This window comes from Hevea brasiliensis, chromosome 3 (genome assembly GCF_030052815.1).
Source record: "Hevea brasiliensis isolate MT/VB/25A 57/8 chromosome 3, ASM3005281v1, whole genome shotgun sequence".
NCBI classification, from domain to species: domain Eukaryota; kingdom Viridiplantae; phylum Streptophyta; class Magnoliopsida; order Malpighiales; family Euphorbiaceae; genus Hevea; species Hevea brasiliensis.
Window position 1 is genome coordinate 6,652,308 of NC_079495.1, and position 72,089 is coordinate 6,724,396.

The window sequence follows — 72,089 nt, forward strand, 5'->3', positions numbered from 1 at the left end:
ACTAGACATGTTTTATATTGCATTCATAATTGATGAAGTGCCATGGATGTTGTTTGTGATAATTTGAAATAGTGTGTGTGTGTTGGCATGCGTATGGTATGGTATTGGATATGGACAAGATGGGTAGACACAGCTTAAGAGACATTCGCTGGGATCCCACATTTGGTTTATTAAGCGAAAGTCCAGCTTGAGAGACACTCGTTGGCAAAGATTGGTTTAAGAGAGCTGTATAGGGGATCAGCTCCCATATATGTACTGTTTGAACAGTGTTGGGTGTGTGAGTGCTCCAAATTGCCTTTTTACTGTTATGATGTGGTTTGTATGAAATTTATGATGATATTGCATTCCATTCCTTCGGATGCATTAGCTTTAGATAGCTATAGAAATTATGGTTAAAATTAGTATGTTACTCTCTGGGTCGAATGCTCACTCCTGTTCATCTATTTTTCTAGGCTACAGGAGGATTACTTATTGTGACTAACCTACTCTTCTTCTTCGTAGGTCAATTAGTAGTATTTGATGTATTTTGTATAATTGAGTTAAATTTTAGACTCCGTATGTGTTAAGAGTATTTTAATTAATTTGGGTCTGTAACATAATATGGTGTTGAATTTGTAAGATTATTAATTGCATGTATGACTGGATTGGATGAGGGAGCTGAGCTCCCATTGGATTTTTGATATTATGAGCATGTGAAGGGTGAGCTGAGCTCTCCAATTTATTTTATATTGTGTTTACAGGTCGGACGAGTCAAAAACTCCCCGTTGAATGGTCCATTTTATGGTCGAACTCTGTCCGGTTGAATTCTTGATATTGGGCCCAAATGGGCCTTAGGATTGGGTTGAGAAATAGTTAGGCTTACTATGGGCCTTGGGGGCTTTAGGTTGGCCCAGGTCCTAGTATCGGTCCGGCCCATAGGTTGGGTCATGACAAATATGGTATCAGAGCTTAGGCTCCAGATTCATAGGGAATATATGTCTAAAGTGTTGGGAAGAGTCTAATAGGAGTCACATGCAAAGAATAGGGTCCACATTTGTCCTTACATTATCATCTTTACTTCTAGTTTCTGCTTTATATAATTGTGTGTAAATATGAGTCTATAGAGCTGTGTAACATGCCGTTTTGAATTTTTGTGGGCTAATGCTGCTGAATTTTAGGAAAATGCATAGAAGTAGAAGAGCTGCCACTACACCAGAACGGGATGTGCCAGACAAGGTGTCAGCATAGGATTAGGTGCCTGCCCTGAGGACGCTGGGTAGGAGACGTAGAGATGCTCAAGTAGAAGAGCAGCTGCCACTAATTCAGGAGCAGTCTTTTGTCGCCCAGGGTCCCATGGACCCAATGGCAGCTACCTTAGCCGAATTGCAGAGAACCATCGATATGATGGCATAATATATGGTCTACCCTCCACAACAGCAGCAGCCCACCGCATCAAAAGGGGAACCTTACAAACAAATAATTAATTTCAAGAAGTTGGTGCCTGGTACTTATGATGTGTCAAATGATGCTTATTGATTTTTGGATTCCTGCAAACAAGCAGGGATGGAGTTGCAGTTGACTGATAAGAGGCTTATAAAGTGTGTGTGTAGCATGTATTGGGGCCAGTGCTAAGACAGTGGATGACAGACTACATACTACCTCATATTGAGGGATTATCATGGACCCAGTTTGTGAAACTGTTCATCAACAGGTTTGTACCAGAAAGCTTCAGAGATTAAAAGCAGTGGGCCTTTGAGGCCTTAAGGCAAAATGGCAGATCCGTAGATGAATATGCTACAGAATTTTTGAAACTAAGTAGATATATCCCCACAACAGTGGCTACAGAAAGTATGAAGGTAAAGAGGTTCCTAAAGGGACTGGACAGGAGGTATGTAAACCTGGCCATAATGTCTGATCAGTCTTTTGATGTGCTAGTTGATCGAGCCCGACAGATTGAGATTAGCTATACAGGAGATGACAGTGGAAGGGTAAAAAAGAATAGAGCAGAAGGTTCTTCAGGTGTTCCCTACATGGGTACCACAGATTGCAGAGGCCAAAGTCACTACAGAGGAAGGGGTAGAAAAAACAAGAAGGGTGGTTTTAAACACAAATCTCGAAGATTCAGACCAGGGTATGGATCCAGCAGTGGTCATAGTTTGGGTTACAGCAGTTTTGGGTCTGGTTCAGGATCCTCCTTGGCACCTTGCACGCAGTGTGGAAGAGGACATTCAGGACCTTGTATGATGGGTTCAGGAGTATGTTTCCGGTGTGGCCAGCAGGGTCACTTTGCTAGAGAATGTCCAGTGTTCAGCGAGCCACAGATGGGGTCACAGGGTTCTGTTGCAAATGTTCCTCGTCAATTATATCCTAGTGCTTCCAGCATGGCAGGCTATCAGTTCAGTGGCTAACAGGGCCGAGGACAAGGAAGACGTGGATTTGGAGGCAAGTTAGGAGGTAGAAGTCAATTTCAGGGTTTTGCAATGCAGGTTAGGGGTCAAGCTCGGGTTTTCACCTTGACCCACCAAGATGCTCAATCTTCCAATACAGTTTTGGCGGTATTCTTCTAGTCTATTCCTATGAGGCTCGTGTTTTGATAGATCCGGGTGCTACGCACTCATTTGTCTCCCTTGTTTTTGCCATGAGACTGGGTAGGAACCCTACAACTTTAGAATGCCCACTATCTATAACTACCCCACTTAGTGACAACATAGATATAGATATGGTTTTTTTGGGTAGCCCAGTGATAGTGGATGGAAGGATCCTCCCAGCAGACTTGGTTCCTTTACCAGTAATGGATTTCAATGTAATTTTGGGAATGGATTGGTTGGCAACTCATTATGCCACTTTAGACTGTAGGAACAAAAAGGTGTATTTCCACATACTTGGTATGGAAGAGTTTAGCTTTGATGGTGATAGGAGCGTGGCTCCATGTAACTTGGTGTCAGCAATTAGTGCTAGAAAAATATTGAGGCATGAATATCAAGGGTATTTGGCATTGGTGAGAGATACATCTGTAGAAGGTGTTAACATTGAAAATGTTCCTGTTGTCAGAGAATTTATGGATATCTTCCCTGAGGAGCTTCTAGGGTTGCCACCAGGAAGGGAAATAGAGTTCTGCATTGATGTTGTACCGAGTACAAACCCATATCAATACCGTCTTACAGGATGGCACCAACAAAATTGAAAGAGCTAAAGGAGTAACTACAGGAGCTTTTGGACAAGGGTTTCATACGTGCGAGCACTTCACCTTGGGGCGCTCCTATTTTATTTATGAGAAAGAAAGATGGGTCCTTGAGGTTGTGTATTGATTATGGATAGCTGAACAAGGTGACTGTGAAGAACAAGTATCTACTTCCTCGAATCGATGATCTGTTTGATCAGCTCCAAGGGGCTAGATTCTTTTTCAAAATAGACCTACGATCAGGCTACCATCAGTTGAGAATTAGGAATGAGGATGTGTTCAAGACAGCATTTAGGACAAGATATGGTAATTATGAGGTCTTGGTAATGTCTTTTGGACTCACTAATGCACCAGCGGCCTTCATGGACTTGATGAACAAGGTGTTCAGGCCATTCCTGGACCATTTTGTCATCGTATTCATAGATGACATTTTGGTATACTCTCAAACAGAGGAAGAAAATGTGTGGCATTTGAGGATGCTGTTACAGACTTTGAGGGAGCACCAGCTATATGCCAAATTTTTAAAATGTGAATTTTGGCTAGAAAGCATCTCATTCTTGGGAAATGTGGTTTCTAGTGAAGGCATTCAAGTAGATCCCAAGAAAATTGAGGTGGTAACTGATTGGCTTAGGCCTACAACAGTCACTGAGGTGCGAAGTTTTTTAGGCCTAGCTGGCTACTATAGACATTTTGTGCAGAATTTCTCCAGGATAACAGCTCCCATAACTAAGTTAACTCGAAAGAATGTTTCTTTCATTTGGACAGATGATTGTGAGGAGAGCTTTCAGAAGCTTATGGAATGTCTAACTACCGCCCCTGTGTTGACATTACTGATGAGTGGTAAAGGATATACCATGTACTGTGATGCCTCCAGAGTTGGCTTAGGGTGTGTTTTGATGCAGAATGGAAAAGTAGTGGCTTATGCTGCAAGGCAGCTAAAGAGACATGACCAGAACTACCCCACCCATGATTTGGAAATGGCGGCTGTAGTCTTTACACTAAAGATCTAGAGACACTACCTATATGGTGAAGTGTGCGAGATATACACTGACCACAAGAGTTTGAAGTACATTTTCCAACATAGGGATTTAAATTTGAGACAGAAGAGATGGATGGAGCTTCTAAAGGACTATGATTGTACCATCCAGTACCACCCTGGGAAGACCAATGTAGCAGCAGATGTTTTGAGCAGAAAATTTTCTGGCAACTTGGCGCACATATAAGCGGAGAAGAGACCGTTGATTCAGGAAGTACATGAGTGGATGGATCAAGGTCTAATATTAGATATTTCAGATGAGGGGGTATTATTGGCCCATTTTTCAGTGAGACCAGACCTACGAGACAGAATCAGAGTTTCCCAATATAGAGACCCGCAATTGATGAAGATTATAAAAAGAATACAGCAGATTGAGGGTGGTGAGTTTGGACTTGCCAATGATGGCGCTCTTATGCAAAGTTCCAGGATATGTGTGCCCGACATGGATAATCTCAGAAATGAAATCATGCGAGAGGCACACTATACACTGTACAATGTCCACTCAGGCTCCACCTTGATGAACCATGATGTGAAAGATAGCTACTGGTGGAATGGCATGAAGAGAGACATAGCAGACTTTGTGTCCAATTGCTTGACTTGTCAGAAGGTGAAGTTTGAACACCAAAGGCCATCAGGGAAGCTGCAAGAGCTCTCTATCCCAGAATGGAAGTGGGAAATGATTACTATGGATTTTGCAACTGGGTTACCTCGTACCACGCTGGGATATGATTCGATATGGGTAATTATAGATCGTTTGACTAAATCAGCTCATTTCTTGCCTGAGAAAACCACCTATTCTATTGCACAGTATGCCCGGCTCTATGTTTGAGAAATAGTCAGATTGCATGGAGTTCCTACTTCCACAATATCTGACAGAGGGCCCAGTTCATTTCTAGGTTTTGGAGAAAGCTGCAAGAGGCACTTGGCACGCAAGTAAATTTTAGTACTGCCTTCGACCCTCAGACAGACGGGCAGTCTGAAAGGACAATCCAAACACTAGTAGACATGCTTCTCATGTGTGTTTTGGATTTTGGAGGTCAATGGGATGATCAGCTACCCTTGGTGGAGTTTGCCTACAACAACAGTTATCATTCCAGCATCGGGATGGCACCCTATGACGCGCTATATGGTAGAAAGTGTAGGTCTCCTCTATGTTGGACAGAAATGGGAGAAGCGAAGGTGCATGATATAGACCTCGTGTAGTACACTTCAGAAATGGTTCCTTTAATCAGGAAATTATTGAAAATAACTTTTAGTAGGTAGAAGAGTTATGCAGATCCCAGAAGGAGGGATGTAGAGTTTGCAGTAGGCGATTACGTATTTCTGAAGGTTTCTCCGATGAAGGGAGTCATGAGATTTGGAAAGAAGGGTAAGTTGGCACCTCGGTATATTAGACCTTTTGAGGTTACTGATAGAGTTGGAGCAGTTACCTATCGGTTGGAGTTACCACCCAACCTTTCTCATGTTCCTCCTGTATTTCACATCTCCATGCTCAGGAAATACATACCTGATCCTTCTCATGTGTTACAGCCGGATATAGTAGAGCTAAAAGAAGACTTGACGTTTGAGGAGCAACCTGTAGCCATAGTGGACTACCAAGTGAGGCAACTAAGATCAAAATAGATCCCTATGGTTAAGGTTTTGTGGAGAAGCCAGTCAGTGGAAGAGCGCACCTGGGAATCAGAGCGGGACATGCGTAGCAAGTACCCTTATTTATTCAATGTGTAATTTTGTTCTTTTATTATACCTTGTGTAAAAATTCGATGACGAATTTTCTATAAGGGGGAAAGAATGTAACACCCCTAATTTATAAATAAATTATTTTATGGGTAGATTTTAATATTTTATTTTATTTAAATTTTGGAAAATTATTTGAAATTTTTCAGATTTTAGAAATCGGGTTCGATTTTTCGAAAATATAAAACTTTGATGATTTTTAAAAATTAATTTAAAGACCACGTGGTAAAACTAAAAATATATTTGGACTCTACGAATTTTTTTGAGTTTTTTTAATTTTTTAGGAATTTTTAGGCTTCGTTTTCAGTCCTAAAGCAGAGTAAAAATTCAAATTTTTGTATCCTAAAAGGACCGACTGAATCGAACTGGACCGGGTGAGACCGGTCGAATAGGATTGGCCCTTTCCTTTTCCTTTTCCCTTTCCCTCCGCACGTCCTTACCTCTCCCCCTTCTCTCCTCATTTTCTCTCTCCTCCCTCCGTTCCTCGCCGGCCAGCCGCCTCCTCAGCCTCCCTAGCTCGTCGGCGTAATTCCCCACCGCCGGTAAGCCTCCAAGCTGCGGGAAACGTCTCGCGAAACCCACCCCTATCTGCACGTGCCGTTTCCTCTTCTCGGGTCGATTTCGGCCAATCTGGCCACCAATCGGACCGGGTCTTGTCCCAAAACACTTTTACACCTTGAGAGCTTTCCATAGACATCAAGAATACCAAAATCCATTGAGCGATTTACCCAATTTTTGTTCGAAAAGTTTTAGCCCATTTTAACTTTCGGGCTAGATTTTTCAAAAATCGTAAACCCCACAAAAAATTTGAGGGTACTGAAGTGCTCCACTCGTCGAGAGCTTCGCGGCAATACCCATTTCAGATTTTTTCGACACCATTTTTTGGTGGGTTTCGTGAGACTTCACAGTATTTTCTAAGCATTAAATGAGCTTAAAAAATTTCGTAAAAATTGTATACTAACCCCCGTGTTGTGGGCTTTGCGTAGGTACCTTCAATTCGAGAAAATTCAACAGTTGCTCGGGTCAGTAATTTCAGGCCAAGCAGTTAGGCTATCGAAAAAGTCTCCGAATTGGGTCGAGGTTATAGGCTACCCCACCATTTCCAGACGTCCAAGGTTGGAATTAGTATAGGTAAACCCAAACCCTCATTTTTCTTAATTATCTAGCGCCTGATTTCGATTAAAAATCTATAAAATATTCATGATAGATTAGAAAAATATAATTCCTTTTGTGTTAGCTCTATAATATTGCTAAGGACCACGGGACAAAGTTTTAGAATTTTTGGAGCTTAAATGGGTAGTTTTTGCAAAAAGGGTAATTGTAGAGACTAAATTTTAATTTTTCAAATTGTGGTTGTTGACTGTTTGGATGGGCCCAGGATGGGCCATGTGATGTGATTGAATTGTGGATGTGTGGCTTGTGAATATAGAAGTGCATTTTGAACCCTTTTTTAGGTTAGGTAGGTCCTAGATATGGGGGAAACTCTGCTGGATTTTCGGCACGACCTAGGGTATCTTTGATCTTTTCTAAGCTTGTATCAAGTCAAATATATTAAATAATTACAATAAAATTTGTTAGGTGAGCTGAGACAGCCTTCCTTCTCCACCCAATCGCCGCAGTGACCGCGATTAAGTCTGTGAGTAAAATATTAATTTTAATTATAATTTCAAGATTATTATATGTTCAAGCATGCTCATGCATCACTTATAAATATGTATCTATGTAGTTAAATACTAGGCACATTTTATATTGCATTCATAATTGATGAAGTGCCATGGATGTTGTTTGTGGTAATTTGGAGCAGTGCGCATGCGTTGGCGTGCGTGTGATGTGGTATTAGAAATGGACAGGATGGGTAGACATAGCTTGAGATACACTTATTGGGACTCGGTCCTTTATGCATAAGTCAGGGTAGACACAGCTTGAGAGACACTCTTTGGGATCCCGCATTTGGTTTATTAAGCGAAAGTCCGGCTTGAGAGACACTCGCTGGCAGAGGTTGGTTTAAGAGTGCTGTATAGGGGATCAGCTCCCATATATGTATTCTTTGAATAGTGTTGGGTGTGTGAGTGCTCCAAATTGCCTTTTTACTGTTATGATGTAGTTTGTATGAAATTTATGATGATGTTGCATTCCATTCCTTAGAATGCATTAGCTTTAGATAGCTATAGAAATTGTGGTTAAAATTAGTATTTTACTCTTTGAGTCGAACGCTCACTCCTATTTGTCTATTTTTTCAGGCTACAGGAGGATTACTTATTGTGACGAATATGCTCTTCTTCTTCTCAAGTCAATTAGTAGTATTTGATGTATTTTATACAGTTGAGTTAAATTTTAGACTCCGCATGTGTTAGGAGTATTTTAATTAATTTGGGTCTATACTATAATATGGTGTTGAATTTGTAAGATTATTAATTGCATGTATGACTGGATTGGACTCCCATTGGATTTTTGATATTATGAGCATGTGGAGGGTGAGCTGAGCTCCCTAATTTATTTTATATTGTGTTTACAGGTTGGGCAAGTCAAAAACTCCCCGTTTAATGGTCTATTTTATGGTCGGACTCTGTCCAGTTTAATTCTTGAAATTGGGCCCAAATGGGCCTTAGGATTGGGTTGAGAAATAGTTAGGCTTACTACGGGCCTTGGGGGCTTTAGGCTGGCCCAGGTCCTAGTGCCGATCCGGCCCATAGGTTGGGTCGTGACAATTGCAACCCTTCATGAGCCTCGTTCTTATCGTGAGGCAAGTACTGACCCTCTTTGGCAGCAAGCTATGACTGAAGAACTTCAGGCTTTAGAGAAAACTCATACTTGGGATTTAGTTGATCTTCCACCAAACAAGACCCCTATTGGTTGCAAATGGATTTACAAAATCAAGACCCGTTCTGATGGAATTATTGAACGCTACAAAGCTCTCTTAGTAGCCAAAGGGTACACTCAAGAGTATGGTATCGACTATGAAGAAACTTTAGCTCCAGTGGCCCGATTAATATCTGTTCGCAGTCTCTTAGCTATTGCTGCAGTTCATAAATGAAAACTTTTCCAGATGGATGTCAAAAATGCTTTTCTCCATGGTGATTTAACTGAAGAGGTTTATATGCATCCTCCTCCTGGTTATCATTCTCCTCATAAGGTTTGCAAACTTCGGCGAGCCTTATATGGATTAAAACAAGCTCCTAGCGCCTGGTTTGCCAAATTTAGTTCCATTCTTGCTCAACTTGATTTTCTCTCTAGTCCACTTGATTCTGCATTATTCACCGACCGAACTGACAGTGATATTGTTCTTATGTTACTTTATGTTGATGATATGATAATAACAGGAGATGACTCATCTGGTATTTTAGAGTTACAACATTATCTCAATCATCATTTTGAAATGAAAGACATGGGTTCTCTCAACTATTTTTTGGGTCTTGAAGTTTTTCAAAATTCTAATGGCTATTATCTCTCTCAAGCCAAGTATGCATCCGACTTACTTTCTCGAGTAGGCATCACTGATAGCAAAACAGTATCAACCCCGATGGAGCTCAATTGCAAACTTACACCTCTTGATGGCACTCCTCTTAATGATCCTATTTTATATCAACAGCTTTTCGGGAGTCTTATTTATCTCACAGTTATTCGACCTGATATTTCATATGCTATTCATCTGGTCAGCCAATTTATGTCTGCTCCTAGGTCAACTCATTTCTCTGCAGTACTTTGAATCCTTCGTTATATCAAAGGCACTCTTTTTCATGGTTTGCACTTTTCTTCTACCTCCTTCCTAGTATTATTTGGCTACTCTAATGCTGATTGGGCTGGTAATCTGACAGACCGTCGCTCTACAACTAATTATTGTTTCTTCTTGGGTGATTCTCTTATCTCTTAGCATAGCAAAAAGCAAACTGTTGTTGCATGTTCTAGCACAGAATCTAAATATCATGCTCTTGCTGATGCTACATCTGAATTACTTTGGTTACGGTGATTATTAACTGATTTGGGTGTCATTCATTCTTCTACCACGATGCTTCATTGCGATAATAGAAGTGACATACAGATTTCTCATAATGATGTATTTCATGAGCGTACCAAACATATCGAAATTGATTGTCATTTTGTATGTCATGATGTTACTCATGGCACCATATGTTTGATTTCTGTCTCCTCTGTCAGCCAAACCGTTGATATATTCACCAAAACGCATCCTCCTGCTCGCTTTCAGGATCTCTTAAGTAAACTCAAGTTGGCACCCGTGCTACCACCTTCAGTTTAAGGGGGGGGGGGGGGGTGTGTTAGCATAATTATAGGAAAATTTGTCTTTGCATGATTATAGGAGATTAGTTTAGCATAATTACAACAATTATTATTCTTATCAAAATTAGCTCATATTCTCATATATAAATAAATATAGTATCTCTGTAAATAAGACAACATATATATACACAATCTTTTCCATCATCACTTGTACTATTTCTGCTAATAATTAGCATGTTTAGGCAAGCAAAGCTGGAGGTTCTAAACAATCCACAAAGTTTACGGGCACAAATTATTAAAGGCCTGTATTTTCCCTGATCCTCTTTTTGGCAAGCCACAAAGAAGTACCGCAGTTCCTGGATTTGACAAGGGCTCCTTGCTGGAAGAGATGTTTTACGGGAAGGATTTAGAATGAACATTGGTAACGGCAGTCAAACTTTAGTGTGGTTAGATCCTTCTTGGATTCCAGGAACTCAGGGTTTTATGGCCCATCACCTCGTGAATTGTCCTCTCAATATAAATTGGGTGGCTGACTTGATTGATAATGAAAGAATTCAATGGAGGGCAGAATTGGTGAAGAGTATCTTCTCTCCTACACTAGCTTCATCTATCTTGACAATTCCTGTTGCTTCTGGAGGAAACGAAGACTCTGTCTTGAGAAATCAAGGGTATATTCTGTTAAGTTAGGGTATCAAGTTCTTGATAACAAAAGCTAAAGCATGAACCAAGGCAGCAGATCTTCAAGCTCTTATCATATCCCATCTAATGTATGGATTAAAACATGGAACTTAAATATTCAGCCCAAAATCAAAGTTTTCATTTGGAAAGCCATTCTCAATGCAATTCTAGTCTAGCTAAATTTGATTAGCAGAGGAATTAATGTGGATCCAACGTGTTCTATTGCGATAAAGATCCGAAATCATTAGAACATGCACTCTTTTGGTTTGACCACGCTAGAGCGTCATGGTTCTCTAGTGCATGCTCTTATAAACCAAGCAGTGTTGGCTTTTCTTCTTTCACTCGTTGGTAGCATTCACTTTGGTTATGTCTAGAAATGAGCCTTATTGTCCAGATCTAATGTGTGCTATAGCTATTACTCTTTGGGCAATCTAGAAGAAATAGGGCAGTTTTTTAGCACAGCCATCCCAATCCTAATAGCAAACTCTTTTCGGATTAAGCAGAGTCTTGATGAATTGCAGCATATAAAACTCACTCGGAAGTCACTTCTTTTTGTTCCTTAAGATTAGATCCTCATCTCAGGTGGATTCTCCCTACCCTGGGGACTTTGAAAAATTAATTGTGACGCAGCCTAGCTTTCAGAAGCAAAGGCTTCAGTGGCTATAGCAGTGCGCTATCACAAGGGGCAAATTATTGATGCTCTAGCAAAGCTTCGAAGATGCTCTTCTCCGCTCCAAGGGGAGGCTTTTGCCATGTTAGAAGCAGTTAAATTCGCAAAAGCTTTGGGTATCACGAGTGTTATTTTGGAATTTGATACTTCCATGTTTATGAATGCTCTTCGTAATCCTCACAGTTGCTGGCTATTATTGCCACTTTATTCCTAGTTTACTTCACATCTTCTCTAGCAAATAGGAAAGCAAACGGCTTCAATTAATTTGCAATTGGGAATGTTGTTAATTTCTATATGGAGAGATTAATTTAACCAAAACAAGCTTTAACCAATTTTTAATTTCCTCATTTTCTTGAAGGACTACATTAATAAAACTTTAATACAGAAGTTATAAATTCTAATTATTTGTCAATCGAGCTCGATTTATGGATTGGATTAAAAAAATAATTTACTAAATCTTTTTACAAATAGGTCTCAACATAAATGATTTACTTCAAATCAAAATTATAAACTCAATTTGATGCACAAACATCTATAATCCCAAATTGCTTACCCTTCAAATAATAAGAGAATGCTATTTAATTAACCCCATAAGCTTACTCCAGCATAGTAATCACATAAGATGTGATAGATCATTTTATATCCAATAATCCATAATAAAAAATGCACCAACTTCATTTCTGTATTGATAAAAATATATCTTAAATGGGACAATTATGTTACTTGGTATGATAGTAATAAGATGCATACAATTTAATCATTGTTTGAGACAAGTAATCATACAAATTCAGAGTTAATTGATACAAGTAAACTTTCAAATATGTGAGTTTCTAATAGCTTGACCCATTCTTGTTATGCTAGAATCTAAAATGACCATAACCAAGGAATGACATTCAACATTAAAACTGTTAACGGAACATGAACACAGAGAATCCACTTGAAAGGAAATGTATAAATTTTAACAGAAAAGCATCCATTATATCTAAATGAGGAAATGAAATACACCATGCATCATGCAAAAATCTCAAAATACCTCTTCAAAACTGACAGTACTTAAAGACTCATGTGAATAAGCTTAATCCAATCAACAAAAGTTTGCAACACAATACAAACAGCATGAACAAAACCTAGAAATAATTAATAACCACCCTTGAGATCGTTAACAACATCGTAAGGAATGGGTGTAACAGTTTCCAATTGTGCACCCTCAACCATGAAACCGGGTTTAGGGCCTTCTGGCTGCCTCTTTGTGCTAATGACCTCACCTCTTGCCTTCGCCTGTGCCTTCAATTCGTCGTTCTTCTTCTTCCTTAGACGGAATTCCTCTGTGCACCTTGAAGGCTGCAAATGTTCCACCCGAACATGGATCCTCTTTTTTATGATTCTGCCACCCACCTATTATAGGCAAATAACATCCATAATTATTATTCACAGCTGACAACAAAGCATACACACAAGCAAAGAGCAGCAAATATGCGTGTCAGTGTCAAACAGAATACACAACAGAGGTTAAACAATGATTCAGTTATAACAACTCAAAACATAAGTCTGTTTATTTGATTTCTCTCTAATGTCAATCAATCCTGTCATTCAGATGGTAAATAATCATCCACGAAAATCAGCAATCGAATTGAAAACTATAAACCAAACATAAGAACACCAAGGCAAAATTGCAAAGTCTATATCTGTTAAACTAGCATTAGATATGACACATGAAACAAGACAACAAAACCCATAATAAAATCTGAAAACTTGAATCAGTGGCGGAATAATCAGAAAACCCTTAGTAATATCCCACTGGTCGAGCACACGCTCTATAGAGCAAGAAGTCAAGGGTTCAACAGCCCCCTTTCACCTCATATAATATCATCTCAAGCTGAAATCATGCAACTGCATAATACCAAACAAAATGAAGTAAATCAAAGTGAACGTCCAAATCCAAGATCCAAACAGCTACAAACACAAACATTCGAGCACACCTAATCACAAGTAGTATCATCAGCAACATAATCAAAATCATTAGATTCCCACAAATTTAACTATTATCTCCCCTCAGAAAAGGATTGAAAATATATACACATCTTGAACCATTACATAATTACAGGGCCAGAAATATATAATAAATCGAAAACCTAATGACTAAACACACAACAATCAAAATTACAATTAAAAACTAGAAAAATCAGCTCAAAGAAAAACCCAGTTCATGAGCATAAGTTGCATATCAGTACCAAAGAAACTAAATAACCCAATCTTTCATTGATTTGAGGTACCCAAATAAACCTAAATACCAAATCAGAAAGGGAGAAAAAAAAAAACTCCATATTTATACCTGCTTGTTGACCTCAACGCCAACGGCACGCTTGGTGACATTCCAGACACGACCGGTGCGGCCATGGTAGAATTTGTGAGGCATACCCTTGTGGACGGCGCCATTTACCTTGACATCGACATAATCACCGATCTTGTAGGTCCTGAGATAGACAGTCAAGGGAATGTAACCCTTCTTCCTGAAGGGTCTTGAGAACAAATCGCGAGTTCGCGAACGAAGACCATGACCCGCTGGCATTTTCGCTCTCCTTCCGGCTCTCTGTGTGCCGGTGGCTCCAAAGAAAATAGGTGGAAATGAAAATACAAAACCCTAGAAGGAAGGAATTTATAGTGTGGAAATTAGGGTTTGTGCTAGTGGATTTGAGTTTTTCTGAAATTGGGCTTCGTTGCATGTTGAGCTAGCTGACGTCATTGTTAGGCCCAAGTGACTCTTAATTTTCTAGTTAAATCATTGAGACTGTGAACCGTGGTTCAAGCCAAACCAGCCCAGCTTGCTCAACATTTTGATTTCCATGACAAGAGATGGATCCATGGCTCAAAGCCTCAAACCATAATCTAAATCAGCTACAAGCAATAGAATTAGGCCCAGTTAAGTTCTAATTAAAATAAATCGAATTAAATTTTTAAATAATTTTAAAATATTAGAAATTTGTTTAATAATTAAAAAATTCTGCTATTTCTTTTTTTTTTTAAGCGAAAGACATTTAGATTTAGATTTATTGCTGGAGAAAAAAAACCTACAGACCAAACACAATAGGGCCCATGACCCAAAAAAAACCAGAGCCCTAGCTAACCAATTCCCATCCCAATCCACAAGAAGAGCCTAACCCATCGCAAGAACCCCTTACAGAGCACCTATCCAAAGCACCACAGCGGGCCGCAGAAGAGAACGCAGTAGAAAAAGGTGGTCAGACTTCGTAAGGGAAGACATGGCACACTGAAGCACCGAAAGAACTTAAAAAACGGCATAACTCGCTTCAGATAGATTCCCCTAAATAGCAATCCAAGGTGATCGATAAAGCCAGCTAGAAGACATTCCAAGATCGAGAAAACACCGGCCATGGTGGTATCGTTGTTAAGATCAAAAGGATAGGAAGTGTCCGGGGGAGCAAAACTAAATCTTCTGAATCTTAGGTCTTTGTTAGGTAATATTAGCTGTTCTAATAGCTATTAACTGTTTCAGTGTTGGTTAGCTGCTTTACTAACTGTTAATTATTAGATATTAGTCGTTAGTTCACTATTTATATAACTTTTATCATTGAAATGTTCGATAAAATTAATTATTTTATTAAATATAAAAATAATAATAAAATTTTATTGATTCTAATCAAAATGCTCCATTAACCCTCCAAAAGTTATGAGATGTAATTTTTTATGAACCACCCTCTCAATCTCTAAAAGCTAATATAAATGCTATGTCACCGAACAATATAAAGAAGAAAAGAAGTGTTTTAACTCTGGTCAAAACATTAAAAGCTACCTTAAAAGTTATTATCGAATAAAGCTTTAGCACAAGCACAGCTGGGTCGAAAAATGATGCCCAACTAAAACTGAGGTCGAAGGTAATCAGCTACCTAGTACCCACCAAAATACATCGGCAGCACCAAAACCCTTATTCGGAGGTCAAAGAGAGAAGAGAACGGAGAGAGGAAGGCAGTGCCTAATGGCTTCTCATTCTTGTATAGCCAAGGAAGTATTTTAAAAATGACCAAATAAATAATCAAAAATTGAAATATTGAACTTATTAACGAAATCAAATCGATAATCAAATTATTTTATACTAAAACAATTGAATTTGATTTATTTCAATTTGGTCTTTCATTATACCTGAATAGGATACACCTCTATGCCTAATTGCCTCAGAATTTCACTGTTTAAATCTTTAAACTTTTGCCATTGAATTAGTAACTCATAGGTAAATATTTACCCTAAAATATATAAGAGATTGAGATCCAAATCTTGACAACCCTTCTTTTTTATATTTAATAATAAAAAATATAAAATAGTATTGAGTTCAAATGTTTTCATAGTTTTATATTTTATAAAGAAAATTAGTATTTTTAATGATTTTAAATGTTAAAAAAATAAATTTTGATTCATATTTTTAATGCATTTTAAATATTAAAAATAAATTTTTATTATTTTTTAATATTTTATAGAAATATCATTTTATTTATTTATTTATCTCTGTATTTATTTTATGGTGTATATAAGACTAATCTCTTTAGGTTCATGACTGTCCTTCATAGCATTGTTTTTCATAGATCAAACATGAGTTATTTTCTTGATAGCATAACGAGTCTCACTACTGCACTCATCACTTATCGATAAATTCATCTATAATTTATAGCTAAATAAAAATAAATAAATTACTTTTTAGTGAAATATATATTTTTTTAGTAAATTATGGATATCTCATAATTTGTTAGATTAGGTATAATTTCGCTTGTATTGGAAAGGCCCATTACGAGATAAAGCACTGTCAACAGAAATTTTTTTTATTTATGAATATCGAACACTCGACTTTACTTAAGAGATATATAATCAAATATATCACTAAGTAAAATATATTTTTAATCAAATAAACAGAGCTTAGTAATAAATGTTGAACAAGCTATTTGGAAATTTTATTGACTATTATTTTTCATAAAATAAAATATATTTTTGAAATATAATAATACATGTAAAATTTTCCAACAAGCTTTGGAAATTTTGCTTTTTCCTTGTGTGTGTTCCTATCTTGCTTGGCGCAAGACTTTAAAGCTTAAACCTTATACTTTTCCCACTGTGAACGCAAAGAATTATTCTTTCTTACTTGTAGAACGGGCATCAAGTCTTTTGCATTTTTGTCACGTTAGATTGAAATGAATTTAAATATATATAATTAAATAAAAAATAAAATAATTAATCATAATTAACAAGTGATAAAAAAATAAAATTTTTATCATTAATATTATTTTTTATTTTAATTAAAATGAATATTACAACCTCCGCTACTTTTATCTCTTATTTTTTAAAAATTATTTTATTTAAAATTATTTGTTACTTCAGAAAATTAAGAAGTATTTTTTTTTTCAATTTTACCATTATTTTTTTAATATAATAATTATTTTTATAATTTTTTAAAATTAATCTTATTATTTTTTACTTTTTTTGTGACTATTTATTTTTTTAATTAATTGAGATAAAAAAATAATATAATTAAATTAATAAATATTTTATTACAATTTATATGATTTAATTAATTTTTTATTATCATAAAAAACCTATAATTTTAACTTAATGACGTTGTAACCTATCGTAGTAATGCAAAATTTTGAGTCTCATTTAAAATTAATTTTTTTAAAATAAAATTTTAATATTTAAATGTATATATAAAGAGCTGGAATTTATAAAAGTCTAAATATGTTTATTATTAAATTAAATTTTTATATGTAAATTTACATATTTTATATATATTTTTTAATTAATTTTATATATAACTCTTAACATAAATATTTAATTTAATAATAATTACTTTTCTAAATTTTCTAATGGTCACCGAAGGGTCAAACTTCAAAGGCTAACAGGTAAGCCAGTAAGCCCAATTAAAGCTGGTGTTCCGTTCATCTTCTTCCCCAAAATCGCTGCCAGGTCCGAATCGCTATGGCTAAAACCTTTCCAAACTTTCTTTTTCTTCTCCTCGTTCCTTCCATTTTTCTGTGCTCTTTTCCGACTCTTGCTACGCCAAAATCTAACCATTTTTCAAGAATCTTATCTCCGGCAACACTAGGCCTCAAGAAAGAGAAACTAAGCCACCTTCGCTTCTACTTCCACGACATAGTTAGTGGGCGAAACGCCACCGCCGTTCCAGTAGCACAAGCAGCGATGACCAACACCTCCTCATCGGCATTTGGACTCATGACGATGATGGACGACCCCTTGACTCTCGAGCCCCACCCCAGCTCCAAGCTCATAGGAAGAGCACAAGGGATTTACGCATCAGCATCACAAACCGAACTCTGTTTTTTAATGGTCTTAAACTTCGCCTTCACCGAAGGGAAATACAACGGTAGCAACCTTAGTGTTTTGGGACGGAACAGTGTATTCTCCGGCGTTAGAGAGATGCCGATAGTGGGCGGAAGCGGGCTTTTCCGGTTTGCTCGTGGGTACGCTCAGGCCAGGACTCATGAGTTGGACCTGAAGACTGGGGATGCTGTGGTGGAATATAACGTCTATGTCTTCCATTATTGAGTTTTATTTTCCTTTTTCTTTTGTTCAATGGCTAAAAATCCTGCTACTGGGCGTAAAGGGTTATGCAGTGAATGCATGTATCAGTATTCAGTATCAATTAATTAATGAGATATTAAATTCAAATTTAATAAAAATGAATGAAGAAGATTAATTAAAACCTGAAAATTGATAAAAATAGAAAAAAATAATTGCATTTTCATGATGGGCCTGGCAGGTCTGGAGGATAGGGATGGCTGATGTTTGTTTTGGTTTAGCTTTTGGTCCATTGCTGTTACTGCTTTGATTTTATTTATTTACAAAAAGAAAGGAAGTTAAGTTCACCATGTTTAAATTATGTTTTGTGATGTTTTCATATCATATCATATGGTTATTTTATATATTTAAAAATATTATTTTTAAAAATTAATAATTTAAAATTATAAAATAATAATATCATAATTTTTTAAACCATCAAAATTGATATTTTGATATAATTTAAAATTTTTATTTTTTTATCTTATTTTTATATTATATATAAAATTTTAATTATATATCACCAATGTTATATATTTATAAGGTATATTTAATATGAAATTATACTAAATTGAATATTTTATATTTATATAAATTCTAAAATTATATAGATAATTAAATTTTAAATTTTACGAATTTTAAATTTATATAAATTATAAAATTAAATTAAATAATAAAAAAATATAATTATGAATATTTTAAATAATAAATGACAATTTGGGTAAAGTTAATGCTTCCCCTCCCTTCACACATGCACACATATATAGAGTATGATAATATTATTTATAAATTAATATATTATTTAAATAAATATTTTTAAATTATTTATATATTTAAAATAGTAATAAAAGATATTTTAATAACTTTATATTTATTTTGCTATGCTATACTATTTAACTAAAAATAAAATATTATTAAACTATCATATTTCATACTATATTTTCAAACACGTTAATAATAAAAATCATATTATTTAATATAATACAATACAATATATTAATAAATCATGTTACACTCAATCCAAACAAAAGATAAAATTTTAATAAACAAGATTATATTAGGTAGTAATATAATATAATATAATTAATTTTTTTATTAAAATTTGATTATATTATAACTTATCAAATTGTAGTATAAAATTAAGAAAATTTATGTTATTTATAATTAAATAACACCACTGATATAATGGAAAAGTAATATATATATATATATATATATATATATATATATATTATTGAAAATATATAACACTAATATACTGAATTTAGCTTTTCTAAAAATATGATTTTTTTTTTTTTTATCTCCAATCTCTCAATAGTTGGCCATTATGATATTTGAGTAATTTTACGATTAATTAATCATAATCTTGATGTAATAAGCATCTATTTTAAGTAGGGTTGTCTTAATCTAGCAATAATTGTATTTTGATATATATGTTCTCCTTGTATGCTTACTTCTCCTTTTTATTTGTCTCAAATTATAAGTTACTTTTTATTTTCAAATAATAATAAGTTAACCTAATATAAGCCCGACTTTATGTGACAATAAATTTAATAATCAATTGATTGAATATTAATATTAAAATTTATACAAAATTAAGTAAAATATTTGTAATAAATACATGAATTCATGTGTAAATATTTAATTTAATGATTATTAAACTCATTATTTTTCATTCGTACTCTTTCTATTTTATAAAAACAGATATTTATTTTTATTTTCACATAATTTAATAAAATATGATAAAAATATTTTTTATATAATTTACTAAAATGCCATTAACCAAGGCGGAACTATAAGTTAGGGCTGGGCAGAATTCGGTTCAAATCAAAAAATCGAATCGAACCGAGTCAATTTGGTTCAATCAGTTCGGTTTTAAAATTTAATCGGTTCGGTTCGGTTTTACATTATTAAAATTTCTGTTATTTCGGTTCAATTCGATTTTGAAGGAAAAAAAAATCGGTTAAACCGAACCGAACCGAATAGTAATTTATATAGTCAAATCGAACTAAATCGAACCGAATCAATTTTTGAATTAATTTATTTTTATAGAAAATTTATGAAATATATTTAATTATATATATATATTAATTGTTTAATTTCATTGATTAATGGTTATTAGGCTCAAATCAAAGTTAAAATTAGATCAAATAATTTGAAAATCAAGTCTAAATTAAAAATCAGTCAAAAATCAAACCGATCGGTTTAAACCGAATCAAACCAAAATAGAGCGATTCGGTTTGATTCGATTTTCACCCATTTCGGTTCGGTTCGATTTTTAAAATTTACGGTTCGATTTTTATAATTTAATTCGGTTCGGTTTGGTTCGATTTGAACCGAATGCTCACCCCTACTAGAAGTTTACCTTTGAGGCCAAAAATAAACTATAAAGCGAAACTAAACAAAATTTTAAGATAAATATAAGGATTAAAATTAAAAAAAAAAAACAAAATATTAAAGGATAAAATTAAAAAAATAAATAAAAATTAAATAAAAATTGCTTAGATTGAAAAAAAAAAAACATTACTTGCATAATCAATCATGCTGATATTCACTCTCTAACTCTAATCATATGCCTTTTAAAATTTTTGAAATATTAAATATATATTACTTGCACAATCTAACCCTAATTAACCCTATGCCTTTTTAAAAAGATAGGATTTTTTTTTTTAATAGCAAATAGAAAATTTGCATGAAAACCAAGGCTTCACTAGAGATGCACATATAAAATTATTGAGAGCATTGATTGCATAAATATTAACCATATAGCAGCTCAATAAAATACATCAAAAGACAATAAATCTTGGGAAAAGTATCAAAAAAAATTGAATGATTTCACTTTTTAACACATGAGAGATAATGATTTAATTTTTATTAATTAATATTTTTTATTAATAAATATAATTTAATTATTAATTATCGTTAAATAATATTGATAAGATAAATATGTGGCACTAACATAGCGCCACAAATAAATAATGCACTTACTTAATGTCTGTATGACACTGATGCATAACATATGTGTTACCATGTTATTATCATTTAATAATAATTAATAATTTAAAAAATATTTATTAACAGAAAAAATAAAAATATTAAATTAATAAAAATTAAATTACAATTTCTTATGTGTCAAAGTATAAAATCACATGATATATATATATATATATATATAATTTTTTTTTTTAATTTTCCCTAAATCTTGTATAAGAGCAAAAGGTTAAGGGAAAAGCTAATTAATAATTAGATGAAGCAATAATGTCAAATTTCGACAAAATGGACTTTCCATGCATAAATAATTGATTAAAGAGTCATTGGTCAGTGGGTAAATGAGGCCAATAACGTTAACCTGCCATCTAACGCCAGTAACTGGTGGCTTTCCCACGCAGCACATCTTGACACCGTGAAGGGAAAATATACCTGTCTTGAAACCAATTGCCAATGCAGAAATTTGGCATACATCACCCCACAGATTAAGCAATTGAAGGTGATAATTTTATAATGTTAATCATTTTATAATTATAAAAATAAAAATATTTGATAAATATAATGATAAAAATAAATATTTTAATTTTTTAAATAAAATTAACTTGTTAATAATTAAATTAAATTACTGTTAATTAAAAATAGAATTAATATTTAATATCAAAATATAATGATGATTTAAGATTAACAAAGTTTGATCATTTTATCTCTAATTTAATTTTTTTTTTCCAAAACAATATTGAAAAGCAAATTAAATTATGATTATAAATTAAATAAAATAAATGACATGATTCTAATTTTTAATATTTTGAAAAAAAAAACTGTTTTTAAGTTGAGTATGAAGAAACTTCAACAATATCAATATGAGATTATGAGAAGAAAATACTAAAATTTTAAATTAATTAAAAAAAAGAGAAAATTGCTTAGACTTCTCTTTAATGATTTTATTTAATAATTTAAATTATAAAAAATAAAAATTAGTGATTATAAAATTATTGAAAAAGAAAAAAAAAATGTGAAATAGAATTAATAAAGAAGAAGATTTTTTTTTCTTTAAAACAAGATTATATTTTGCTATTGATATCATTGGAATCTTTTATTTTTATTTTAAAATGGAAAAATCTATCAAAATCTCCAAGTAGTATATGTATTTTCTTTTTATTTTATTTATTCTTTATTGGTATATGTCATCAAATAATTCAAAGACTAATAAAAAAATTAATTAATTTATTTATTAAATTTTAAATAAAATTATAGTTAATTAACATTTTATTATTTTAACTAGTTAATTTATATTTTAGGATGATGAGAAAATGTAAAATTCGATGTGGAGTGGAAAATTATTTATTTATTTATTTATTTATTTTGATGTTATAAAAAGAAAAAAAAAATCCTTAATGAAAAATCCCAAATTTTTGGTATGTATAAAGAAATTTGCAATTTCATATTGCGAAGACACCTTAAAAAAAGCAACTTTTACTCATTTAGCTTAACGTGAAATATATTAGGACGAAGGAGGCATTTGAAGTGTTTTTGGTTGGGATCTCAAACTCGCACCGACACCTATGCGTTTTCGAAGGTGAGGTTGAGTTGTACGCTATGTTCCTCTCTCCCTCTTCCCTCTTGTTTTCCCTTCGGGTTAGTGTTTTTCGGTATTGAGTGTTTTCACTTAATTTTCAAATCTATATCATTTTGAAATAAATTTATATTTATTTTTAATTTATTCTTATTAATAAATCTAAATTTTATCAGACCGTTTAGAAAAATTTGGTATCTCCTTTTATATAAGAATTTGATATTTCAATTTTTACGAGAATTTATTGTTTCGTCTATCGTGGGATTTTTTTTTTATCATGTATTTGTTAAGTATTTTGTTTTCTTAATTTAGGTAGGAGCGTATTAATAAAAAGAATAAATTTTATTTTTTATGAATATATCAAAATTTGATGAATTTTAGATCAGTCAATTTGTGAAAATATTGAGGAGTAAAATAGAGATAGATTATCATCGAATGGAGTGAATTTTTTACTGAAATTGATAAATTAAATGCTCAGTTAATTGCTATTGTATTTTAGATAAATAACTTATTTTAAATATTTTATGTAAAATTATAATAAAATAAAATTTTATATTTCAAATATGGTATTTCATCAATCACTTTAACCCTTAAAAAAAAAAACCCATAGAGTTTATGAATTAAATAGAATAAGGGCCTGTTTAGTATTCTTATTGAAATTGCTATTGAGAAAATTATTTTTTTAAATATATTAATTATAGAGTATTAAAAATTAATTAAAAATTAAATTTGATCAGTTTTAATCATAATAACACTAAAATAATAAAATAATTTTTTTCAAACTGTTTTTCTTAATAACATTTAAAATAGTATTTTTATTCAGAAAAATAATTTTAGAATGTGAAAGTTAATGCCAAATGGGACTTAAATTGAGTACAGAGAAAGCTATATTTACATCAATACAATCTCAGCATCTAATAATTAAAGATAATTAAAATTCAAGAGCACAAACTTTACTAATAATTTTTTTTTTAAAGGGAAAATTAAAGCTATCATGTATATATGATATAACCCACAATCAATTGGCATGGAGCTAAGTAATTTCATTTTATTATTTTCACTTATTTTTTACTCATCTCATTTCAGACATTATTTTGATTAATTTTAATTTATATATAATAACAATTATTTTAAAAATAAATTATTCATTTTCATATCTATTGATTTTTTTTAAACCATAATCGAAAAGACTAAATTTCTTAAAATTAAAAGCTTCTAATTTATAAAAAAAAAATTAAATTTCCAAATTAAATTAAATTGATTAATTTTTTAATTTAAATAATTAAATTATATTGGTCTCTCATCAAAGTTAATCATATAATAGAAAACACAATTCTTAATCAATTATATGTACTATTAATAACAAAAAGATTTAAGTAAACATTAAAATTGCAAATTTAAAAAATAATTTTTTCCTTAGCAGAGTTTTGAAAATAAATTTATTTATTAAATTAATATTTATATTAAATTATTAATAATTTTCACAATATTCGCTTTTGGGTCTTTTGGCTTCTCAAGATAAAAATGCTAGCTTTGCCATTGAGTCCAAGCCTATGAAGTCAATAAATTTCATGAAAAACATTTTAGTGAAATTTTATTTATTTATTTATTTATTTATTTCTATTGTGTGTGATCTCTTAATTTTAATTATATTTATTTTGTGAAATTAGTTTTAGTTATATTTATTAATAGTTAATAAAATTAATTATTTGATATTGAAACTCTAAATTATTAATATCCATTAAAAACTCTTTTCAATTTCTTTTTGAATTAAAATTCTTCTAATTTACCCCCTTCAATTATTATTTTCTAAGGAGTTTTATTTATATTTAATAGAAAGTTAAAAAATTAATTATTAAATATTACTACCATAAGTTTTAACATTTAATGTGTTTGATAAAAGATTTGAATATTATTCTTATAAGTTTTAACTGTTTAAAAAGGTAATTATTGATATAGGCCTCCAAAATTAACATTTAATCCTTAAAAAATGAAATAAAATGTTAATCTAATTTTTTTTAAAGTATTAAAATAATATTAATGAGAGGTTAAAAGTCATACCAATCACTTCCTTAAAAAGGAGTAATTATTAACTTACACCATGTTTGGATAATTTTTGGGAGAAAAAGAAAAATAAATGAAGGATAATATTTTTTATTTTTTATTCTTTATTTTCCCTTATTGTGTTTGGAGGAATAGAAAATAAAGAAGAAAAAATAAAAATTAGCCCTAAAAAATAAAGGACATATATGTTATTTATTCGGTATAAGTCTTTTTTTATTTATTTTTTAAAAATTTTCCCTCTTTATTTTCCCTCTCTTATCTAAATAAAATAAAATATTTCTTAAAAATTATTTTCTCTCAATTATTTTCCTTTCTCTCGCCCTTTTCACCTATCCAAACAAGGTGTTACTGTCCCAAAATTAATATTTAACCTCTTAACCTAATTTCAGGATAATAATTACTTTTTTATTAACTTTGAACCAAACGGTTATATTAATAAAAAAAATAATAATAATACATTAGTGGGCCTAATCTCTATTGCGGAGGATTGGGCCTTCCATGAAGAGCAAACCTTTCCCAACCCACCTATAAAAGGCAATTCAGAAATTTCTTGATTTGCCACGTTCCATCAAAAAGGTTTTTGCTTGGTTGTGTTGGAGTTGAACTACTATAACAGAGCACACAGAAACTGAAACCGCATATACGAAGATGGGAACTCGGGAGGTGTACGAGCAGAAATTAAGGACTGGGAATCTGCATCATGATCCCACCATCAACCCTGGCCTCGGTTCCCCTCGCTGCCCTCGCTGTCTCTCTCTCTTAATCCCTAATTCTGTATGTTTTTCTTCTTTAATTTCAATCTGCACATGATGATTTTTAGGATCGACTTTTCTCTGAATTTTCTCTTCTGATTTTTCCAGGGAAAGGGAGAATGGACTATTACTTCCGTTTTACATGATGCCACTGCCGTGGTTGGTATTCCTTGCTTTTCCTTGTGTTTTCGGCATAGGATTTTGAGCTTAATTGGTTCTAGTCACTTGAATGTATGCTAAATTTTAAATTTTCTTATGCTTGTTTGATAGCTAATCAAACTAATGTGTCTGTGTTATTTGCTGCTTTTATTTATTTGGTGCTCTTGCATATAATGGTTTAAAGATTCTTTTTTTCCTATTGAACATGTTGAGTTCATGTGGCGAACCACCTTGGGGGCCAAGAACGTCAGTAACTAATAGAAGATGTGTCAGACATATGATACTGTTGCTTTAATAGAAGTGTTTATTCAGTTATTGTGTGTTTAACTGTTGATCTAATTTTTTTGGCATTCATATTTGTAATTAAAATAGGCTGGGTCGGGTATTGGTGGAATGCTTAGTGCTGTTCATGGTTTCAATACAGGTACGATAAGTTTACGTTGTTTTGTTGAACTATGTATGACTTTTATTTGCACGATGTTAAGCATTGTTATATTTTAGGGATCCCATTCCTTCAAAATCGTCTCAAGGGACCAAAATGGCTGCCTTTTGTAGTTGGGGTATGTCTCCTAGCCTTGTTAATTTTCATTTTAAATCTTTTGAGTAACAAAGTCTTTACTTCTTGTTTCTGGGATTAAATGTTGACGAGTGCCATTCTCTCTGCCTTAACTGTTACTTTGTTGACAGCTTCCTCCCCTGCTAGTGGTTTCAGGTGCAAGTGCTGCATTTGGAGGTAAGAATAGAATCTCTCCATTGTTGTGATTAAAGTAGTGCAATGTCATTCTTGGCATGTATGACTGAGTTTTATCTTGATTTTACAAATAATCTGTTGTCTCGTTGCTCATTCTAAGCTTTTTAAACCTTGATTAAAGGTGCTACCAACTATGGCCTTTTATTCAGGGACAGAATTGATATACATGGTTTGCACTGTGACCTAAGGATTTCATGGAATTATCTTAAGCATTTTCGGCTGAATTTATCTTTTTGTTTTTTTGGTCTGTACCTTTTGGGCTGGTATGGCTAATTGTGTACAGGGTGGAGTTCCTGACTGATGGGTGCAGTGAAAGTTCCAAAAAACAGTGTAGAAACTGTACAATTTGTGATTCTTAGGTCCTAAAAGGCATCCTATATCCTGTGGTCATTGAAAAAAATGAAATGATTGGTGTAGTTCAGCAATTTATAGGGTGTAATCTTTATTACTTTTTGGATTAGACTTAGAATGTGATTTTGGGAGCTCTTGCTGTGTTGTGTTTCTGCAAGTTCCTGGCAAAAAACTAATGTATGTGTACTGTGTTTGTACTATGACCTTAACTTACTATATCCTTGCAAAATGACCTTGTCTTTTGGCTTTTCAATGATTTGCTCACTGCTAAAGGTTAGACTTCAGCCATTAGTTTGGTAGTGAGTGTGGACATTTTCACATAACCATTAATCCCTTATTTGGAAGTGGAAATGAGATCTAGAACTTTTTGTTTTATCAGCTGTGTCCTATTGTCACAGGATCTGCTAGTGCTATCTCATTGAACTGCCTTTCAATTTATCCTGAAAAATGAATTATTTTGAGAAAGAAAGGGTATTTTGACATTATTTAGTGAAATAGTTTTCCTTAATCTTTTTCTCCCCTCTTGAGAACACAAAGCTGGACATAGTTCTTGCTTTCCGGGGAACACAATAACTTACATGGTATCTTGGTTTCAAGTAAACGTGATTAATCTATAACGGTTGAACTTGTCAACAAACTTAAGTGGAAAAGGATGATAGGTTCATGGATCCTTTAATACTGCTCATTAAGAAAGACCAAGCTCAAAATTAGTGGTTGTGCTTATGGATTATTTAAGCAGGTTGGGTTGAGGACTTGATATGAATCATGGCCTTTGACATGCTTTGCATTTAGTTTGAGTTAAAGCATAGGAAGTGGATTGGGCTATTCAAAAACTAAAAGCAACCAACTGATTAGATCAAGATTGACCCAACCTTCATTAAAGGCTTGGTCAGTTGGGTAATATTTTTCTTTGGGCATTCAGCTCTGGTTAGATTTAATGAAACCAGTTTCAACTGACAAACGTTACATGACTATATGCCACACCATTGTCCTTAATAAAAATAGAGAGAGGAACCTAAATCTTGGTGGCCTCGATTTTGTAGATTTATGTCACTGTTTGTGCTCCACTGCTCCTCTACAAAAGCATCATCAATTTTAGCTCATTTGTCAATCTATCAGCTCTTCTATCATATGATGTGTGAAAAGTACTAGAAATACATACAAGTAGTTCTGCCTTGGGAAGGGCTAGGAATTTAGATGTCAGAGGCAACAACATAGCAATAGCCAGTGAGAACTACTTGAGGATAATAAAAACTAAGTTGTCTTAGAGTGCTTATCCTATTATCCTATTTGAGTTGAATGTTGTTCAACCTGTCTTACTTTGAGGGGCCTAAGGCTGAAGTTTGTTGGACCAGTCACAGAAGGTAATTTCTTACAGCAGTAGGTTAAATATCTGAAGCTGGACTATAGGAGTTATATGGTGCAGTTGTGAGACGTGTTGCATGGTAGGCGTGTAATTTTGTAACTATAGGTGGATCTTGTGGAACAGGCTAGAATTTGTGTGTTGGTGAGTTCCTTTGAAAGAACTGAGGATTTAGCTGGTAGAAATATAGATGAGATGGAGCTATAACCTTGTGCGTAAGGGATTTCAGATATCTTGTGTAGGCAACAAGAAGCTCTAGAAAAATAAGATTAAGGTCTCAAGAAGCTTAGAAGTATGGTGCAGATTTAGTATAAGGTTGTTAAAAATATTATACGGTATTTCTTAGTTCTTAAAGAGTCATCTATTTATGTTTATTCCAAATAAAGTAGTTACTGATCTAGTAATGTACAATGTAAGTCTAAGGGGCAATTTTTTGTAATTTTCATCATTGCTGGAAAATCTGTCTAGATGTCATTTGGACTTTTTTTTTTATATAAATTTTAGAGTCTTAATTTCAGTCCTTATTGCCTTTAGAATAACATTATTCCTTTTAATTTTTTCTTTGGGAGTCTAAATCCTTAGAGGATTGGGACTAGTTGGAAATCAATGTCCTAAAGGTGTTAAGGATTAGTTTTAGGACTACAAATGTCTATATGTGAAATCTTATTATTCGAATTTTCTATCAAAAAAAATTCTGTGACTCATGCTTCTTTGGATTGTGTGATGCTGATGGGAACCTTGGGTGTGATGCCAATGTATATGAGATGGTTGCAGCTCGTACCATGTATGTACTACTGCTTGAGGGCTTAGGCTTACTATCTACCTATTTGCTATGCTTGTACTGGTGCCTTGTGTTGCATAATGGTGCGTTATTGTGTCTTGTGCAGACACAGTATGGGGCTTCCTCAAAGTCTTTTAATTAGACTTTGTTGATGAAAGGAAAGTCACATATTGACACATAGTGAAGTGTGTCTTGTTCAATGTGTATGCATTTTTGAGTTCTGCTCTTATTTGATTTCTTAAGTTTGGATTTATATGTAATTCAACTTGGATTAAAATTGTAATTTTGTAGGTTATGCACTTCCAAAGTTTGCTCAACTCACAGTGACATCCTATTATGCTGCTTCAAGTGCCTCACATTATGGGATTTCACTGCTTACCCGACATATTGAAGAGACCCATAATTCCCGAGTTCGGCAAGAAAGGCATTGATGATTCTTTGCAGGTGCACATATTATAGGATTTACTTCACTAGTTCACCTTCCTTAATTTTGTAAGCACTGTTATATTTTTTTTGGCATAGATGCATGAACTGGTTGATGGTGGAACTTGTCACCTTTATAATCTTACTTTTGTGAGTAACAAACATTTGCTAGTTTATTAAAATCAATTTGGTTAATAATAGATATTGTATAAAATGCTTTTGGGTACTCTTTGAATCACTTCACTTCTAAAAGTTGATGATGATAATGTCATTACCTCATATTTTGCCTTGAGAATCAATACTTATGCTTTATTATGTGAAAAATTCAATTGGATTTATGTTGGGATGGCAGATTTTATATCCATGCATATTGATATTATACAAAACATACAGGGATGTCATTTGATAAATCACTACAATGTAATGAACAATTTGTGAATTTATGTGCTTTGTGATTTGGTGGTTCTTTTGTTGAAGCAAATGATTAGGGAATGAATGTAGTTTTGACCTACCAGATTTTCAGGATTCATTGTCGTTTTTCTTATTGGTCTTCTTAAGAGGCATCCAAACTAGTTTTTCAATCCAATTTCTGCAACCACACACTTCAAGCACCGTTATCAGTAACTTGAGGAACTTGGTCGCTATCATTAACTCCTAACAAGGATAATGTTTTCTACTTGGCCAACAAATCATCAAAGTTTATAATCCAATATGATGATCATCTCTCTATTCATGATTTTTGTGGAGCTTTCATAAGCAAATCTGTATGACAAATCGGTATTGGCTTTCATAAGCAGACATTTTTCAACTTTATTAGCATCAATTCCTTTAAGAATTCTATTGGGATGTGCACAGTTTGATTAAATAATCTGAGACATACTTGAAACATAATTGTAAATATCGATTTACCTGAGTTTTTTTATTCACTTGTTTGTTTCGTTTGTTGTCTTTTTATTTTTTTGGTTAACTAGTTGGATTCAATTATATTGATTAATTTAAAGTTATTTTCATAAATAAAACTTCTAATAATGTTTCATGTTAACTAATTTTTCATATAATTTATTTTTTTTAAAAATTCATTTCAATTCAGAATTTACATTTTGTGCAAATATTTGGTATGGTGTAAGGTGTGGGTCTCAAATTTCACAAACTCTCGACACCATACTGGCCTGTTAGTATCAATTTTGTCCGATCCTCTGTAAACTCAATGCGTCAAAGGCCTTGTGGTCGCCTGTCAGGAACTTAGCATCGTTGAATGATGCTTACAAAATGGGCACTAGTCCTGAGTCTGTATGCCATGTGGGGTAGGTAGAGAAACTGAACAGTTGATACTCTGTTCTTCAGATTTGTCAATGTATGGTAGTCAGCATTGAATTGGCGTATTTTGCCAAAAATTTTACTTCTGAGGTGCAGTGGCAAGTGGGTGCTTGGCGGTGGTGAGTCAGAACAACATTCAATGACTCGTCTTGGCCTAGTCATTTGCCAGGTAAATGTGGCATGTTTAAACTTGAAGATCTGGACTGTTAACTATCCGCATTGCCAGTGGTAAATAAAATTTAATTTTGAACCGTGGAGTTAGTCTGTCAACTCTGTTTAATTTTCTCTCTTTCTAATCTAACATGAGATTTGGTAGCAGGGACATTGGAGTTGGGTTTCCAGCTCATATGGGACCTACTTAGTTTCATTACAGTTGCATCATAAACAGAATTTTGTTTCAGAATCTAAACCTGGATTTTTGTTATGTACTTGAGTGGGCAAAAGACGTAGCATCAGTGTCACAATAGAAGTCCCATTAAGGCTAGGGAGGACTGGATTAAGAGGCCTATAAGTGGCCCAACTAAACCAACATGGGCTTCAAATACACTATAAAATTCCTGGAATTGAAGTTCCAAACTGCCTGAGTGGGTTTTAAAACAAAAACAACTAGCTCTGAACTCCATATTAAATTTTTTATTTGTGAGTTAGTTGTTAGTCTTTAAATTTGAAAAGAATAAAAAAAAAAAATAGCTTAAAAAGGAAATGTTTGGTACAAGAATAAAAAATTGATGGTTAAGGTTTCATTAGAAAATATTTTTCATATATCTAATATTTTATGTTCTTATTTACAAAATCTATTAAGTCGAGGTGTGAAAGTTGAGAAAATGAGATTAAAAAAATGATTTCTGCTTTTAAAAATGAGAAGTTATTTTCCCTTATTTTAAGGTTATTTTCCTTTGATCAACTTATTTTCTAGTTAACATCTTACCAAATGTCTTATAAAGGTTAATTTGGCTCTTAATAAAAGGTTAAAGCTGTAAAATTTTAACTAGATCTTAAATAAGTATAACGCAAAAAGAGTAGGTCTGGACATACAAATAAGCAAAATAATCAAGAGGGTAGATTCATTACTCCAAATCCATTTCCTTCTCTGCAATTTCCTTATTTTTAAGAGTTTGTTCAAATTTAGCCTTTTAAGTTTAATTACTCATTGCCGTTAATTTAAGAAACTAAATTGACTTTTATTTCCTAATAATATATATGAGACTTCAAAGAAAAGAGAGTATTTCTTTTATTGCAATGTGAGATGGGCATTTGAATGGATATATTATTTTTTTAAGGGAAAATTGTGATTTGGTTCTTTATTTAAAAAAAAAAAGTATTAGTTAATAATTGTATTTTTATTTCATTTATTTTTTAATTATTTTACTCATTTTAAGGGTTAATTTGAATTTCTTTTGGTACTTATAATTTGAAAAACAAAATTATATATTTCTTCTATTTTCTAAATTTTGAACTATTTTCTCTCTTGAGAATATATTATCAGAAAACTTGATTTATATTAAATGAAGAGATTAAAAAGTAAATAAAATAAAAATATAGAGATTAATTAATATATTTTTCATAATAAAAAGATTAAAAAATTAATTTTATTAAAATAAAAAATTAAACAATAAATTATTTTATTTTATACTATATTTTATTATTTAAAATAAAGGAGAATAGATACAAACAAAAATAAGGAACGAAAAAATAATGAGGGGGCTGGCCAAACAAAAACTAAGGAACCGACCAATTGTACGGATTTGGTGGCATTATTAAATGCAAAAATGATATTCTCCCTTTCCACTCCTCCCTTGGCTATCACGACTACCCATTTATACTAGTAATTTTATAGTGAAACGGTGATCCTATGTAAGCAAATTACATGACATAATAAATTATTATAAAGTTAACACATAAATGATTATAATTATTAAAATTAATTTAAAAAAAAAACTGCATGTATAATGTCATTTTATATAAGTTATCTTACATAAAATCAGAGATATATCATATAATTGCTCCGTATATACAGTAAAAAGGAAAAAAGGAGGGGGGGGGGGGGGGGGGGGTGTTGGTGTGTGTGGTTTCGTTTTGCAGTTTAAGTAGAGCCGTGGAGGTTTAGCAAAAAGGGTTGGGTAGCTCCTGTATAAACTATCAACCTCGTTTGCAACTTTCATGGGGATGTGGGTCGATGTTTCTTAAATTCCACTGTTCTCTCTCTCTTATATGCTTGCTAGTTGCTAATAGTGGAAGAGAAGAGAGTGACTTGTGAAGTGGAAGTGGTCCTATTGATATAATGCATGTACTCTTCATAAGTCTTTATTGTGCCTCTTTTAATTTATATCTTGCTCATCACATGTCCTACCCTAGATGCATTTACTTGTGGACCCCTAGATATGGTTGTGGTTGATGTTAACATTCAAGTATAGGACCCTATTCTTTATTTTCGCCTAATTTCCCCTTGAGTATTTGTTGGAACAAAGACTTCAAGCAACCCCATTTAATTCTAATTACAATTGACCTCCCATTACCTATGTTTGATCTTTCTTCAAAAAATTAAATTTAAATTAATTTCAATGCCAAAAAGTCTATAAGAGGGCCAGACTAAGCACACACTACTATATATTAGATTTAAGCAAACGATTCTTTATAACAGTTATAAATTTGTAATGATTTAAAACTAATGTAAACTAAAAATTATTATTAAAATTATTACAATAACAATAAATTACACCTATTCAAAAAGAGATTTTATTCTAATTAAACTATTGCTTTATGCTACGACAACGAAGTAAAATATAGTGGTTTTCAAATTGCTGTTATTGACTTATGATTATGGTTTAATCATATGTGACAACGATTTTCAACTGTTCCTTAGATCCATTATGTAGCAATGCCAATAGACCTGACCAAGGGCCTATTCAGAATCAAAACCAATCAAACCTGCCTTTGGCTTGAATTGAAACTGAATTAAACAGTTTCAGACTGAATCATCTTCTTTTCATTTAAAAGAATTTGAGATCAAACTAAAATTTTGAGGATTCACGATTTCTAATTGATTCGAACCAAAATCGAGCAAGTGGCCGGATCTAAGTGCCAATTAGTGTCATGGAATGAAGAGAATAATATAAAAAAATGTTAATGCTTTTTCATTTACTGGATTGGTATGAAGTTGCAATGTCTTTATATCAATGTCTATCAAAAGCATCCTATCATTAATATATGTACGAAACCTTCATGAATGCTTTATCCTTATTATTTGCCCTTTAGATGCTTACAACCATTTAAACAGAGAAATCTACAGGTTCCCATTTCTTTTCCTTTGATATATAGGGCTGATATTTCCAAGATCACATGCAACATACTTTGCCCTCTTATATTAAAAAATTTCTATTTAAGTACATTTTAGCATTTAGTACCAAAAGCTCACTGCACTGTGTGGCAGCGTAAACGGAGTAAATTTTCTTTTGGTACTATGTGCAGTAGTTAGATGGAATAGATACAAAAGTAGACGTAATAACAGTGCTGGTCACCTTCCACCTACTTGTACTCTCTAGGCAAAAATTAGATAAAAACTCTTGACTTAGGAGTTTCCTTGTGCAGAATAGTTTGAGAACAGTTCCTGATCCAATTTATCAGTCTTTCTCAAAGTATCCTTTCATTGTTTTTTTCAGTTCACTACTGGCTTATTGTGACACTTTATTCATCTAAAAATGTATTAAATCTTTATATTTTTGTTTCACTTAGCATGTTATTGCCTAAGTTGAGTGTAAAAGAATGATTTATTGGTCTATTTTTTACGCGATGATGCTCATGTTAAGTTTTTTCCTGAATCGTTACTTCATAAAATATCATTGTTTATCGCATACACTGCTTTTAGGGTTATTATAATTCATACCCTTACATATTCTTGTATTTCTTTTATGATATAAACTAAGGTATGAAGAAATTTTATATATATATATATATCAATTTCATCTTAATTAGTTAAATGTTGTTTGGAAAATTCTTGTTTAGACTCAGATTATCATGAATCCAATACATGACATGTATAATAAGGTTCACATATAAAATATGTGAGACTCACATATTTATCTTCTGAATTTATAATAAATCAAGTTTAGATAAGTTTTTCTCATGTTGTTTCTTGATAGACAATTAGATTGGGTCCTTCATTATATACAGTAACTAATGAATGGCTCAGTTTAAAGTACAATTTGAGAATTTTGTACAAAAAATGCAGAGAATTGAAAAGGGTAAACGTGATTGTGTATTTAATCTTGGTGTTTAATTAGAATGCCAAATAAACAGAATCAAATTATGCTCAGTACATGCAATAATTGGGCAGTGAATTGCAGGCCTGGCTAGTGGCTAGCTACTACGACTAATTCTACAATGATGCCTATCTCTTGCAAATTACAATATTGTTGTCATTATTGAGTTTTCTTTTCGTGCAAACAGCACTTATTATGTTACAATTAATTTCACAATAATAATGAGTTGCAATTATATAGTTTGGGAATTTAAATATTTTATAAACAACTGTCCTCTTTTAGCTTCTTCTTCAGGAAAAATTCCTTCAGAGTGTGACTCATACTAGAGGCCTGTTTGGAAGGCAACTTCAGGAATTATAGATTATGAGTGAATTAATGAAAGTTTCTGATATTGACATGTAATTGAAGTGAGTACTTGAATAATTGAATTGAAATTTGTCTTCTGGTCCATTGATTAGTGTTTTTCTTAGACCAATAATGTTAGTTGTCAGATACTTGAATTACAGGAGAAAAACGTAGGATTTGTTAGTCATTATTTTACATGGAGTGGCTATAGCTTGAGAAACCAGCTTTACATTGATCTATCTTTTCACATATGACATGAATTGCCAAGACCTTGAATTTTTTTGCTAATAAATGTTGACATTTGTGCATTCCATTCCCACTTCCTGTCTCCTTTTTATATATGTACATAATTTTTTAGCTATTGATAAAAAAATGCCAAATTTTATTGTGTTTTGATTAATTTAATTTATTTAATCTTGGCATAATCAATCAAAATTTCAAAATATACACAATTTTTATTCAAATTTTTCAAAATTTTGAAAATTTATTGTAATTTTTTCCAAATTATTTCAACATATTCTTTCACTTTATTTTTCTGGCTGACCTAATTTCATCAATACCATCAACTACTTTTAAATTTCATTTTGATATCTATAGTGTATCAAAATTCTTAGTCATTTGATCAAATTGTATGATTTTAGTTATGAACTTTCTCTTTTTACTATTACTAAATCTTATCAATATTTGATGCTCAATGTTTATTAAATGCAATTATGGAAGAGTTTATAAATGTGATAATGTTATCTTTTCAATGGTAAGTATAAACAAGTCAAAAAATAAAGTTCAAAATTCAATTGATAAAAATTAGATAAAATTTTAATTAACTTTTAGAAATTTGACTTTTTTTTAAGATTTAAATGTTTGGATTAAATTATCAAAACTAAAAAATATTTAACTTTTTTTATAATTATGTCTAATTTTTTTATTGGTGGAGAAATTCCCTCTTGATCATTTAGTTTGAAAAACACAAACTTGCTTTTCTGCCCTTAATTTTTTATGGGTTTTTTTTAATGATAATTGAAGTTATTATTACATAATATTATTATTATTATTATTAAACTTTAATTTTCACCAAATTTTATTGAAATATATATATATATATATATATATATGTTTATTTACTTATAAAACAAAATAGACTTACATATATATCTATTATGTGGCCTTTGATATTAATAATTAGGTTCGAGAGAGAGAGAGAGAGAGAGAGAGAGAGAGAGAGAGAGAGAGAGAGAGAGAGAGAGAGAGAGAGAGAGAGAGATGTAGAGAAATTTCAACCTTTGTTTGATTGCATTTTCAAAAGGAATTAAATACTTGATGAAACTGATTAAGCTAGGGTTGAGCAGAATTCGGTTCAAACCGAAAAATCGAATCGAATTGAGTCAATTCGATTTAATAGGTTTGGTTTTAAAATTCATTCGGTTTCGTTCGGTTCGGTTTGGTTTTACATTATAAAAATTTTGGTTGTTTCGATTCGATTTTGAAGAGAAAAAAATTGGTTAAATCGAACCGAATAGTAATTTATATATTCAAATCGAACCAAATCAAATCGAATTGATTTTTGAATTGATTTATTTTTATGGAAAATTTATGAATTATATTTAATTATATATATATTAATTATTTAATTTCATTGATTAATGGTTATTAGGTTCAAATTAAAGTCAAAATTAGACCAAATAACTTGAAAATCAAGTCTAAATTAAAAAATCAATCAAAAATTAAAACTGATCGGTTTAGACCGAACCAAACCGAAACTGAGCGGTTCGATTCAATTCGATTTTTTACCTATTTCGATTCGGTTCGGTTTCTAAAATTTAAAATTTTTATAATTTAATTCGATTCGGTTCAATTCGATTCCATTCGAACCGAATGCTCACCCCCCAGATTCATCAGCTCAAGCTTAAGCTCAATAATGTGAAGAGTATTAATCTGTCATATATAATATTGCTAACAGTAGAAAATATCTCTTGTCTCTCTATTTTATTAGCTGCAAATATTAGACAATAAACTTGTTGCAAACACTGATGAGAGACAAAACACAAATCCCAACATCAATAGTCGATATAGATAACACAATCTTACCAATCTTGTATTATTGCTGAGTTGTTTGTTTGTAAATTCATTGAATAAGCCAATCAAAATCTTGGAATTCTTACCTTTTTGTGCTGCCACAGTGTTTACACAGTAAGATTAGAGAAGAAGAACTCAATATGTTGTACTATAATTACCCTAGCACAAAATAATAATAATAATAATAATAATAATAATAATAATAATAATAATAATAATAATAATAATAATAACATTTTGAAAAAAATATTATTTTCTAATTTTTATAATAAAAATGTATCACATTTATATTTATTAAAAAAATCAATTTTTATTAGATTTTTTATTTTTATGAGTCGATCTATCTATCTATCAGAAATTAATTTAAATATGTTGATATTAAATTTTACTAATTTGTATTAATAAAATTTATTAGATTATGAAAGAAATTGCCCTTAAATCAATATATTCTAAAAGATCACAGCCTAAAATCTACATACCGAAACTCAGGAGATTTTGCATCTTGTAAGGGTAACTAAAGCATCAAAGAAGAAAAGAAAGAAAAATCTGAAATTTCCACAGAGATGAACTCACTCAAACTAACAATACCCACCTAACATGTCTCTTTGGGGCTCTGTTGCAGACATAAAAGGCGAACAAGGTACAAATAAAGGTGGGAAAATAAAGATAGGGCTGTCTAACTACCATTTTATGTGTTACTTTAAGTCACACACAGCAGATGGGACAACCTTTTTTTTTTTTTGTTCTGAGGGTTGGTTTTTGCCATGAAAGCTTTGGTACTACTACCTCAGTATAATGAAAAAACAGTGTCCAGTACCGACAGGGTTCACAGAAGTGACCCATCTCTCTATTGCCTTCATCATCACCTTTCTATGTCAATTAACCCAATTTTTCTTTATTTCTTTTCATTCTACCCTCCTTAATATCATCGATATGTCCATTTCATAAAATATTTAATACTTCGAGCTGTTGCTTATCATCCAATGTCCCACCAAATGTTCAAAATCTAGCCATACCCTTTACGATTTTGATCCATTCTTTATTCTTCTAAAACGTGTTTATCGGTTTTCTATCTCTGGTCTTAAACTTGCCACATCCCTTTATGCTTACCATGTAAAATTCTTTCTATTTTGCACTCGCAGAGACTTGGTCTAATGATAATAAGTGCAATTCTCAACTTGACAAGATATATATCAAGATATGTATGTGTGTGTGTGTGCGCATTGAAGTTTGGCACTAAATTAAGCTGTTTGTGGGTACCTGCAATTGCCATGGAAATATCATTTTCTTTCTGCATTTTTAATTTTTATCTGCAGAAGAGACATAAGAACCTTATCATAACCTGATCTTTTTCATCTCCGCTTCAACATTTGCACTGGATCATAACCCACCTTTCTCGTCGATCCACTTGTCTTGACAAGAGATAGATTATATACACGTGTTTATCTGTAGACCTTCATGAACTGTTAACTGATACCCAGTTTGAATATCTACATATTCCGCACACGTGTGACTAATTCTGAAGGTAGACAGAGAATACTGAACATGATTTTGTTTATATACTAAGAACCTCCATTGAAAATGAATATGTAGAAGATGGATGGATCTCTTACTATATTTTGAAATTTCACAAGAAGACAATATACTATACACACTTCGTAATTTTTAATTACTTTTAATTGTAGTTAATTAGTTAATTAATCCTCATTCAAGAGCAAGTGAATCATTTCATTTACACAAGAAATTAATTAATTATACTGGACTGAAGATGAAGAGACTAATGGGTGTTCTTAGAATCATCTCATTTGCACGATTAAAAAGATTAACTAATTAGCAGCTAAAGAAAATCTGACTTTCTCATTTGTTCAAGTTATATTTATCGAATTACAGATGAAGATCTAAACTCACATGGTCTTGGACGCTTGGCTTGGACTCGTATCCATATCGCCCCTGCGAGCTAGAGCCACTCACCTGCGAGGGCTTCAACTCTTCGCCTGCAAATAAAGGCAAGGGATGCACAGAACGGTCTCGATGAAGAGTAGCACTACCATGAACGGCTGGGATCCGCCACAAGCCGAGTGGACTCCCATTGATGGGTTGCTGAGAGTAGGAGCCATGGCTACCATAAAACCTAGAATTATTAGGGTGGCTATTCCATGAAGGATAAGACATGGGTGGGTTAGGAGTTGAGCCTATCCTGTAGTTCATCAGCCCATAAATATGAGCATCAGAGAGGCTGTTGTGAACCATGGCCGACTGAAGATGAGCCCTTTTTGCGTGCTGGCGCTCTCTTTTGTGTGCGTTTTGATGGCCACCCAAGGCTTGAGAAGTAGGGAAATTTCTACAACAGTAATGACACTCAAATCTTCTATTGTTATCTCCGCTAGTCTCGCTTTCTTTTGCAGTACTGTCTTCATTGGTTTCGGCAGACGCAGACTCATCAGCCGCCGCACTAGTGTCATTGCCTCCAAATTCTATGCCAAAGAGACGAATGCCCTTTTCTTTGACGGGTGCAGGACGGATAAAAGGAAGCTGAGAGAAGGATTCCACGTTCATGAAGTCATGAGTCTCTCTTTCACTCTTATCCATCAAGAAAATTGAGTAATTTATACTAGCTAGCTCTAGATTATGTTCTAGTGTTTAAGCAGGAGATCAAGGTGGAGCTAGGGTGAGGAGGAGAAGGCGGCGGTGGTGGTGGTGGAGGAGAAATTGATGAGATAGGGAGATGGAGGAGGAGGAGGAGGAGAAGGGGTTTTGTATGTGGAGATGTAGAGGAGGTGGGACCTATAAAGGGTGATGGTGTTATGAATGGACAATTGGGGCTGACCCATCTGAGAGTGAGGGCTGACAAGGCCACAAGTTCTGGTCAGAACTCAGATGAGATGAGAGTGGCTTCGGCTTCTCGATCTAAGTACTATCTTTGCTTGCTTTCACTTGTTTCTTTTTTGGTTTGTTTTGGAAAGTTCCTAACTTCTTGATCATAATCATGTTTTACACCCCATACCTTGTCTTAATATGGAACTTACTCGCATTTTATAATATCCTAATTAATAAATGGGCTATATCATATGAATTTTTTTTTATTTAAATTCAATTTATTATAAATTTAAAACATAATATATAATTAGATTCATATAAAAAATAAATAAAATTCATATATTTATATATTAAATAGGATGAACGATGTCTACAAAAAATTATTTTCAAATCACACATACTTATAAATTTAAATGATACTTCAAATTTTAATTTACAGCTATATTTTTTTTTATAAAATAACAAAAACATAATTATTAAATATATAGTTACTATTTATTATATTAAAATTTTATAATTTTTTATTTAAAATATAAATTAAAATTCTCAATCATTTCAACATACCCTCAATTGAAGCAAAAGAATTTAGAACCTTTAGAAAGTTGAAAATTTCACACTTCTCAAAGTAATTAATTATAATATAGTCTAAAGATTATATATATATATATATATATATATATATATATATATATATATATATATAGCTATCATACTATTTTCATATTATAATAAATCTCTTGTCTTTTTAATTAATTTCATGTTTTTCTTCCCTAATATCATTATTTTGATGCTAACAACACGTATGTAGTGTATAGCTGAATATCACTTCAAGGAATGATATATATGTCTGAAGGGGTGGCTCAACACATGTTCAAGAAAAGCACACATCAGAAAAAATAGAATAAATACACATCAGAGAAATGGAATAAATTTTCTCATTCACTCAATTTTATTAATTATTTTATTTTAATTTATTTTAATAAAATTATTCATAAAATCATTTATTTTTTTCATTAATAATTACTTAATTAATAGAATTTTCAGTGAAACTCTTATGTGATGTATCTTATGTAACTTTAAATCATAAAAAATTTATCTCATTATCAGATCAGATTAAAAAAAAAATTGTCTTTATATTATTTACTATTTTTACTAAATCAAAGAAAAAAAATTTTAATCTAATTGTAATTTTTTTTTAATTTAAAATCACGTAAAACACGCTATATGGGAAATTTATTGGAGATTCTATCAAATTTTAGTTTAAGCGAATTAAAATAAAATATGAGTGATTTTATGAAAATAAATAAGTATAATGACTAAAATAAGATAATTTATAAAATTAAGTAATTGCAGATAAAATTTATTCTAGAAAAATATGATATTTGTGGATTCATTATTTAATAATATTTAATTAAGACAATTCTTTTAATGAAAGAAGAAAAATGAGACCGAAATTAAAGAGTTTATCCAAATTGAAATGTGCTTATTATTGGATTAATTAAATGTATAAGTGTCCAGATTTTTTTTTTCTTCAAATTTTAAAAAACTAAAAATCAAGTTTAAAGATGCAATGATTTTATGTTAATCTGACTTAGTTTAGTAATTAAAGATATATTACTGATTTTGTAGACTTGTATTCGAATTCTCACTTTCTTAATTTTTTTAAAAAAATTAATAATTTTGTAAATGTAATCTAATTAATTTGTTAATGGGAAAAAAATAAAAATAAAAATGAGAAATAGAATTTTAATTTATTTATTAGGATGTACAAAAGATATTCTTAAATAAAATTTGTGTGCACCTACAGCATGCATGATGGAAGGGCAATAATTGTTTTCTTAGTAGGAAATTGGAAGAGTGGAAACTTGAATTTGAATCTGTCAAATGTGTCACACCTTTGATCATAGAATTAAGTTAGGTTAGGTTAGATAATTATTGAATTTGTCTTAAAATGTTGTATTATGTAAGGAATTTAAAAAAAAAAAAAATCCAAAAAGAGGTTCTTTATAAGTATGATTAATATTGTAATACAGCTGAGACACAAAAGAGGGATAGTGAAGGTTCACCATACTTGTTTCCTTCAAGACCATCTTGCACAAACATGTCTTTATCAGTCAACACCCGCGTTAGTAAGTATTGTAAGAAAGAGCCAGCTATGAGAGAGTTATGAATTATGATCTCTCTCTCTCTCTCTCTCTCTCTCTCTCTCTCTCTGTTCAAAAGGCACAAACACTACTAAAACACAATCTCTCTCCTGGACCAGATACTAGAAGTTGGTGTTGCTTCTTTATAGCGGTTGGCTGTTTTTTTTATATCTGTTGCAGGGATTCTGCAAAGTGGTCCTCAAAAATGTTACCCAGATTACACGAATGGAGCTCACCAGTAATCATCTCTTTCCCTTCCCTCCCTCTCTGTTACAAAGTACACCGCTTCTCTTTTCCCCTCTCTCGCTCTCTCTCTCTATTTTTTTTTCCTTGGTTGCAGTGACATCAAAATGCCTTCTCTCCTTTTTGCCTTCTGATCATTTTACAGAAGATTCTTTCTCTCTCTCTCTCAGTTTTTTTTTTAATTGGATTGCATATCTCTTTCTTTCATTAACTCCACTTCACATTGCAAAATTGAAAATTCAAACATAAGAGCCATTTGAGATGTCTCGTTAGGACTAAAAAAATTCTCTTTTAGCTTCTGTTTATTTTGCCAAAAATACTTTTGTATGTGTAAAAAATATTTTTTATGAATTTTTTATTATTATTTAGTATAATATTAAAATAATAAGATATATATATATATATAAAGTACTTTTACATTTTAATAAAATTATCAAAAATCTATAAAACAACTTCCTCTTTTAAGTTATTTTCTTAAAAATAGCTTATTTTTTCTTTTAATTAAGAAAATATTTTTTTATTAATCTATTTTTCTAAGTGTTCTAAATACTAAAAAATCTGAAAAATATTTTTTTAAAAAATATTGTTAGCTAAGCCTTAATTTGATAAATGCTCTCTTCATCTACTTGATAGGCTTAATTTTGCGTGTACACAATGCTTTTGTTGAATATATATGTATATAAAAACCATCTGCAAGCGTCTATCATGTACTATAACTAAATGTAAAGAAGATTAACAGTTTAATTAATGTGAACAATTAGGTAATTAATTAATCTTGGCATCCACCTAATGATTAAAAGATCTATGAGTATCTTTTATGGTGAATTTATTTTTTATTCAATTAATTTATTTATATTTTATTATTAGATAAATTATTAATAATTCATTTAATAGATGTTATTTACAAAATAAAACATTGTTTTTATTAAAAATATAGTAACTTTAGAATTCTCCTTATTTTTATTAAAAAGAATATTATCACATAATTGAAACTTAATTAAGTATTATGTTTGATATGATTTAACTGAATGCATTAGAATGTAGTCGAATAAACATTTTAATAACATAATAAATTAAAAATCCATTTCATTACATTATTATATATACTTTGTAAAAATTTTTACCATTAAAAGTATAAAATTTATTATCATAAACAGATATTTTATAATAAAATTATATTTATTATAAAAAAATTACTGACAATAATAATTATTATTATAAAAAATTTATTAATGAATAATAATTACTATCATATCTTTTTTATATACTATTATCAGTAATTATTAATGTTACTATTGTATGTTAGTTTTATATTAGCAAAATTAACACAGCTATCAAACCTTTATTGCTAATTTTAATATTTATTACAATGATATAATATACTATAATTACGTTACAGTAAGTTTTTTTTTAGTTGAATATATATATATATATATTTTTTTTGAATTGTAAAAAATGAGGGCTCTTCAGGTATGACGGTCATAGCCCTTTTTGGCCTGAGACCCGGGGTCACCGGTTGATGTTCTCGATTTAACTCAACTCCATAGAAAGAGATTTACCATTGAACCCGAGATGGCACCCAATGAGACGAACCATTAGACAACCAACTGCCGACTCCCATTGCACTCCTAAGTAAAGATAATATTTAGTTATCATGCTGGTGCGGAGCGTCCAACCGTTTCATGTAATTATAATTGAGACTCGAAGCATATTAGTATAAATTGTTATTATTATTATTATTATTATTATTATTATTATTATTATTTGTTATCTATATACAAAAGGGAATTGTTTCTTTCTTTCACTTGTTCCAAGAATAAGCAGGACCAAAGCAACTTTTTTTTTTTAAACCATTGTTGAGCATAAAAATTTTGTTTCTTCTCATTTAGAGGTAGGAGAGAGTTTTGAGAGGCAATCTTCTACTTTTGTTGCTATAAGAGGATAGTGTACTGAGGCATTTTCATGGGTTATTTCTAAAATGGTAATTTAATGATAGTTTTAGAGTGTTTCTGCAAATAAACAGTCTGGTGGCTAGCTTTATTCGTGCATGTTTATAGCAACTTGCACTGGTTTTAGCAATTATTCTTTGCCCCAACTCAGCCTCTCACACTTGTTCATATAGCAGGACAAGTCACTATCCCTCTCTTTCTCTGTCATTATTTCTTCTTGGGCTCTGCCATTAATATAGATGAGCTTTCTTAGATTGCTTTGGCTGAAGCACATTTTGCCTTTTTTTTACTCTTTTATATTGAATTTGGGAGTTTAATGGAAGTACCCTTTGAGGGTAAGCATCATCTCAAGATGTGGGGTCAGCACCTGCACCTCCCACCCAACATGCCTTGGCTTGACCCCTTCATTCATATGCATTCATGCAAATCACCTAGCTTGGTTCTTATTTGCCATTAAAGTCACGATCACACAGGTTTTTGTGGCTTGGAAGGAGGGGGGCCATATGGTTTTCAACACTTGAATGCAACTGTACTATATATATATATATATATATATATATATATATATATATATATATATATATAGTTTATTAGTTGTTATAAAATCCTGACCAATCCAGTGAATTAACTTAGTTAATAAGTTACTTGATATAAAATTGAACTGACTCTCTCATTTAATTAGATAAAGAGTTGAATGATTCAATAATTGAACTGGTGAATCGTAAATCCAATGACTCGATTGACTTAAATTTTTTTTAATGAAAATTTTAAAAAATATCAATGATATTGATATTTTAATATTTAAAAATTTATACCTATATTTAGTTAATGAATAAAATATTATTTAGCTATATCTTATTTATAGCAATATAAGAAATTTTATAAAATGATTTTAATATATAGTTAATATTTCATAAATATTAAGAAGGTAGTTATTCATTTACAATTTTTTTTATTTTATATATTAATTATAAATTTTGAAAATAAAAATTTAAAATTTAAATATTTTTTATTTTTTATATAAAATTTAAAAGTATTACTAAGATATATATAAATATAGCTTGATAAATATTGAAATATTAATTTTAAAAATAAAGTTTAATTAATTAAATTTATTTAATTATATTAATAAGTGTAATATTTAATTAATATATATTTAATTATTTTTTAATAATTAATTAGTAACCCATCGACTTAGTCTTTCAATCAAATTAAACTTTGAACTGTATTTAATAATTATTAGAAAATTATCTGATGTGAATTTCCCTTGCTGTTTCCTTTTGGCTCTTGATGCGGCAACATCTTATGCGACGTTTCGTAACTAATTAATGAAAATGAATTCTCTCTTGAAAAGTATTCATTTCTTATGGGTTAAGAATTTTTTTTAGTAAAAAGATTGGAAGTGTGAAGACTCAAATTTAAAATTTATTATGTGAATGATATATTTTTAGTCATTTAATTATATCAGATTAAGTTTATTAATTAAAATTTATTTAAATTTTTTTTTGAAATTATTTATTTCAAATATATTATGTCGATATTATAAAAAATACTCTTTAAATTAATTAAAAAAATTAATTTTAATGTGAAAAACTAATTTAAAAATATCCCAAGTAAAAGAAAATAATTCCCTTTTACTTGTTGATCGATAAGATCAAAATTTGGAAATAGCCAATTCATTAATAAGCATGGCTTGGTTAATTAATTCTACTCTTAGGCTCTCTTTGTTTCATGAACAATATTTTTTATATTTTTTTAGTATTTTAAACACTTAGAAAAATAGATTAATAAAAAAAATTTTTCTAATAAAAAAAATTTGACTTACTCTTTTTAAAATAGGAAGTTATTTTTTATTTTTATAAACTTTAATAATTTTATTAAAATATATATATATATATATATATATATATATATATATATATAACACATATCATTAATTTAATATTATAACCAAATAATAAAAAATATTTTCTTAAAAAATATTTTTTATATATAAATTATTTTTCGTGAAATAAACTGAGCTTATTTTTGAATAAAACATTATCTTCTTTTCCCCACTAGATGTGTCTATGAAGAGCTTAAATTCATGAGGATGAATTTATTCATCGTTAAATTAAATTTTTATATATGGATTCATGTACTATATATATATATTTTAATTAATTTTGCACATATATGAATACAAATATTTCATCTAACAGTAATTAATGAAGTCAAGCTTATATTAGATCTACCCTTCCCTATTTGAAAATTCTAAAGCACCCAAATTTTTTAGGGTAGTTAGATTTTATGATTTTATTTAATGCACCTGTTGTTATGGAAACTATCATTTTAATGATAAATGCACAATATTAATGTTGTCGATTAGTAGGTGCATTTCTCATTAAAATAATAATTCTCCCTACTAATAGGATCATTAAATAATCCTTAATATGAATGTAAAAGTATCATTAATTTAATATTACAACCAAATAATGAAAAATACTTTATAAAAAATATTTTCATGAAAAATATGTTTTATATATATATAAAAGTTATTTTCTGTGAAACAAATAGAGCTTTAATTTTGAATAAAACATTATCTTCTTTTCCTTATTGGGTATATTTATAGAGAGCTCGAATTCATATGAGGATGAGTTTATTCACCGTTAGATTGAATTTTTGCATATAAATTTGTATACTCTATATATATATTTTAATTAATTTTGCACATATTTTCATACAAATATTTTATTTAATGATAATTAAAATTCATTCTCATATGAAGTCGAATTTATATTATATGTACTCTTTTCTATTTTCTATTTGAAAATTCTATAGTACCCAAATTCTTTAGGGTAGTTAGATTTTATGATTTTATTTAATGCACCTGTTATTATGGAAACTATCATTTTAATGATAAATGCGCCATATTAATGCTGGGGATTAGTAGGTGCATTTGTCATTAAAATTATAATTCTCCCCACTAATAGGATCATTAAATAAACCTTAATGTGAATGCAAAAGTATATTAAATAAAGTTTAACAGGTGTAAATTGATGCTCATTAGAATAATTGTATATTTTATGTAAGGATAGATTTAATCATTATTGAATTAAATATTTATATCAAAATTTATATAAAATTAATTAAAATGTATATAAAAAATATAAATATAAATATAAATATTTAATCTAATAATTAATAATTCCATTTTTATATAAAATCGAGTTTGTAATTGTTGCATTCATTTTTTTAATTAGATATTTCCTTTCGTCTTTTAAATTAATAAATAATAATTAATGGAGACAACATTTTATAGTTTTCAATTTTTTTAAATTAATTATACAATTTGAAGGTGATAACTTTTAATCTGAATTTTAATAGTCAGCAAAATTAAGAATCGATTCAACAATCAGTAAGATCTAACCTGAATTTTTATACAGTAATCTAAATCAACTCATGCGAGCATATATAAGTCCAAAGTTCACTACTTAATTATCACCCTCCAACAACAAAAGGGTCAGCATAATTTTCCCTTCAGTGATAAAAAAAAACAGAAGGGTCACCATCCTCAGAAACCCTAGATAGGTAATTCTTCGCAAGTTGGAAAGAACAACTTGTTAAGGCTTGGCTCAGCTTGGGATCTGCTCTGCAACTGCGATATACATATATAGCAGCTGCTAGCCACATTGATTGATCTGTATGAATACAAGAGGTTCTCATCTCTCTTTCCCATTAGGTGGATTGAATGTGACATTGGCTCTGAGAAACTCATGTCCTGACCTTTTCATCACTTAAATTTGCTCCCACACAACCCCATATATGTAATATATCCCTTTGGCTTTGGCTTCCTTCGTGGACTAAATGGATGCAAATGCTCTGGTGGTCATTCTAATCAACTATATATAAGTCTCCATTTCTTGCTTGAATGAGACAATTTTATTGTCATCAATTCATCATCATCCCCAAATTTTGACAATATATATATAATTTGCCATTATATTAAAAGCAGATTTTTATCGTCACCAAATTAATTATTAATTTAAAAGTTATCTCTATATATCCTTGCTGCTAAAGTGATTGATTTCAGCCTTGCTGGGATCCCAAAAATGTCCTTTGATTCCCAAATTATTCCCACTCATCATTTGAAATTATTTATTTATTAAGAAGTCATAGATAGAACCTTATGACTAAATATTGTCTTTACTTAAGATTGTAATGGGAGGTGGTGGCAAATTATTCAATGGTTTATTTTACCGGGTATCACCTCGAGTTTAGTGGTAGATTCCTTCTTATGGAGTTGGGTTAAATCAAGGATGTCAACCTGTGACCCGAACTTTGAGTTTAAAGGAGTTATGACCGTTATATCCGGAGAGTTCTCTTTTTTTACTTTTAAAAAAAATCCTTAAAAAAATCCTTTTATTTGCAAATAAATTTATTAATAAAAAAATCATGATTTCAAGAAAATTTCCCATCAAGCAAAAAAGATAAAGTATTTATTATTATTATTATTAACAAATCATTAGAGCCATAATTTAAGCAATATCTTTGGAACGGGGAGTTTCTAACAATGAATTTTTTTTTTAATGATTATTAACACCCGCATGTAAATTTCTACTTTATTTTTAATACGAGAGACTTTGATATTATGTTAAAAAATCAATTAACTTAAAAGCTTTAAGCTCATAGGTGATGAATCCAAGTATAAAATTTTATATCTGCAACAACTATTTGTTTAAATGTATATCTTTCTCATATCTCATATCCAAGTATAAAATTTTATATCTCCAACAACTACTTGTTTAAATGTATATCTTTCACTTGTAGCTAGGGAAGACAGTTTCAAGAACTGTTGATAGAAGTGGAAGTTATGTTTGTTTTCACTATTTGCCAGCTTTACATTGTACTATAAATTGTACCATTTCAAACTCCACCGAATTTTTTTGGAAAATGATACAAACACTCCACTTTTTCACAAGTCAAAATTACTTGCGCAAAAGCCACAGGAATATATAAAAATACCCTTGATTGCAGAGAGGAAAAAAAAGAAAAAGGTGATCAGAAAACACTAATAATATTGTGTCTGAGCTAGTAAACTTGGCCTCAGTTCTCTCTGTTTTTGTTCCCTTTTTCTCCTCCACTTGTAATCATCTAAACATATCATAGATGAGTGTAGCAAACATTTACCACTTTTGCCTGTAACTTCTTTTCTTGATTGAAGTTGAGGCAAAAGCAGACAATTGTATATACATTGGAATGGACTAGTGTTGCAGTCTTGGTACATAAGTCACATGCTAAGGGATGTGTAGTAGTTTTCAAATCATGCATCATGTCAGATTCTAATTGGCTGCCAATCTAAAGATCCAGCAGTTTGGAGATTTGAATTAATGTGGAAGCTAAAGAAAGGAAAAGAAAAGGGTTTTATAGAGACATTCTTTGTTGGCCCTTTCACCACATGTGACTTCTAATTCTCAGCTACAAATTACAGAAAGAAAATTCATTAGTGTTTTATGGAATTTGGGAGATATTTTTCTTTAGGAGATAGCAACAGAAAGAAAGAAAAAGAAAGAATGTGGATGCAATTAGGTTTCCCAATGCAAGCGGAGAAGAGAATATTGGAGCCCACCACTACCATAGCTAGTGTATATATCCCTTAATTAATTTGAAAATTTCATTTTTATATATATGTAGGCCACATCAAAACACATAACAACATGCAATATGGAATAGAAAGCTTTTTCTTCTATATAAACATGTAAAGACCATTAACTGTCAATGTAAGGATAGCTTCTTGAAACTCCTTAAAAGCTTGATGGGTATGATCATTGTTGTCTGGAACTTAGGGCTTGGACCACAGAAAGGGCATCTTTTCAGATGTTGCATTAACAATGTGGGGGCATTTTTAATTATGTGATATCCCTTTGGCCCCTTTCTCTTTTGTATGTACCACTTAATTTTAAACTTTTATATAATTGCTAGTGCAACCCAAAATTCAATTCAATTACTTGTCTATATATAATCAAAGTACAATAAAAACTTCAGAAAATCAATAATTAATTTTGGGAATTTTTTTATTTGTTATTTGAAATGTATACATAAAGAAATAAAATCGGTTCACACATTTGGATTACCTGGTATATGTTGTCAAGACTTCATTGAATTTTCATTAAAAGGAGTGCATGGTCTTCTAATTACTTTTATTGGATATATATGGATTTGCAATCATAAACAATCAATTTTTATTTGTTATATATGTCTCACTTGACATATAATATGTGGTTTCCTTTCCATGTATGATTTTTTTTTTTTCTAGACATGATTATAATGAGGAATCACAGCCTCTACATATAAAGTCAATAATTATTAGTAGCGTCCAATTTATTTGGTGGCGCAAAAAAAAAATAATGGTGGATTTTTGTTTGTATAAATCGAAATGGCTTTAAATACAATATTCAATATATGTGTTGTTTCTTGAATTTCTTGATAGAACTTATTAATATGAGTTCTAAAGTTTGGATTTGAAATTCTTATTTCACTGAATTAATTTTAAATTCTTTTAAAATAGATCAGAGTAATATATAATTTGTAGAATTTAACACTTTATTTATATTGAGCAATTAATGTGTTTGGTATAAGAGAAATTTTGAATTTAAACTTGGTCAATCATAAATTTAAATATAAATATATAATATTTATATATTTAATAGGTGAATATTTGCATATAAGATTTTTCTCGCCTAGTTTGAGTTTACATGAACTCAAAATATAAGATATATGGTAAATTTTATGTTCATGGTAGATTCAATAAGAAATTTCCTCTTATATATATTTTATATTCTGAGTTTATGATGGATGGAATGGATCAAATCTAAATGAGAAAGTTGAATGGGTGGAACATTAAAGTTTAACAGCCGTAGTATCTGAAATTGTTAGGTTGTAAGTTAACGACGTTCACATGAATACTGTTCTCCTCATTTACTTCTCTCTTAAAAATTGGTCCACTTCTTTTATTTACGATGTTGACATCTAATGAGACACCATATTCAATGATCTCTTTCATATCTTACCTTCACTTTAAATTCTTAGAAACCAGCTAAACTCATCACTTATCATCGTATATACACCTAAGGCTATGCCTTTAAATAATTTATGTTATGATTTTATTTTTTGTGCTGATATACGATGGTCGAAAATACTGGTCTTGTCTTTGATGATAAATTGCCCCTCGTAGGGAGAATCTTTTCACTAATGTCTAAAGATTATTGTTGGGAAGCTGCGGCTGCTTCCTTAGTATAAATAAGAACAAAGTTTACTATATTTTGTATATAGTCATTTTACAATTTGGTCACAGTGGTTTGGCAGCAGTTTTACCACCCAAAAAAAAAAAAAAAACTCCAATTCTGGGATTTTTACCCCTCTCTCTCTCTCTCTCTCTCTCTCTCTCCTTAGTCTTGGCTGCCTCTAGGAAACATGGGTGACTTGACATTTGTATACATGTTCTGCAGTTGTTGTTCTATGGTACTTGTCTCAGTAACCCCACAAAGAAAATATAGAGAAGGGAAGAAGGGGTTAAGTTCATGACTTGGTGGGTCATATTACTTGTCCTTAGTTGCTCAATACTCTTTGGCATCCTCAAGTGGTCCTTATAGAGAGACAAACTATACTCTCTCTTACATTACATGTCTTGTTTTTTTATCTTCTTTTGCACAACTTCCTCCACATATATAAACTTTCTGACTTTTCCATGCAATGTTTTAGCAGAGGTAGGGCCCTTGATGAGCACTAGTTGATGCAAAGCAATCTAACCACCATAAAGATAACGCAACACAAGACTCCTCTAGCTTTACTTGAACAGCCAAATTTGTGAGAATATCTATATATAAAGTACACAACACCTACAACAAACTAGTTGTAGAAACTAAACCCATAATTTATCATTGCTTATAATAGCAATCTTATGTTTGAGACCCACCCTTTTCTGGTATTCTATTGTTTTTGCTGTAAAAAGCTGGGTATAATGGTGCCCAGGATCTCTCAATATACTCTAAAACTGCCACTGTCATGGTCATCATGCATAGTTAAGCTTTAGTCACAACAAAATCATATAAGGGAGGCTAATGGGGTCCTTGATGTTGATGTGATATGGTTGAGCAATTCTATCATTATTATTATTATTAGCTTTTCTAGGCATCTGTGTGATTATTTTGTAAGATAACCTAAATCGAGACTTTGATTGGGAATTTTAACTAATACCCTTAAATCATCTACACATTCTAGTACAACCTGACAAGTAATTTCTGAGTGGAAGAAGAGGCCAAAATAAAAAATTAAAAATGAAAAAAAATCAATCAAAAGAGGAGGCAATAAACCTATTTTTGGAATTAATTTACAGCTAGACAGGAGAAATTAATTAGATTGTTTCTGTTTTTAACAATTAATTTATCAAGTAAAATAATTAATGCAACCTTATTAGATTTGAGGCAATGCTTAGAATGTAGTTAACCAAAGGAAAAAAAAAAAAAATGGTGACCCGTCAATTATTGGAACTAAGTGTAGAAATCTTCATTTTAGAAATGACTTGCCTCTCACTATTAAAGAGTAAGACCAAAGATTATTACTTGCAAAGGCCAAGTTATATTCTTAGTTACTCATTTGAATCTAAACATAGATCCAATACTATTTATGGAATCAATAATAATAAAAAAAGAACATGATTACATTTCAAATTTTTATGTATCCATATTAATTGTAAGCTATTGCAATGTAATATTTCTGAATAAGAAAATTATATTGTATGTAATAAGTTTCTGAATAATTATGTATTTGTTATGATAGCTAATTCATATGTTCAATCAGCGAGCCAACTGTATTAAATGAGAGAGAAGACAGACATGAAATGGGATTGTACCAGAAGGAATCAAAATCACATGATAATTAAACACAAATGTTTCTTAGAACAATAGGAGAGATGAGGGCCTTTATTGCAGGTTGTAGTTTAAGCCATTGATTTAACAGAAAGGATTTGAAAGATTTTTAATTTGTTTATATATGTGCATGGCTAGCTAAATCGTTAATTGGGCTTTTGTCATTTTTCATTTTCTTTTACTCTTCCATTTTTTGGCTAAGAGAGAAGGATAGAGAAGGGCTGAGCTGAGCCCAGATAGAGCCAAAACAAGATTTCAAGCCCAATCAAGTTCCAAACAATGGGTTTTCTTGATTGAATATCATTTATAGCTTGTTGCCCACATATACATAAATATTTTATAATATGCCAATTAAACAAAAAAACAGAAAACCTTTTCCACATTTTACAATTTTATCCTATAATTTCAATTTTAATTGTAATATCTAAACATTCGATATTGGGTGTAATTATACTTGAATTTTAAAATTAAATTTGCAATTGAATATGAAAACCAAACATTTACGATAATTTACGATTATATCTAAATATTCTAATTTTAAATCATAAATCTAAACTTTTGAGAATTATGGTCAAAGTCTAGAGTTGATTGGTAGCATTTGATATAAATGAATTTCACAAAATTTTGTGCAATTCATTTATAAATATAAAATTTTAGTGTTTGGTTTAAATGAAAATTTATTTGACATTTTTAATAATCAATTTCATGGAATTTATTATAACTAAATCAAATTCCATCAAAATTGATAGAATTTGCAAATGAATTCCAAACTTAAAATTATATATATTTTAAGTGACAAAATTATCCTTTTATTATATATCATTTTATTTTATTTTATTCATTTCAAACACAAAATTTATTTCATTTGAAATGAATTTCACATTTAATATAAAATATTTCAAACAAATAAATTCATTTGTAAATGAATTCTACCGTGAAATTTATTTGTAAATGAAATGAATTTTACCATAAAATTGAACCAAATAGTGTCTTATAGAAATTTAAATTTTGTTTACTAAATTTAAAATTATGGTAACAAAATGCCCTAAATTTTAAATTTTATTATCCAAATCCATATAAATTTGTCAATATATATTTTAAATGAGCTGATTTTATTCTTTTGATTGATATGGCTATAATTTTTAAAACAATCAATTAACTTAATTAACAAATTACAAAATCTTTTTAAGGCATTTGGTTATCATAATTGTAAGTTTAGAGCATTGGTTATCATAATTATAAGTTTAGTGAATAAAATTTAAATTTTCCTAAATCAATTTTAAGTTTTGTCTATAATTGTACTCAATTTTCAAAATCGAGATTAATTTTATTCAAAATTAAAAAGTTTGGCTAGAATTGCACCCAATCTCAAACGTTGGCTTTTTACATCCAATTGCAAATTTGATTGTAAAATTTGAAACCTTAGGATACTAACATCAAACCTTAAGATAAAATCACAAAATTGCAAAAATGTTGTGTTTTTTTTTTCCAAGTTATTGCACTTCTATATTTTGTTGCTTATTTATTATTAATTATTGCGCGATAACATAAAAAATTATATTTTCTATATGATATTTTCTATATGATGTTGCACTTTATCGATGTAATATTACACATTTATATGTAATATTGATATAAAAAAATATATATATATGTATTTATTTATTTTAAGGAATTTTAACAAATATAACGTTGCATTCATTAAAAAAATTATTAATAATTGTAACTAATAATATTATAATCGTTTTTAAAATAGTAAGAATTGAAGTTTATAAAATTCTAATGAAAATTAAATAAACTAAAAAAAATAATATATAATTCCAAACTCTCTTTCAAATTAGGTTAACACATTTGCCTAACAAGACTACTTTCGTTCTAGGTAACTATATATTGAAGATGAGGAAGAGAGTATTAGAATTTGGTTCATTGTCTAAGTTAAAATATGTACTTAATATTAGCCCAATATTATAGGTTCTTAATTTTTAGTTTTAATTAAATTAATGATGAAAATGTCAAAAAAAAAAAAACTTTTAATTTTTAATGACAGGCGGTTAAATTCTTTCAATTTAATTTAATATATTGGAATTGGAATTAACTATATTCAACGATGATGATGATAAGGAGGAGGAGGAGTTCTTTGGACTGAGAGGGATTGCCAGCTCTCTAGTGCGGCAACTATGGTTTCTAAAACTTCGTTACACTAGGGTTTCCAACTTTCCATATATATATATATATATATATATATATATATGATTGTAGTTGATTAGTTGTAATTACTTATTTGCCCTGCAATTATTTTCACATTTACCTTTATAATTTTTAGTTAATCATTCTCAAAATTAGTTAATCACGTATCAACCTTTATAATTTTAGGAGCCTTTTAATTAGGGATTAATCATTAAAAAAAAAGTGAAAAAAACTATTTATAATTATAGTGTTAATTTGAAACTATTTATAAAAGTAGTGTTTGCTTAAAAAAAGGCCATTAAGAAGAGAGATTTCAAAGAAAGGTTTATAACAAAGAAAACGCTACTCCCAATAGAATTTTCAAGTGCGTCAAAACTTGTGTCAGAAGCTTTGTAGAAAATACTTTTTTGCTTCTAAAAGTGCCACTACAAATAGAGTTTTCTTTGATAAGTCAAATTAACAGCTTTTCGACAGAATGTGAGGTTAATACTCTTGAAAATGCTACTAGAAGTAGTGTTTTCAGAGTCATGTTACATTACTTTCAACAACTTCTGAATGCCTAGTATGACACAATCATTAGAGTGTGACATAGCACGACACAATCATTAGAGAGTCATGTCACATTAGTGGCTCTTTTCATTTATAAAAGATCAGTCGAGCTTACTATTTTCTTTGACTACATTAATTTATTCATTTCTTTAGCTAGTTTTCTTCTCCTTTTTTTTTGTCTAATATTATTTAGTAGTGTTCTTAACAATTTTATTATCTTCAAGTCATTTGGCTCTCTATCAACATAAGAATACTAATATCCTAGTTTATATTTAATACATTTTCTTAATAAATTTTAGTGTCATTGCAAAATATTTATAAGTTTAATTTTAGTAATTACAAGAGGTCTCCTTAGAAAAAAATACAAACTTATAAATATTTCACAATGACATTAAAATTTATTAAGAAAAAGTATTAAAATATAAATCTAAATATCAGTATTCTTCAATTGATAGAGAGCTAAATGACCCGAAAATAATAAAATTGTTAAGAGCACTACTAAATAATATTTAGAAAAAAAAAACTAGGAGATGAGAACTAATTGAATAAATGAATGAATATAGTCAAAGAAAATAGTAAAGCTCGGTTGATCTTTTATAGATGGAAAGAGCTATTGAAAATGTCATTAAGAGTGGCATTTTCATATATTTTCATACACTTGTGAAAATGCCACTCCCAATGGTATTTTCATAAGCCAATTTGTGCCGTACTAAGCATGCAAAAGTTGTAGAGAGTGATGTGATGTAATCCTGAAAATGCTACTCCCAGTGACGTTTTCAATAGCATTAACCTCATATTCTGTCAAAAAGCTAGTGATTTGACTGATCAAAGAAAACTCTATTAGTAGTAGCGGTTTTAGAAGCCAAAAAATATTTTATGTAAAGCCTTTGATGTACTTGAAAATTCTATTGGGAGTGACGTTTTCTTTATTATAAACCTTTCTTTGAAATCTCTTTTTCCAAAGGCTTTTTTTTAAGCAAACACTACTAATTGCGAGGATTAAAACTATTCCTATAAAATTAAATTTGAGTCCTCGAGACTCCAAAATTATTTCTTAATTAAGTCATCCTTGATTTCTTTCTATTTTAATTTCTCATGAGTAATCTTTATAAGTGTGATCCATTAAATTTATGTATGCTGATCATAATAAATATAATTATAATTCTTGGCAGGATTAAATAAATTAGTAAATAATTTATTATTGTAGATCACGATTGATTTTTCGTAATAGATATGACTACCCAAATATTAGGAATGTCAAATGTAGTTTGATGAACCTTTCATTAACTAATTTCTCAATATAATTCAATCCCTTCATCACAATGCTTCAATTTAAACATTGAAGCATGAAGCGTGTTTGTCATATTTATACCATATTTATTCTTAGTGTGATTAATCAAGTGAATAAGATTTCAAATTCAATTTGCAAATCTCATTCCACCTTACTCAAGAATTTAACAATCAAGACTTACCAAGAATAATTAGAATATTATCCCTAATTTACTTAGGATGATAAATCCTTTTGATAATTAATAACCCTTGTATAATTCATAATATGCCCAACAGCTGCCCCATTTTTCATACTAAATTAAAATGACGTTTAAATAGTATCAAAACATAATAATTTTTATGAGATAACTTAGCGATCTTAAATAAAAAAAAAAAAATTACTTATATAAATTAGTATTAAATACCTGAACAATTGCTTCATTTCATAATAATAATAATAATAATAATAATAATAATATAACATGTACCAGTCTTAAAAGTTCTATTGGATATCTAATCTCGATGGAATATTGATCTAACATTTAAAAATTATATCTTAATGCAATAGGAATATAATTCTTTTGTAAAGAAATTTATTTATTTTACTTTAAATTCATTAAATAATAAAAATAAAAAATATATTTATTATTATGTATTATATAAATAACTTTATTGTACGTGCAATCAACTAATTAGCCACGATGCAGATGGATCAAACTGGGATAATATATTCAATGTCCAATCATTTAAAAAATAAATCATAATTTGATGGATAGTAATTAAAATACTCAAAATATTCATAAGGCCAACAGCCTCAATAAAAATAAACAAAATAGAGTAAAATATTAATCCTTGGGATCACCAAACCATATAATTAACGCATCTTCCAAAGGAGAACTTTTTTTTTTTTTTTAACAAGCAATGAGAATATATTATTAATAAAATATCCAGCAAAATAAACAGCACAAATCCCACTTAAAAGAAAATTTATAAAATGAATATAATTTTTTTGTAATCATTAATTGTTGTGGCTCTTACGTGAGTCCCCGTAACCTGCCCACCACTACAACAAGGGGATTCCAAACACCAACTGAGAAAAACAGAGAGAGGACCCAAAATGCTGATTCAAGGAGAGAGAGGAGAAGTTGTCATGACAAATTTATAAATGATCATTCCACGTAAATATGAGAAGACATATTGTTACAAACCATGATCCCAGATACAGTTATTTTCTCCTTTTTATTTGGATTTCCAGTCACACTTCATATCACCAGTAATCAAAGAAATTTATAAACCACACAATGAATGACCATAAAATAAAATTTAAACAAAGAAATCAATAATGAAGGACATAGACATTATACTCCACAATAGCATTCTTAGTTTTGAGATCAATGGTGTGTGTTTTTGCCAGAGCATAACCATGAGCGAATCTGAAAATCTTACTTCCACCAACGATAGGCATCTCCCTGACGCCTGAAAATATAGCATTATGACCTAAAAGACTGAGAGTGCTTCCATTATACTTGCCTTCCAAGAACACCAAGTTGAAAACCATTAGAAACCCAATCTCAGTTTGGGAGGCAGAAGCATAAATCCCTTGTGCTCTTCCTACAAGCTTTGAGTTGATGTCAGGCTCTACAGTCAAGGGATCATCAGCCATGAACACCGTTCCAAAATCTGTTGATGAGTTTATTATTCCTGGCTTTGTGATGGGGACTGAAGTAGGGTTTTTGCTTGTGACTATGTCGTGGAAGTAGAAGTGGAGGTGGGTTAGTTTCTCCTTTTTGAAGCCTTGTGCATCTGGAGATAACTTTCTTGAGAAACTTTCAGATTTTGATGTGGAAAGAATTAAGAGAATCAGCATTGCAGAAGTGAGAAAATGGACGTTTTTGGCCATTGTGAGGGATTTCAGAAACTCAAGGGTCTAAACCAATGGCCTTCTTACAACTATTTATGGCTGTATTTGTTGTACTTGGAGAATTCTTAAAAGCAATAGAGAATTTCAACCTTGATTTTGTACAAGAGAGATAATAATTAAAGGCCAACATGTAGCTAAAAGTTAAATGTTTACGTTATTTTTCTATTATAGTAAATTATTTTAATTAATTTTAAATAAAAAATTGAATATTTTGAGATTAGATGCAATTATAACTAAATGCCAAAATTGAATTTAGAAAAATATTTTTCTAAATTTATTTCAAACTTAATTTTGCCCTATGGCTTACACCTAATCTCAAAGATTGGATTTTATTATGAAAAATTAAAACGTGTTATAATTAAGAAATAACATAAATGTTTGGATTTCCAAATTCAATCAACCATTATTAAATTACTTATCAAATTACATTGTATTTATGTACATAATATAAAATAAATAAAAATTTCATTTAAATTTGATTCATTGTGATTCAATAAATAATATCTATAATAGATTTCATATAGAAAATAAATGATGATGAGGCTCACGTAATTATATTTTAAATTCATGATAAATTTAATTTATATATATGTAAGAGTTGTGATAGGGAGCATATGACTTGTATTCCTGCATGATTTCCATTGTTGTAATAAACTATTTCTATAACTGTAATAAACGAGGGACGATTGAGTGCACCTAACATACATATGTCATCTTTTACAATTATATAAGATCCACTCTTCATATTATAAAAAAGATATACTTTTATATGAGAGAGGGAACATTACTTTTGTATACACTTAAAGTATTTTATAAACTTCGGTAATAAACTATTACGTTTGAATTTATCAATACATTCAAGTTCAAGATAAAAGGAATTAAAACAAGGAGTTAGTAGCTATCCTCAAAAGCAGTGTCGATTCTAATAATTTGCTTTATGACTTTACAATAGCATTGTTTATTATGAAATGTTTGATTAATTAGGCCGTCGATTTTACCAAGTCAACGAAATTGAAGATTTTTTTTTTTAATTCTTATCGAGTTTCAATTTTAAGATTTCATGAGATGATTTTATTATTATTAAATTAAAATTTGTTGATAAATTAAAAGTTTATTTTTTTTAACCTTTTAAAAATCAAATAAAATTTTTCTATCACATCTATACACTTTAAAAAAATAAATATACTCATCACACTTGTATTAATGTAATAATAAGGATAAATATATAAATGAAGTTGATGTTTTCTAAATACGTGGATAATGTCAGGATGGATATGTCTACAGTGATGGGAATACGGGTGAGTATTTGGTTTGGAACGTGCTGTTTGAGTGGTTAAAACCTTTGTCCAACTGGGTTAGGGGAACTGTTACTCGGTGGCACTCCGATGATTACGTTAGTAAGAGTTGAAAGACGATGGACAACAAAGAGAATAATAAGGCTAAGCATGAGTTCAAATGTTTTATCTTGCGACCATAAAGTTTTATATACCTGTGGTTGGATAAATGATAGAGTGCCAAATGTTGCTAGCAAGCATAGGCTAGGTAGTAGTATTCAACTTTAGTGGTGTGCGATGCAGAGTTTGTCTAATATGTCAGGTTCCTAGTATCATTACAATGGCGATTATATTATCAGTGATGGTGACATTGGCTGCCCCCTGCAGTATTTTATGATGTGGCTCCTTAATTTTTTTATTGTTATAAATAATTTGTATATTAAATAGTATAAGAAAGTAAAAGAATAATAAGAGTGAAATGTGTATAGAATTATATATATATAAATAAATACATATTATTTTATTATAATATTTGACACGTATATATTTGAAATAGAATAATTATTTTATTGTAATTTTTATAAATAAATTACGAATAGATGTGTTTATTAATAAATAGATATATCTATTAATAAATATATATGTCAATTCTATATAAATAGTCACAACTGTTTGTACAGGTGTTTGTTAATAAATAGACATGTCTATTCTATACAAATAGTCACAACTATTTATATAGGTATCTGTTAATAAATAAACATGTTTTTTACATAAATAGTTGTATCTATTGGAGATAGATATATGTGTCTATCTAGAAAATGTGCTATAACTTTTCATTCTTTATAAATATGAATGAATTTTTCAATCGAGAAATATACTACTTCTACTTCTTCTTCTTTTCTTCTAGTCTCTCTAAATTCGGTTCATATAAAGAGTTCTTAAGGGAAATTTTCAAGAGTTGTTGTCTGCAGATTTCAGGCTTTGTTGTATCCTAGAGGTATGTTGCCATAACCTTGTGACAATCTAATGAAAGCAATTAATACCTTAAAGATAATGATTCATCACGCCTCAAAGCCTATTCTACATCCACTGCCTTAACAATTTTAAGGTATTAATCGCAATGGAGTCCAAGACTGTTTTCGTGATGAATCAAGAGTTCATAAAATTTAATCGTTTTGATGGGACAAACTATATTCGTTGAAAAGACAAGATGCTATTCTTACTCACCACATTATGGATTTCTTATATACTTGATCCAAGTATGCCTGCCATTTCACCACCAACTCTAGAAGATTCTAAACAAGTGAAAGCAGATCAAGACAAACGTGAAGAAGATAAATTGCTATGCAGATGTCATATTCTTAACAACTTGTCAGATAGGCTATATGATCTATTTACTTTTATCAAGTTTCCAATGAAAATCTGGAAATCACTGGAGTTCAAATACAACTAAGAAAAATAAGGTGTGGATAAATGTCATGACCCAACCTATTGGCCGAACCGACACTAGGACCTGAGCCAGCCTAAAGCCCCTGAGGCCTGTAATAAGCCTAATTATTCTTTAACCCAACTCTAAGGCCCATTTGGGCCCAATTTCAAGAATTCAACCGGACAGAGTCTGACCATAAAATAGATCATTCAACGGGAGTTTTTGACTCACCCGACCTGTAAACACAATATATAATAAATTGGGGGGCTCAGCTCACCCTCCACATAATCAAAATGTCATAACTCAAATAGAAGCTCAGCTCCCTCATCCAATCCCATCATACATACAGTTAATAATTTTATAGATCCAACATAACTTTTATAATACAGGCCCAAAATAAAAATAAGTGCTTCTAACACATGTAGAGTCTAAAATTTAACTCAATTGTACAAAATACATTAAATACTATTAATGGACCTGCGAAGAAGAAGAGCAGGTTAGCTACAACAAATAATCCTCTTATAGCCTGGAAAAATAGATGAACAGGAGTGAGCGTTCAACTCAGAGAGTAAAATACCAATTTTAATCATAATCTCTATAACTATCTAAAGCTAATGCACCCTGTGAAGTGAAATGCAACATCGTCATAATTTTCATATCATAACAGCAAAAAGGCAATTTGGAGTACTCACACACCCAACACTGTCAAGCAATACATATATGGGAGCTGATCCCCTATACAGTCCTCTTAATCCAACCTCTGCCAACGAGTGTCTCTCAAGCCAGACTTTCGCTTAATAAACCAAATGCAGGGCCCAGCGAGTGTCTCTCAAGCCATGTCTACTTTGAAGGACTGGGTCCCAGCGAGTGTCTCTCAAGCCGTGTCTACCCATCATGTCCATATCCAATACCATATCACACGCACCCCACACATATACACTACTCCAAATTACCACAAATAACATCCATGGCACTTTAATAATTATGAATGCAATATAAAACGTGCATAGTATTTAACTATATAGATGCATATTTATAAGTGATGTATGGGCATACTTGAACATATAATAATATCAAAATTACAATTAAAATTAATATTTTACTCACAAACTTGAACGGAGGTCACTGTGGCAGCTGGGCAGAGGAGGAAGGCTATCCCGGCTCACCTGACAATTTCATTACAATTATTTAATATATTTGACTCAATACAAGTTTAAAAAAGACTAAAGACACCCTAAGTTGTGCTGAAAATCTGGCAGAGTCTCCCCTATACCTATGACCTACTCAACCTACAAAATGGTTCAAATAACACTTCTAAACTCAACCCCCCCTAGGCCCTCCAAACCAAGCAATAATTACAACATCAGACAACTCAATTATAAGACTTCAAAACTAATATTTTTCAAAACTATCCAAACTAACTTTAAAAATTTTATAAACCTGCCCCGTTGTCCTTAACAATATTATAAGGCTATTGCAATAGGAATTGTAATTTTCTTATCATCCACGAATATTTTATAAATATCATTCTAACCCAGTACAAGGCAAAAATTGAGTAATATAGAGTTTGAGTTTACCTATGCCAAATCTGACAACTAACGCGTCTAGAACGTCTGAAAACGTTGGGGTAGCCTATAATCTTGACTCGATTTTAAAATGGTTCTAACAGCTTATTTGCTCGGCCTGAAATTGCAGATCCGAGTGACGATCGAATTTCCATGAAATGAAAGTACATACGCGAAGTCCACAATACCAGGGTTAGAATAAAAAAAAAAAAAAAAAAATATATATATATATATATATATATATATATATATATATATAATAATTATTTGAAAATTATGAATGTTACATTCTTCCCTCCTTATAGAAAATTCGTCCTCGAATTTTATACAAGGCAGAACAATGACACATAGTTGCATATCAAACTTATGAGTACTTGCTGTGCATATCCCGCTCTAACTTCCAAGTCATTCCTCCATAGGTTAACTCCTCCACAGGACTAACCATATGGATTTGCCTTAACCAAAGTTGTCTCATCTGATAGTTTACTGTGGCTACTAGTTGCTCCTCAAAGATCAAATTCTCATTTAACTCCACTGTGTCTCGTTGCAGCACATGAGAAGGATTGGGAACATACTTTCTAAGCATGAAAATGTGGAATACTAGGTGGACATGAGAAAGGTTTGGTGGTAACTCTAACTGATAGGCAACTACTCCCACTCTGTCCATAATCTTAAAAGGTCCTATATAACGGAGTGCCAATTTGCCTTTTCTTTCCAAATCTCATAACCCTTTTCATAGGAGAAACCTTCAAGAACACGGTCACCCATTGCAAATTTTACATTTTTCTGCCTTGGATCTGCATGGATGGTTAAAAATTTTTATGTCTATCTGCCCCTGTCATAGTATGCCAGCTACCATCCTCCTTCTGAGTCTAAACCATCACATCTGACTACTTGTTTACCCCTCTTTTTTTTTTTGTCATCTCTAGTACTCATTATAACTCCACTACTCTCGACTTGATATCTGATAACTTTAATCAACGTTGGCGCTTACCTCACTTTTATTATGCCCTAACGTGTCTTTTGGTGACTTCAGTCCTCATTCATTTGTTTCAATAATCTCTGTTTCCCAAAAACATGACTTATGTTCCTTACCCTATAGTATCCTATGAGATGCTTTCCTGTAGCACCTATCATATACATCTCGTTTGAAACCTTTACTTGTCCTATGAACTCAATGGTTAATACCTATAAATCTTCTCACTCTCATGATACTTCAAATTTTCAATCTCTTTTGTGTCATTACTAAGGTTCTTAGCCTAGCTCTTGTCCATCTTTTGTAACTAGTTATGTAGAGCTCCATCCAAGTGTTAAGCATACCCTACACCACTTATCAATATTGGAAAGTGAACTGGGTCTCTTCTCTTATAGGACAAATGTATTTGTATTCCCTGACAACCCAATTAATGCAACTTTATCATTTCCCACTCCTTCTCTGAAATGGAAATATCTAGACTTCTTCCTAAAGTTTTTTAGTATGTCGCCTACTTCTGACACATTGGCACTCAGATCGAGGCTCTACTACTCCTTTAATCTATCATCTCCTAATAACTTATTTCAAACATCTCTTAGTGTGTTCCTAGCATACCTATTCCTTCTTATGCTCATCATTATAACTAGCTCTACCGAGCTTTCTTCCCGTCTTTTGGATCTTATCCACTTTCTTTTCCTATTTCTGCTATTGTTGATATCTTTTCAACATGCTGTACTTATTCCTTAATCTTAGTCCTATCTCACCCTTAAACCTTTTCCTTCAAGGATGTCCATCCCATCATCAACTTTAACTTTCTTTTTTTTTTTCTTAGTCTTATCTTGATTACTAGTTCCATTACTTCGAGAATTCTAACTTTACGATTGACTCCTACCAGCACATTTTTCACATTACGTAACACTTGTAATTAACCATAAAAAATTCTTTTTGTATTCCCTTTCCCAACTTACCTATCAGAACATTATCATTTCCTACCAGCCTTAGTAAGAAATTGCTCATCCTGGATGCATAGGAGCCCCAGAAATTACAAGTTCCATCTGAACTAACACGGCTGTGGGAAATATGTGCCATGCCTTAATTCTGAACAAGATACTTCACGTGTTCATTCTCCTTAATATAATCACATATACTGCCCATAGCTTTCCAAACTTCAGCCTCAACTTTTCCCATTAGCAACAATTTCATTCGCTGTAACTCATTAGCAAATAGCACTTCCTCCAGCTTATAGTTCAAAAGGGTTGTAAGCCCTAGTAACTAGCTCGATTTAACTCCTGTTACCTCTCTGATCATTCTTTCATACTTAACATTAGGTACACCATTATTGTAATTTTCGCCTCAAAAGACTGGATATGTACTAACACCCATCAAATTTTCAATTAATTGAGTCACTTTGACGCGACCTCTCTTCTTAACATAATCTCCTAGAATCGAAACATGAGCTAATTTGAAAAGAAGGAGAAATGTTCTCCCACCATTTATGGTATACCATTGTTTGATAAACAAGATTTAGCTCATACCCCTTAGTCTCTCTTTTAGTTTCATTATTTCTTTGTAATTATTGTGCGTTATTACAAGATATCAGTTGTATCTACAATTTGTTATACTGTTATCCTACCTAACATATAATCTTAGAATTTACTATTTCCTTATTACTCTCCATTTATCTTCCATACTTATAATTATTTATCCAATGCTCATTATACTTAGTTATATTCAAGAAGATAAAAGTACTCACAGATTCTGTCAGATCTACTCTAATCCTACCAATAATCACTCCTCTAATCCATGTACTTCTCAATATCTTATAATTACACCTATACCTATCTTATCCTATTTTGACAGTTATTAGCGTTCTGCTACATATTATCATACTATTATTTATTTATTTATTTATTATTACTTTTTTTTTTACATAATTATTCTATCGATCACGCTGAAAATATATGTCTAACTCTAATTTTTGACTCTAGGTCTCACCACTCTAAATTTTAATATCAAGCCTCTGTGACATTATCTATCGATCACACTGAAAATATATGTCTAACTCCAATTTTTTACTCTAGGGGTCACCACTCTAAATTTTAATATCAAGCCTCTGTGACATTATCCCTCATCTTGCATATTTATATCCCTTATGTTGACTTTTATCCAACTTACTCCTACTAATCTTACTTCTTTATCTGACAATATAATTCAAGTTACCACAGCACGCTCAACAGTTACTACCTACTTTGGTCGCACACCTCACTTAATTTCCATTATTCTATCAACAGCCAAAAGGGTTCTTATGTCATTGCCCCATTATCCTACCTTGGGGGTAGAAAATAGATAAAGTTTAATCCAGATCCTGTAACTCTAAGCTCTAGGCTCAGGCTCCTAACACTACATCAATTATGACCTACTCTAAGTCCTGTACTTCTGGGTTCTATAACTTAACAATGTTCTTCCTAATGCCATCCTTTTCTACGCTCTCTATCCTTTTTTTTTTTAATTTTTGTTTATCTCGTTTACCCTTCCTAGAACCACATTCACCTCCTCGGTATTTTGGCTCTATTCTTCCTAATATGTTTTTCCAGTTTATTCTTTAGCCAACTCTTTTTATCTTACCCAAATCTGAACTTTCACTCTTCCATCCTTTAGCTCTATTTTCTTTTTGAACCTGATTATCATATCAGAAACTTATAGCTTTCCACTATCCCTACCACGTCATCTATACCTCAATGTTACTTAGAATTGATCCTCTAACTACCCTAGCTAGACTTCTACTGGCATTCAGGCTATCTCTCCTACTGCATTTGAACCGCACTCCATATATATATATATACATATTCTATGATTTATCAACGCTAACTTTTGTCCTTTTTCTTTTACTTTATTTGGAGTATACTTTAGTCTTAAGCATTAAGAAGCTAAGGATGAACTTAGGGAACAGCAGTCATACTTCTCCTGTGTGATCTCTATTCTTACCCTTTTAGACTATATACTACCCCCTACTACCTTAGGGAGGGGATCTGTAGCAACTCTAATTTTTCATATCCATTTAATTAGCTGAAACTTAAAATACTAGGTATCCAAACCCGTCATTCAATTTAAAGGCTTACATACATCTTGATCTTACATCTTATAATTCCTACATGGAACTTGTACCCTCTCCAGAACACCTGAGCTAACAACTCTCTATCTCACGCTACAATCCCATCTAGGACACTACTCCATAAGTCATCATTATTAGTAATAACCTTCGATCCCTTCTGAAAAGATAGGACTATACCCTAACTTACTGCAACAAAGGTACTACATTTACCACCTTGCCAAAACCATATCAAATTAATGACTCTCTTATCATATCATAGCTATGTAAATCACCAATTCATAGTTTTGACCTTCCTAGGTAGTAGGGTTGTACATTACACCTTGCTGATACACACAAGATATACTATTCTCACTAAGCTCAAAGCAAAATGTCTGTCGTACTGTAAAAACCATCCAAAATTCCATACCGAAGACCAGATGGTCTCACTCTATAGATGTCACATTTACTTTGCAACTAATCCGTAACCTCTGGTCTGATGGCAACTGTAACACCCCTAAGTTCGGTAGTGCGTTCTACTGTTCCGGTGACCAGTGTTGTCCGGACAGCTAGGATGCCTAGAACTACACTTCAATATGAGTGAGGAGACATAAAATAATGAAATACAAGAAAAGAAAATACAAGAAAAACAAAGGAAAAATAATAGCAAAGAAATATAACCAAGTTAAGCGAGCCGAGAACCCTAGCGATGGGTGACCGCACCGGGAAGTCACGGCGTGGACCGTTGACTAGCCCTGGACTGCGGGGAACCCTGGAAAACATTTTTAGGACTTAAATAGACCCTTATTGAAGAATAAATATCATTAGAAAGATCAAAGAAAAATTAAATAATTAGTACAAAGAAAAGTGAGAAATCGAAAAACAGATAAAACCCGGTGTTACCGAAAAATCGGGAATGCAACCCGAACAGGGGCATTATGGTCATTTGACATCCCGAATTATCTTTTGACCTAAATGTCCATTAAAAATAAATAATATTACACTTAGAAAATAAAATGAAAAATTAATTTGGTGGTACCTAAAGTAAATAACAAGAATTAAGGGTTTAATGTGGAATAAGTGGGAATTTAACATATTATATGATTAATTGAGTGAGTGGGCCACTAAAGGAATAAAATAAAAACATAATGGGGCAGCTGTTATTCCATTAAACAAGCTGAAACTTCATCTTCTCCAAATGCTCTCAACCATGCCGAATTGAAGGATTAGAAATCCTCCATTGCCGTTTTCATTCAAGCTTCATCTAACCCCTCACTTCACTTCTAAACACTTAGGTCCCTTCATTAAAGATTGTCTACACATCATAAGGAAGAGCTTGATACCAAAATCAAGAAGTTTAATCAAGGTTTGGCAAGTTCCAACCATAAGGTAAGTTTGTATTTTGGAAGATTGCTTTGTTAAACTTTGTGTTCATGTTATGGGTGTTGGTTTTGTGAAGAAAATTTTCAAGTTTGAAGAGTTATTGAGATGTCCATTTTGGACAGCCATGGAGTTATGTATTTGATGAAATATTTGTGCATATATTTGATGAGAAATTATGTTGGTTATGATGATTTAATGTCCTAGTAAATTATTCCATATGTATATGGTGAATTTTGCACTTGGGATGGAAATTGATGAATTGTATGATACTTTGGTATTGAGGAACATTTTCGGCAGCCTTGGGACTCTTGGATAAATGTATGTGTTCATGAAGGTATTGGCAGAATATTGACATTGAGGATTGATGGATATGTATATAGAGTGATTGTGTAAAGTGTATGTAAGAATTTGTAATGTTAGGTGTATATGTGATTGTACTTAGACTTTGTAAATGTGAGTTTTAATTAGTGTATTAAGGATGTTTGTAATCTGCCCAAAGTGATGTTAATGTAAAGTGGAATATGGTTTTGGTAATGAAACAAACAGAATTGGTAAGGGAAGTGGACATATAATAATGTAAGTGTGTAATTGATGTATGTTTAAGTAAGGTAGTTAAGGGCAGTATGCATTTTAGTTAATAACTTTAAATGTGTAACCTCAATTGGTATGAGACCAATTGGAGGTGAAACTAGGCACAAAATGTGCCAACTTTCATCGAGAAAGCATACCAAAATTCTGCTTGCAAGGTGACATGAAAAATGACCAATTCGGATTAAGTGCAATTGAAACCTGAAAACTGACCAATTGGGCAGCAGTTAGTGTTTACGCCATAACTCACTCAAAACAGGTCCAATTGACCTGAAATTTTAACCATGAATAGTTAAGACCCATACCTACAAGTCTTATGAAGACACCAAAACCCAGAAATGACCATAAGCAAGTCAAACAGCTTGCACAAGTTCGGGTCCAAAAACTGGCCGAACCAAAGTTGACCAAATTGACCTAAAATTGACCTAATTTGATGCCATTTGACCAGAAATAGTATAATGACCATAACTTGGTCTACTTAACTCAGAATGACCTAAAATTTTGCCCCGCGTTCCATAAGACATAGATCTACAAGTTTGTAGTTTTGACCGAAACTCGAAAACTGAGGGAACTAGGTCGTCCGGCTAGGTCAAACTAGTATCCCGGAATCCAGCAAGTTGCATTAAAATGCACTAAACAAGGAAATGAGTTTGGTAAAACGTACCAACCCTAAAACCTTATCGAATGTGACAGATTAATGACACTAAAACCTAATTTACCTAAAACGCATCGAAGGTCGGTATATTAGGTGATTGAGGAAATAAAAGCCTTCAGTGAATTACTTATCAAACATTATCGTTAGAGACAATTTAATTTAGTACTGAAACACTTCAAATTGTGTTTCTCAGTTAGCAAAGACTCAGGAAAAGGGAAGGAAACACTGAGTCCAGACCAGGAGACAATTATCAGAGGTTTGTGCACAACTAGTTTTCAACTGATTTTACTCTGAATAAGATTTCATATGATTAATTGTATGCTATTGATTTAAATTGTGTTTGTGCACAATAGTATTTCTTTTGAATTTTTCAATTGAAATGAATTATGACTATTTGTACATTATTGTTTTAAATTGTGGAAATGTGTTTTAATGGATATTTATTGCTTGAAAAGCATTGTAAATGATTTGATGGACACTATTGATTGAAAAGCACTATAAATGGTTTTTGTGGAAATTAAAGATAATTATGAATTGTGTTGCCATTTTGTGAATGAAATTATAACTTTGGAAATTTATTAAATTCTCACGAATCATTTGAATAAAATGTTTGGAATTGATTTTGTGTTCACACTTAGCATGACAGTATCATATCATTCCTTCTCCTTTTATGGGGTTGTGATCGTTTATTTTCCTTCTCCATTTATGGAGTCGTGATCGTTTATTTTTCTCTCTCTCTGGTTTACCAGTTGAGGTGATCGGATGAGTACTCATTATATAGCTAGCTCCCTTCCTCATTGATTTCGATTAGTGGGGTTGTGATTGCTTTGTCGTGGTGTACAACGCGGCATTGATCGGAAATTTGTGTCATGGCTTAAGTTGTGAATGAATTGACAACACTGTATTCTTAACTTATTCGACTAAATTGTGTCGTTATGCGATTTGATAATTTGTGAAATGAAGTTTAAATTCTTACTGACATTTACTGTCTTTCGAATTTAACTATGTTTTGATTATTGAGATTTATGGTGATATTGTGTTAAATTCCTTATGACAGTATTGTCTTGAATTTAACTATGGTTTTTAAGTATCCACTATTTATTTGAATTATGAATTGTGATTTAAATTTGTATTTAGTTAATGTTGTGCACCACTGAGACATTGTCTCAGCGATAGCTTTTTATTGCTGTCGCAGATAGACAGACAGACAGTGCAGCAGACTAGGCTGCTAGTACCTCCAGTGAGAGACTACCGGGTATAATGAGTATACCAATATTTTGTATTTTGTGATATAATGTATGTTCACTGTATGTACATATTGTTTTTGGTTTTGAGCAGTTGTAAATTAAAATTGTACATTGAAGTTGTAAAATAAATTATGAGATATTTTGACTTGAGAAATATGTTGGGTTGAGAAAAATGTTGAAGTTGAGATTTGGAAATCTATTGAAGTGCTTTTTACAGGTTTTCTGAAGAACTGTTTTATCCAAAATACAGATGGCACTCTGCCAAAATTTTTACAGAAACTCCAAATAATTCAAATGTGTTAGTCTATCACTTCAGTTCAAAAAGGTTTTTAACACCTGTAAATAGTGCTCACCACTGTAAAAGAAGTAAGAAAAGTTTTTAAAATCCCTTGTAGTGTATTTAATGGATTATCAGTAGACGGAGTTGGTAATTCATTAGGTATACTACGGGATCATGTTATGCCTTACAGAGGGGTAGGGTGTGACATGTTTTAGTGGTATCAGAGCAAAGTTTTTAAATTCTGTTTTCACCTGTTACTTGAATATTCTTTCTTCATAGTACAACTGCTCAATGTCATTGTTTGATACATACAGTACATTACATTTTAAA

At 31.1% G+C, this 72,089-nt stretch overlaps 5 protein-coding genes across 5 annotated transcripts; 2 read left to right on the top strand and 3 right to left on the bottom strand.

Annotated features, from left to right (window-relative positions):
- Window positions 1-12,449: 12,449 nt before the first annotated feature.
- Window positions 12,450-14,175, bottom strand: LOC110662048 (60S ribosomal protein L21-1). The gene is made up of 2 exons (XM_021820916.2): window positions 13,850-14,175; window positions 12,450-12,912 (listed from the first exon to the last, which is right to left on the bottom strand). Exons 1-2 carry the CDS (start codon window positions 14,084-14,086, stop codon window positions 12,655-12,657), a joined length of 495 nt encoding a protein of 164 aa, XP_021676608.1. The 5' UTR covers window positions 14,087-14,175; the 3' UTR covers window positions 12,450-12,654.
- Window positions 14,176-17,396: 3,221 nt separating this feature from the next.
- On the top strand, window positions 17,397-18,401 carry LOC131178615 (dirigent protein 22-like). Its single transcript, XM_058143749.1, has one exon. The coding sequence runs from the start codon at window positions 17,494-17,496 to the stop codon at window positions 18,079-18,081; it is 588 nt and encodes a 195-aa protein (XP_057999732.1). The 5' UTR covers window positions 17,397-17,493; the 3' UTR covers window positions 18,082-18,401.
- Window positions 18,402-25,281: 6,880 nt separating this feature from the next.
- Window positions 25,282-29,536, top strand: LOC110658621 (uncharacterized). The gene is made up of 6 exons (XM_021816349.2): window positions 25,282-25,492; window positions 25,579-25,629; window positions 26,002-26,053; window positions 26,131-26,189; window positions 26,317-26,362; window positions 29,167-29,536. Exons 1-6 carry the CDS (start codon window positions 25,367-25,369, stop codon window positions 29,304-29,306), a joined length of 474 nt encoding a protein of 157 aa, XP_021672041.1. The 5' UTR covers window positions 25,282-25,366; the 3' UTR covers window positions 29,307-29,536.
- A 9,594-nt stretch (window positions 29,537-39,130) lies between these two features.
- On the bottom strand, window positions 39,131-40,230 carry LOC110658480 (zinc finger protein 8). The gene has a single exon (XM_021816142.2). It carries the CDS (start codon window positions 39,879-39,881, stop codon window positions 39,177-39,179), a length of 705 nt encoding a protein of 234 aa, XP_021671834.1. The 5' UTR covers window positions 39,882-40,230; the 3' UTR covers window positions 39,131-39,176.
- Window positions 40,231-58,692: 18,462 nt separating this feature from the next.
- LOC110654514 (dirigent protein 22-like) lies at window positions 58,693-59,264 on the bottom strand. The gene has a single exon (XM_021810535.2). It carries the CDS (start codon window positions 59,254-59,256, stop codon window positions 58,693-58,695), a length of 564 nt encoding a protein of 187 aa, XP_021666227.1. The 5' UTR covers window positions 59,257-59,264.
- Between the last annotated feature and the right edge of the window lie 12,825 nt (window positions 59,265-72,089).

What these genes read in the sequence shown, in the direction of transcription:
- LOC131178615 (XM_058143749.1), top strand. Translation starts at nt 17,494, where the DNA reads ATGGCTAAAACCTTTCCAAACTTTCTTTTTCTTCTCCTCGTTCCTTCC.
- LOC110662048 (XM_021820916.2), bottom strand. Translation starts at nt 14,086, where the DNA reads ATGCCAGCGGGTCATGGTCTTCGTTCGCGAACTCGCGATTTGTTCTCA. An exon ending in GCGTTGAGGTCAACAAGCAG is followed by an intron (nt 12,913 to 13,849) that starts GTATAAATATGG and finishes TGCCTATAATAG; the next exon opens with GTGGGTGGCAGAATCATAAA.
- LOC110654514 (XM_021810535.2), bottom strand. Translation starts at nt 59,256, where the DNA reads ATGGCCAAAAACGTCCATTTTCTCACTTCTGCAATGCTGATTCTCTTA.
- LOC110658480 (XM_021816142.2), bottom strand. Translation starts at nt 39,881, where the DNA reads ATGGATAAGAGTGAAAGAGAGACTCATGACTTCATGAACGTGGAATCC.
- LOC110658621 (XM_021816349.2), top strand. Translation starts at nt 25,367, where the DNA reads ATGGGAACTCGGGAGGTGTACGAGCAGAAATTAAGGACTGGGAATCTG. An exon ending in TACATGATGCCACTGCCGTG is followed by an intron (nt 25,630 to 26,001) that starts GTTGGTATTCCT and finishes TAATTAAAATAG; the next exon opens with GCTGGGTCGGGTATTGGTGG. An exon ending in TGCAAGTGCTGCATTTGGAG is followed by an intron (nt 26,363 to 29,166) that starts GTAAGAATAGAA and finishes GTAATTTTGTAG; the next exon opens with GTTATGCACTTCCAAAGTTT.